The sequence below is a fragment of the Salmo trutta genome, chromosome 26, assembly GCF_901001165.1.
Source record: "Salmo trutta chromosome 26, fSalTru1.1, whole genome shotgun sequence".
NCBI classification, from domain to species: domain Eukaryota; kingdom Metazoa; phylum Chordata; class Actinopteri; order Salmoniformes; family Salmonidae; genus Salmo; species Salmo trutta.
Genome location: NC_042982.1, coordinates 9,768,729 through 9,840,817, shown reverse-complemented (window position 1 = coordinate 9,840,817; position 72,089 = coordinate 9,768,729). Strand labels below are relative to the sequence as shown.

Here is a 72,089-nt window from a genome sequence, read left to right as displayed (position 1 = left end):
TGTATTTCCATTAAGGGCGTTCGTATATCTGGCCCGCGTTACCCCATTGTGGGAGTTTAAATCGGGTGAAAAGTGATGGCAAAGGTGATGTAGTTCAGCTCGTGGAGTAATGAGTAGGCTTCTGTGTTTTCACATGCGAAAGAGATTAATTTTGATAAACGCTTTGTCTTCCCAATTGAAATTAGTTCGAATTTTCTAACATGTATTTTTTATGGAGAAGAGACGATGCACCTAGCTGCCTTGTTGACAACATGACCGAGCGGCGCATATAACTATTTGATTTGAGAAAGGTGCTCCTCCCACCCCGCTTTCGCTCGATGACGTGCCGGGCCATTGCCAGGTTCAAACCGGTCCATCTTAATATAACGCCCCCAATATTAGCCCTATCACTCGGCTTTCTTGTCGATATAATGGATCATCCCTGATGAAACTCACAATAGTGCAAACTATTTGTGAAAAGAGGAGGATTGGAGGAGGATTGGAATTGTGACATAAAAAAAACAAGAAACGACAGAAAGTTAATTTGTAGTTCTAAACATATTTAGGGTGTTTTTTACTCACTTTTTGTCTCTCCCACAACGTTATTTCTCTCTCCTACAGCGTCCATCACAATTACATGGGCAATTATGCAAATTAGGTAATGACGTCATTTAGCGACCTAACTTCAGGACAGCCAGTAGCTACTTTCCTTACTGAGGAGTTGGCAACACTGCACAATATTTGCGCTGTCACTCGGCCTTCTTGTCAATATAATGAATCATCCCTGATGAAACTCACAACTGTGCAAACTATTCTACAACTTCAACTTCTATCCACTTTTTGCAGTTGAAGGCTCTGACAGGACTTGGAAGGGCAAATAAAGCTTTCTGATATCAGATTTTCTGTTTAGTCCGTAGGTGTCACGTCCTGACCATTAAAAGGGGTTATTTGTTATTGTAGTTTGGTCAGGGCGTGGCAGGAGGTGTTTGTTTTGTGTGTTTCGGGGTTTTTGGTTTATGTTCTATGTTATCTATTTCTATGTGTTTATCTAGTTTTCTATTTCTATGTTGGGTTTTGGCAATGACCTCCAATTAGAGGTAGCTGGTTGTCGTTGTCTCTAATTGGAGCCAATATTTAGTTGGGTTTGTTTTCTCTTGTGTTTGTGGGTGGTTGTTTCCGGTTTAGTCTGTTCCCCTTACTGGACTGTTTTTGTTGTTTGTTTTTTGTGAAAGTGTGTTTTATTTAATAAAGTAAAGAAGATGATCAATATACTCGCAGCGTTTTGGTCCCCCTTCAACGACGCTTATGACAGTAGGCGATCATTGTCCTCGATTCTACTGAAGATGGATGTACTTCATATTTTGCAGACGAACTTTGTGTCTATTGTAATCGGCTTTGTCGTTATTATTTTACTGTGGATGAATCGAGGCAAACGAAGCAACTCACGTTTGCCTCCTGGTCCTGCACCGATTCCTCTGCTCGGTAACTTGTTACGAATTGATGTGAAAGCGTCATACAAGCTCTACATGGATGTCAGTCAAATACTTGAGCTAGATCAGTGTGCAAGGTTAAGTCAAAGATGCAGAATCACGGTGTAGAATGGGATATACATTTAATTACTTTTCCACAGAACTTGGCAATTCATTATTTGCATTCATGTAGGCTAAATGTAGGCTGGATTATTCTTGTTTTACATTATTTTCTGTGTTGGTTATTGTACCAACAAAGCAGTTCAGTAATTTCATGTGACTGCTTAGTTACCAGCCTACTGTACATTTTTATTGAATTGCCCCTCTCTCAATATTCATCCAAAGTATACTACATGCATGTATTTGAGAACTGAAAAAGTGTGTGTGTATATATAAAAATATATATATATCGATTCCATAAATTAATTTGTTGAATTTCTTTCTTTAATGCGTTTGCGCATTAGTTGTGTTGTGACAAGGACATTTTCCGTATTGACTGACCTTCATGTCTTAAAGTAATGATGGACTGTCGTTTCTCTTTGCTTATTTGAGTTGATCTTGCCATAATATGGACTAGTTATTTTACCAAATAGGGCTATCTTCTGTATACCACCGATACCTTGTCACAATACAACTGATTGGCTCAAACAAATTAAGAAGGAAAGAAATTCTACAAATTCACTTTTAAGAAGGCACACCTGTTAATTGAAATGCATTCCAGGTGACTACCTCATGAAGCTGGTCTAGAGAATGCCAAGAGTGTGCACAGCTGTCATCAAGGCAAATGGTGGCTACTTTGAAAAATTTGATTTAACACTTTTTTGGTTACTACATGATTCCATATGTGTTATTGCATAGTTTTGATGTCTTCACTATTATTCTACAATGTAGAAAATAATAAAAATAAAGAAAAACCCTTGAATGAGTAGGTGTCAACTTTTGACTGGTACTGTATTTGCTTGTTTGTGCATGTGTTGGTTTGCATGCTCAAACCCACAGCCTTTGTGCATTTACTACTACTACTGTAAAATGCAGTGATGAAAATGAAGTACATAGTAACAATTAACGTCATATACAGAACCAGTTAAAGGTTTGGACACACCTACTCATTCCAGGGGTTTTCTTTCTTTTTACTGTTTTCTACATTGATGAATAATAGAAGACATCAAAACTATGAAATAACACATGGAATCATGTAGTAAACAAAAAGTGTTAAACAAATCAATATGTTTTATATGAGATTCTTCAATGAAGCCACACTTTGCCTTGATGACAGCTTTGCACAATATTGGCATTCTCTCAACCAGCTTCATGAGGTTGTCACCTGGAATGCATTTCAGTTAACAGGTGTGCCTTCTTTAAAGATAGTTTGTGGAATTTCTTTCCTTCTAAATGCGTTTGAGCCAATCAGTTGTGTTGTGATGAGGTAGGGGTGGTATACAGAAGATAGCCCTATTTGGTAAAAGACCAAGTCCATATTATGGCAAGGGCAGCTCAAATAAGCAAGAGAAATGACAGTCCATCATTACTGTAAGACATAAAGGTCAGTCAATCTAAAAAACTTTGAAATGTGCAGTCGCAAAAACCATCAAGCGCTATGATGAAACTGGCTCTCATGAGGACCAATACTGGAAAGGAAGACACAGAGTTACCTCTGCTGCAGAGGATAAGTTAATTAGAGATGATGAGTCCAAATTTGAGATTTTTAGCCCTTACACAGCCTGGAGGTATTGGAAAAGCATTCCAGGTGAAGCTGGTTGAGAGAATACCAAGAGTGTGCATAGCTGTCACCAAGGTAAAGGGTGGCTATTTGTAGAATCTCAAATATAAAATATATTTTGATTTGTTTAACACTTTTTTGCTTACTACATTATTTCATATGTGTTATTTCATAGTTTTGATGTCTTCACTATTACTCTACAATGTAGAACATTGTAAACATTAAGAAAACCCTTTAGCTGGTCTAAAACTTTTGAATGGTAGTGTACCTCCATCGATCCAGTATCCATTGATATTGAATGAGTAGATGTTCTAAAACCTTTGACCTGTCGTGTAGATATGTATATGGGTAACATGACAAGGCATCATGATATATGATAAACAGAGTAGCAGCAACGTATATGATGAGTGGGTGTGTGTATAGTCAGTATCAATGTATGTGTGTTTGCAAAATTATGGAGTGAGAGTTTGTGTGTGTTGAAGTGTAAGTGTGTAGGGCTCTGTGAATGTGCATAGAGACAGTGCAAAAAATAAGAATAAAATACAAAGGGTGATATTTGTCCTTGTAGCCATTTTGTTAGCTATTTAGAATTTATGCACCAGTACCGCTTGCCATGCGTAAGCAGAGAGAACAGTCTAATGCTTGGGTGGTTGGAGTCTTTAAGGATTTTCCAGCCTTCCTTTCACACCCCGTGATATAGAGGTCCTGGAAGGCAGGGAGCTTGGCCAAAGTGATGTACTGGGCTGTCCACGCCACCGTCTGTAGCGCCATACGATCGAGAGCGGTGCTATTGCCATACCAAGCAGGGATGCAGCCAGTCAAGATGCTCTCTATGGTACAGCTGTAGAAGTTTTTGAGGATTTGAGGGCCCATGCCAAACCTTTTCAACCTCCTTCTTCATGACTGTGCATGTGTGTGGTCCATTTTAATCTTTAGTGACTTGAACACCAAGGAACTTGTAGCTCTCCACCTGCTCCACTGCAGCCCTGTCGATGTGGATGGGGGCGTGCTCACCCCCCACCACTTCCTGTAGTCCATGATCAACTCCTTGGTCTTACTGACGGTGAGGGAGAGGTTGTTGTTCCAGCACCACACTGCCAGGTCACCGATCTCCTCCCTGTAGGTTGTCTCATCGTCGCCGGTGATCAGGCTTACCACCGTCTTGTCATCAGCAAACTTGATGATGGTGTTGGAGTTGTGCATGGCCACACAGTTGTGGATCTACAGGGAGTACAGGAGGGGACTAAGCACACACCCCTGTGGGGACCCCGTGTTGAGGGTCAGTGTGGGGGAGATGATGTTACCTATCCTCACCATCTGGGCTCGGCTCGTCAGGAAGTCCCAGATCCAGTTGCAGCGAGAGGTTTTCAGTCCCAGTGTCCTTAGCTTGGAGGGGACAAAAGTGTTGAATGCTGAGCTGTATTCCTCTTATCTATGTGGGTCAGGGCAGTGTGGAGTCTAATTGAGATTGCGTCGGCTATGGATCTGTTGGGGCGGTATGCCAAAGTGGGTCTATGGTGTCTGGGATGATGGAGATGATGTGTGCCATAACCAGCCTCTCAAATCACTTCATGTGCTATAGGGCGGTAGTCATTGTGGCATGAAGCCTTAGAGTTCTTAGGAACAGGAATCTTAAAATGTGGGGTTAACAGACTGTGACAAGGAGAGGTTGAAAATTACCGTGAATATGTCTGCCAGCTGTTCTGCGCATTCTCTGACAAAGCACCCTGGAATACCATCGGGCCTTGAGGGTGTTGACCTGATTTAAAGACATTACTCACATCGACCTCGGAGAGCGAGAACACCCAATCTTCTGGGTCGACACGATGTTGTTATTGTCAAAGCGTGCATAAAATGCATTGAGTTCGTCTGGTAGAGAGGCATCGTTGGGCAGATCACGGCTGGGTCTTCCTTTGTAATCCATAATGCACTGTAGGGTGTCAGAGCCTCTGTAATATGATTCCACCTTATTCCTATATTGTCCTTTTGCTAGTTTGGTGACTCTGCAGAGGTCAAAGCGGGACTTCACTGCTATGCGGACGACACACAGCTGTACATTTCAATGAAACATGGTGAAGCCCCAAAAATGCCCTCGCTGGAAGCCTGTGTTTCAGACATAAGGAAGTGGATGGCTGCAAACTTTCTACTTTTAAACTCGGACAAAACAGAGATGCTTGTTCTAGGTCCCAAGAAACAAAGAGATCTTCTGTTGAATCTGACAATTAATCTGGATGGTTGTACAGTCGTCTCAAATAAAACTGTGAAGGACCTCGGCGTTACTCTGGACCCTGATATCTCTTTTGAAGAACATATCAAGACTGTTTCAAGGACAGCTTTTTTCCATCTACGTAACATTGCAAAAATCAGAAACTTTCTGTCCAAAAATGATGCAGAAAAATTAATCCATGCTTTTGTTACTTCTAGGCTGGACTACTGCAATGCTCTACTTTCCGGCTACCCGGATAAAGCACTAAACAAACTTCAGTTAGTGCTAAATACGGCTGCTAGAATCCTGACTAGAACCAAAAAATTTGATCATATTACTCCAGTGCTAGCCTCCCTACACTGGCTTCCTGTTAAGGCAAGGGCTGATTTCAAGGTTTTACTGCTAACCTACAAAGCATTACATGGGCTTGCTCCTACCTATCTTTCCGATTTGGTCCTGCCGTACATACCTACATGTACGCTACGGTCACAAGACGCAGGCCTCCTAATTGTCCCTAGAATTTCTAAGCAAACGGCTGGAGGTAGGGCTTTCTCCTATAGAGCTCCATTTTTATGGAATGGTCTGCCTACCCATGTGAGAGACGCAGACTCAGTCTCAACCTTTAAGTCTTTACTGAAGACTTATCTCTTCAGTAGGTCCTATGATTAAGTATAGTCTGGCCCAGGAGTGTGAAGGTGAACGGAAAGGCTGGAGCAACGAACCGCCCTTGCTGTCTCTGACTTGCCGGTTCCCCTCTTTCCACTGGGATTCTCTGCCTCTAACCCTATTACAGGGGCTGAGTCACTGACTTACTGGTGTTCTTCCATGCCGTCCATGGGAGGGGTGCGTCACTTGAGTGGGTTGAGTCACTGACGTGGTCTTCCTGTCTGGGTTGGCGCCCCCCCCCCCCCCCTTGGGTTGTGACATGGCGGAGATCTTTGTGGGCTATACTCGGCCTTGTCTTCGGACGGTAAGTTGGTGGTTGTAGACATCCCTCTAGTGGTGTGGGGGCTGTGCTTTGGCAAAGTGGGTGGGGTTATATCCTGCCTGTTTGGCCCTGTCCGGGGGTATCATCGGATGGGGCCACAGTGCCTTCTGATCCCTCCTGTCTCAGCCTCCAGTATTTATGCTGCAGTAGTTTATGTGTCGGGGGCTAGGGTCAGTCTGTTACATCTGGAGTATTCTCTTGTCTTATCCGATGTCCTGTGTGAATTTAAATATGCTCTCTCTAATTCTCTCTTTCTCTCTCTTTCTTTCTTTCTCTCGGAGGACCTGAGCCCTAGGACCATGCCTCGGGACTACCTGGCATGATGACTCCTCGCTGTCCCCAGTCCACCTGGCCATGCTGCTGCTCCAGTTTCAACTGTTCTGCCTGCGGCTACGGAACCCTGACCTGTTCACCGGACGTGCTTGTTGCACCCTCGACAACTACTCTGATTATTATTATTTGACCATGCTGGTCATTTATGAACATTTTAACATCTTGACCATGTTCTGTTATAATATCCACCCGGCACAGCCAGAAGAGGACTGGCCACCCCTCATAGCCTGGTTCCTCTCAAGGTTTCTTCCTAGGTTTTTGGCCTTTCTAGGGAGTTTTTCCTAGGGAGTTTTTCCTAGCCACCGTGCTTCTTTCACATGCATTGCTTGCTGTTTGGGGTTTTAGTCTGGGCTTCTGTCCAGCACTTTGAGATTTCAGCTGATATACGAAGGACAATATAAATAAATCTGATTTGATTCGATTTTTTTATTTGATTTGATTTTGATTTGACTTCTTTTACTTGTTCCTGTCCTCAGCTGTAGCCTTAGGGTTGTCTGTGATAGCCCTGTGTGCGGTAGCTCTGTCCTTTAGTTTAACGCAAACCTCTGTGTTAATACAGTGCTTTTGATTGGGAAGGCAGTGAACCTTCACCGTGGGGCAGAGGTGTAAAGTACTGAAGTAAACAAATATTGTGCAGTGTTGCCAACTCCTCAGTAAGGAAAGTAAGGAAAGTAGCTACTGGCTGTCCTAAAAGTCTCAAGTTAAGTCGCTAAATGACGTCATTACCTAATTTGCATAATTGCCCATGTGCATGTATTTGTGATGGACACTGTAGGAGAAGAAATAACGTTGTGGGAGAGACAAAAAGTGAGTAAAAAACACCCTAAATATGTTTAGAACTACAAATTAACTTTCTGTCGATTCTTGTTTTTTTTATGTCACAATTCCAATCCTCTTCCAATCCTCCTCTTTTCACAAATAGTTTGCACAATTGTGAGTTTCATCAGGGATGATCCATTATATCGACAAGAAAGCCGAGTGACAGGGCTAATATTGGGGGCGTTATATTAAGATGGACCGGTTTGAACCTGGCAATGGCCCGGCACGTCATCGAGCGAAAGCGGGGTGGGAGGAGCACCTTTCTCAAATAAAATAGTTATATGCGCCGCTCGGTCATGTTGTCAACAAGGCAGCTAGGTGCATCGTCTCTTCTCCATAAAAAATACATGTTAGAAAATTCGAACTAATTTCAATTGGGAAGACAAATCGTTTATCAAAATTAATCTCTTTCGCATGTGAAAACACAGAAGCCTACTCATTACTCCACGAGCTGAACTACATCACCTTTGCAATCACTTTTCACCCAATTTAAACTCCCACAATGGGGTAACGCGGGCCAGATATACGAACGCCCTTAATGGAAATACATGTCCTCAATGATTAAAGGAAGAAGAGATCTTCTAAATTACTAAAATGTAAATGTAGATTAGGTGGGAACATTATAGCGATGGCAGAAACGCGCGTGAGCAACAAGTACAACTAAATTGTTTTTCTCACAGTTGACAGAATCCACTTATATCATTTGTAACAGCCTAAACATTACCAAACTTCTAGTCTATCAAATAATATTCATTATAGACATTGTTTTTAGTCCCATATTATTTCAGTGGTAGTACATTTAACGGCTCAATGTTCTTTTTGGATTAGGTTTTATGGCGGTTGGCATCCAAATACAGAGAGTGTACAAAATGTTTCCATTACAGAGACTGACCAGGTGAAATCTATGATCCCTTATTGAGGTCACCTGTTAAATCCACTTCAATCAGTGTAGATGAAGGGGAGACAGGTTAAAGAACGATTTTTGAGACTTGAGACATGGATTGTGCATGTGTGCCATTGAGAGGGTGAATGGGCAAGACAAAATATTTAAGTGCCTTTGAACGGGGTATGGTAGTAGGTCTCAGGCACACCAGATTGAGTGTGTCAAGAACTCCAATGCGGTTTGGTTTTTCACGCTCAACAGTTTGACACAACTGTGGGAAGCATTGTAGTCAACTTGGGCCAGCATCCCTGTGGAGTCCATGCCCTGACAAAATGAAACTGTTCTGAGGGCAAAGGGGGGTGCAACTCAATATTAGGAAGGCATTCCTAATGTTTTGTACACTCAGTGTATGTTTTATTACCGACACCAACTAGACTAGGGTATTAACCCATTATACTTTGAGCCACAAAATGGAAAAAGGTGAAAGGGGAAAAAAATGATAATGTCTTCCATCTAATCCTACACTCAATCAAACCCACCACCCTATTCCACTACTACTTTAACCCTATCCTATTCCACTACTACTTTACCCCTATCCTATTCCACTACTACTTTACCCCTATCCTATTCCACTACTACTTTAACCCTATCCTATTCCACTACTACTTTAACCCTATCCTATTCCACTACTACTTTAACCCTATCCTATTCCACTACTACTTTAACCCTATCCTATTCCACTACTACTTTACAGCTATCTGGTCCTACAACGTGATCAAGACAAAAGAGATGATTATGGACTACAGGAAAAGGCGGACAGAACAGGCCCCCATTAACATCGACGGGGCTGTAGTGGAGCAGGTCGAGAGTGTCCACATCATCAACGAACTAAAAAACTAAAACGATTAAAAAGATTTGGCATGGCTCCCCAGATCCTCAAAAAGTTCGACAGCTGCACCATCGAGAGCATCCTGACCGGTTGCATCACCACCTGGTATGGTAACTGCTTGGCATCTGACCATAAGGCGCTACAGAGGGTAGTGCATACGGCCCAGTACATCAAAGGGGCCAAGCTTCCTGCCATCCAGGACCTATATACTAGGCGGTATCAGAGGAAAGCCCCAAAAATTGTCAAAGACTCCAGTCACCCAAGTCATAGACAGTTTACTCTGCTAGCGCACGGCAAGCGGTACCAGAGTGCCAAGTCTAGGACCAAAAGGCTCCTTAACAGCTTCTACCCCCAAGCCATGAGACTGCTGAACAGTTAATCAAGTGGCCACCGGATTATTTACGTTGACACCCCCCCATTTGTGTTTTACACTGCTGTTATTCGCTGTTTTATCTATGCATAGTTACTTCACCCCTTCCTACATGTACTAATTACCTCGACTAACCTGTACCCCTGTACATTGACTCGGTACCGGTAACCCCTGTATATAGCCTCGTTATTGTTATATTATTGTGTTACTTTAGTTTATTTGGTAAATATTTTCTTAACTTTCTTGAACTGCACTGTTGGTTAAGGGCTTGTAAGTAAGCATTTCATGGTAAGGACTACACATGTTGTATTCGGCGCAGGTGACAAATAAAGTTTGATTTGAAATGCATCAGCGATATTCCCACAGCAGTGGTGGAAAAAGTACTAAATGGTCATACAGTACTTGAGTAAAAGTAAAGATACCTTAATAGAAAATGACTAAGGTATAAGTGAATCACTCAGTAAAATACAATTTGAGTAAAAGTCTGAAAGTATTTGGTTTTATACTGAACAAAAATATAAAACGCAACATGTGAAATGTTGGTACCATGATTCATGAGCTGAAATTAAAGATCCCAGAAATGTTCCATACGCACAAAAAGCTTATTTCTCTCCAATTTTGTGCAGAAATTTGTTTACATCCGTGTTAGTCAGCATTTCTCCTTTGCCAAGATAATCCATCCACCTGACAAGTATGTGTAACGGCTGTCTTCGGGTAGAGAGGACCAAGGCACAGCGGGTTGCGTGCCCATCATTATATTTATTAAATAAATGTAAACACAGAAAAACAATAAACAAAGAAACGACGACAGGAAACAGTTTAGCAGGCTATACACATAACAGCAGTGCTAAAGACAACGACCCACAAAATACCAAACCAAACACACACCTATATATATATATATATATATATATACACATATATAGGACTCTCAATCAGAGGTAACTAGGAACACCTGCCTCCAATTGAGAGTCCAACACCCAATCCTAAACATAGAAAAACTAAACTAGACAGAACGTAGAAATGCATACAAAACACAAACCTTCTGCCACGTCCTGACCAAAACTAATACAATTACTCCCTCTGCTGGTCAGGACGTGACAGTACCACCCCCCCCCCCCAAAGGTGCAGACCCCGAATGCACCTCAAAAGAAAACACAAAACCCCCAAACAACAAAAATATCCCCCTAAACTAAAGGGAGGGATGGGAGGGTGGCTGCCGTCAACGACGGCACCTGTGCAACACCCCCCCTCTTCAACCCACCTATACTGGAGGTGGCCTTGGCTCCGGCCTACTGTCCTCCAGGCTGTAGACAGAGTCTCTTGGTTCTGGACCGTAGGCAAACTCACTCAGTTCCGGGTCGTAGGTAGACTCATTCGGTTTCGAGCTGTAAGCAGACTCACACAGTTCAAAGTTATATTTAGATTGGCTCGGTTCCGGATCACATGCAGACTCACCCGGTTCCGGGTCGCGGACACTCTGGACGAGGCACTGTTGCCGGACACTCTGGACGAGGCACTGTTGCCGGACACTCTGGACGAGGCACTGTTGCCGGACACTCTGGACGAGGCACTGTTGCCGGACACTCTGGCCTGGTCTGACGCACTGGAAGCCTGATACGTGGGGCTGGTAGTGGAGGTACCAGCCTGGGGACACGCACCTCAGGGCTAGTGCGAGGAGCGGGAACAGGCTGAGTAGGACTAGGCTGACTTATTGGAAGCTTGATGCGTGGTGCTGGTACTGGTTGTGCCAGACTGGAGGTACGCACTTCCGGGTCAGCACGAGAGGCGGGAACTGGAAAGACTGGGTCCTGGAGGCGTACAGGTGGTCTTGCTCGCACCTCCTGCACAACCCATCCTGGTGGGATGGAACTATCAGCCCTGTACGAGCGGGGTGCTAGTACAGGGCGAACTGGGCTGTGCAGGGGCTTGATGGTTACCGTGCGTAGAGCGGGCGTAGGGTAGCCTGGTCCTAGGAGGCGTACCGGCGACCAGACGCGCTGCGCAGGCATCCTCCTACCAGGCTGGATGCCCACTCTAGCACGCCATCTGCGAGGGGCTGGAAAAACTCGCACTGGACTGTGCGTACGTATGGGCGTATCGTGCGCACTTCTTCATAACTCGGCGCCCTCCACTCCATACGTTCCTCCCTGTAAGCACGGGTAGCTGGCTTATGGCTCTTCCTTGGCCTAGCCAAACTACCCGTGTGCCCCCCCAAAAAAAATTGTTGGGGGTGCCTCTCGTGCTTCTCCCTCAGCGCGTACATGGCCTCATATCGACGCCTCTCTGCCTTGGCCTCCTCTATCTCTTCCCCTGGGGCGACGGTATTCCCCAGCCTGATGCCAAGGTCCTGCCCCATCCAGAATCTCCTCCCAGGTCCATTTCTCCCGCCAGTCCATATCGAATTCCCATTGCTCCTTACTCCGCTGCTTGGTCCTTTTGTGGTGGGTAGTTCTGTAACGGCTGTCTTCGGGTAGAGAGGACCAAGGCGCAGCGGGTTGCGTGCTCATCATTATATTTATTAAATAAATGTAAACACGGAAAAACAATAAACAAAGAAACGACGACAGGAAACAGTTTAGCAGGCTATACACATAACAGCAGTGCTAAAGACAACTACGCACAAAATACCAAACCAAACACACACCTATATATAGGACTCTCAATCAGAGGCAACTAGAAACACCTGCCTCCAATTGAGAGTCCAACACCCAATCCTAAACATAGAAAAACTAAACTAGACAGAACGTAGAAATACATACAAAACACTGCCGCGTCCTGACCAAAACTAATACAATTACTCCCTCTGCTGGTCAGGACGTGACAGTATGGAATATCAAGAAGCTGATTGAACAGCATGATCATTACACCTTGTGCTGGGGACAATAAAAGGCCTCTCTAAAATGTGCTGTTTTGTCACAACCCAATGCCACAGATGTCTCAAGTTGAGGGAGCATGCTATTGGCATGCTGACTGCAGGAAGGTCCACCAGAGATGTTGCCAGGGAATTTAATATTAATTTCTCTACCATAAGCCATCTCCAACATTGTTTTAAAGAATTTCGCAGTACGTCCAACCGGCCTCACAACCGCAGACAATGTGTAAAATATACATAAGTATCAAAAGTAATAAAAGTATAAATCATTTGAAAATCCTTATACTAAGCAAACCAGACAGCACAATTTTCATGTTTTTTTATTTTATTTACGGATACTCAGACATAATTTACAAACAAAGAATTTGTGTTTAGTGAGTCCACCAGATCAGAAGCAGTAGGTATGACCAGGGATGTTCTCTTGATAAGTGTGTGAATTGGACCATTTTCCTGTCAAAATCTGACATACTTTTGGCTGTCAGGGAAAAGGTATGGAGTAAAAAGTACATCATTTTCTTTAGGAATGTAGGGAAGTAAATATTGACAAAAATATAAATAGTAAAGTAAAGTACAGATACCCCCCCAAAAATCTTAAGTATTTTGTCACTTCCTGACCAGTAAAAGGGGTTATTTGTTATTGTAGTTTGGTCAGGGCATGGCAGGGGGTGTTTGTTTTGGGGATTTTGTTTTATGTTCTATGTTATCTATTTCTATGTGTTTATCTAGTTTTCTATTTCTATGTTGGGTTTTGGCAATGACCTCCAATTAGAGGCAGCTGGTTGTCGTTGTCTCTAATTGGAGGCAATATTTAGTTGGGTTTGTTTTCTCTTGTGTTTGTGGGTGGTTGTTTCCGGTATAGTCTGTTCCCCTTACTGGACTGTTTTTGTTGTTTGTTTTTTGTGAAAGTGTGTTTTATTTAATAAAGTAAAGAAGATGATCAATATACTCAGCGTTTTGGTCCCCCTTCAACGACGCTTATGACAGTAGGCGATCATTGTCCTCGATTCTACTGAAGATGGATGTACTTCATATTTTGCAGACGAACTTTGTGTCTATTGTAATCGGCTTTGTCGTTATTATTTTACTGTGGATGAATCGAGGCAAACGAAGCAACTCACGTTTGCCTCCTGGTCCTGCACCGATTCCTCTGCTCGGTAACTTGTTACGAATTGATGTGAAAGCGCCATACAAGCTCTACATGGAGGTCAGTCAAATACTTGAGCTAGATCAGTGTGCAACGTTAGGTCAAAGATGCAGAATCACGGTGTAGAATGGGATATACATTTAATTACTTTTCCACAGAACTTGGCAAAAATTCATTATTTGCATTCATACAAGCTAAATGTAGGCTGGATTATTCTTGTTTTACATTATTTTCTGTGTTGGTTATTGTAGCAACAAAGCAGTTCAGTAATTTCATGTGACTGCTTAGTTACCAGCCTACTGTACGTTTTTATTGAATTGCCCCTCTCTCAATATTCATCCAAAGTATACTACATGCATGTATTTGAGAACTGAAAAAGTGTGTGTGTATATATATATATATATATATATATATATATATATATCACTGCTCAAAAAAATAAAGGGAACACTTAAACAACACATCCTAGATCTGAATGAAAGAAATAATCTTATTAAATACTTTTTTCTTTACATAGTTGAATGTGCTGACAACAAAATCACACAAATAATCAATGGAAATCCAATTTATCAACCCATGGAGGTCTGGATTTGGAGTCACATTCAAAATTAAAGTGGAAAACCACACAACAGGCTGATCCAACTTTGATGTAATGTCCTTAAAACAAGTCAAAATGAGGCTCAGTAGTGTGTGTGGCCTCCACATGCCTGTATGACCTCCCTACAACGCCTGGGAATGCTCCTGATGAGGTGGCGGATGGTCTGCTGGAGGGATCTCCTCCCAAACCTGGACTAAAGCATCCGCCAACTCCTGGACAGTCTGTGGTGCAACGTGGCGTTGGTGGATGGAGCGAGACATGATGTCCCAGATGTGCTCAATTGGATTCAGGTCTGGGGAACGGGCGGGCCAGTCCATAGCATCAATGCCTTCCTCTTGCAGGAACTGCTGACACACTCCAGCCACATGAGGTCTAGCATTGTCTTGCATTAGGAGGAACCCAGGGCCAACTGCACCAGCATATGGTCTCACAAGGGGTCTGAGGATCTCATCTCACTACCTAATGGCAGTCAGGCTACCTCTGGCGAGCACATGGAGGGCTGTGCGGCCCCCCAAAGAAATGCTGACCCACTGCCAAACCGGTCATGCTGAAGGATGTTGCAGGCAGCAGAACGTTCTCCACGGCATCTCCAGACTCTGTCACGTCTGTCACGTGCTCAGTGTGAACCTGCTTTCATCTGTGAAGAGCACAGGGCGCCAGTGGCGAATTTGCCAATCTTGGTGTTCTCTGGCAAATGCCAAACGTCCTGCACGGTTTTGGGCTGTAAGCACAACCCCCACATGTGGACGTCGGGCCCTCATACCACCCTCATGGAGTCTGTTTCTGACCGTTTGAGCAGACACATGCACATTTGTGGCCTGCTGAAGGTCATTTTGCAGGGCTCTGGCAGTGCTTCTCCTGCTCCTCCTTGCACAAAGGCGGAGGTAGCGGTCCTGCTGCTGGGTTGTTGCCCTCCTACGGCCTCTTCCACGTCTCCTGATGTACTGGCCTATCTCCTGGTAGCGCCTCCATGCTCTGGACACTACGCTGACAGACACAGCAAACCTTCTTGCCACAGCTCGCATTGATGTGCCGTCCTGGATGAACTGCACTACCTGAGCCACTTGTGTGGGTTGTAGACTCCGTCTCATGCTACCACTAGAGTGAAAGCACCGCCAGCATTCAAAAGTGACCAAAACATCAGCCAGGAAGCATAGGAACTGATTAGTGGTCTGTGGTCCCCACCTGCAGAACCACTCCTTTATTGGGGGTGTCTTGCTAATTGCCTATAATTTCCACCTGTTGTCTATTCCATTTGCACAACAGCATGTGAAATTTATTGTCAATCAGTGTTGCTTCCTAAGTGGACAGTTTGATTTCACAGAAGTGTGATTGACTTGGAGTTACATTGTGTTGTTTAAGTGTTCCCTTTTTTTGAGCAGTGTATATCGATTCCATAAATTAATTTGTTGAATTTCTTTCTTTAATGCGTTTGTGCATTAGTTGTGTTGTGACAAGGACATTTTCCGTATTGACTGACCTTCATGTCTTAAAGTAATGATGGACTGTCGTTTCTCTTTGCTTATTTGAGTTGATCTTGCCATAATATGGACTAGTTATTTTACCAAATAGGGCTATCTTCTGCATACCACCCCTTCCTTGTCGGAATACAACTGATTGGTTCAGACTAATTAAGAATGAAATAAATTCTACAAATTAACTTTTAAGAAGGCACACCTGTTAATTGAAATGCATTCCAGGTGACTATCTCATGAAGCTGGTCTAGAGAATGCCAAGAGTGTGCACAGCTGTCATCAAGGCAAATGGTGGCTACTTTGAAAAATCTCAAATTAATTTTGATTTAACACTTTTTTGGTTACTACATGATTCCATATGTGTTATTGCATAGTTTTGATGTCTTCACTATTATTCTACAATGTAGAAAATAATAAAAATAAAGAAAAACCCTTGAATGAGTAGGTGTCAACCTTTGACTGGTACTGTATTTGCTTGTTTGTGCATGTGTTGGTTTGCATGCTCAAACCCACAGCCTTTTTGCATTTACTACTACTACTGTAAAATGCAGTGATGAAAATGAAGTACATAGTAACAATTAACGTCACACCTTGCCAAATTTGGACTTTTTGTATAATGTGAGGTCATGATGCTGTAGGTTAACTTTGGGTTGAACAGATTTGTGGTTGCCATAAACTTGGTAATTATTTACTAGTTAACCATCAGGTACATACTGTGCCTTCTAAGCAAATAACTTCTATCTCTGAGGCCTCAAACAGAGTAGACACAGACACGTCCCAGTGGCGTGTATTCATGGATGCCAAGAGATGCCAGGCTTCCCAAAAATGTTGACACATTTATTTTGTTTAAAATCTTTCGTCTCTGTGTTTCTTAATTTCCCTTCAATTAGCAAAAGAGGCTGAACGCATCTCACAGGAGAAAGCATCTGAGCGAGCGAAACAACACCACCCTGTCTCTCTAGGTGTAGGCCATCTGTCTGATGCTGTCTGGTCCAAACGAGTATGACATTGGTCCAAACTCACTTTGTGGAATTCAAAATGACAATGCTTGTCTTTCATAATTCAGATATACAGAACCAGTTAAAGGTTTGGACACACCTACTCATTCCAGCGGTTTTCTTTCTTTTTACTGTTTTCTACATTGATGAATAATAGAAGACATCGAAACTATGAAATAACACATGGAATCATGTAGTAAACAAAAAGTGTTAAACAAATCAATATGTTTTATATGAGATTCTTCAATGAAGCCACACTTTGCCTTGATGACAGCTTTGCACAATATTGGCATCTCTCAACCAGCTTTATGAGGTTGTCACCTGGAATGCATTTCAGTTAACAGGTGTGCCTTCTTTAAAGATAGTTTGTGGAATGTTTTCCTTCTAAATGTGTTTGAGCCAATCAGTTGTGTTGTGATGAGGTAGGGGTGGTATACAGAAGATAGCCCTATTTGGTAAAAGACCAAGTCCATATTATGGCAAGGGCAGCTCAAATAAGCAAGAGAAATGACAGTCCATCATTACTGTAAGACATGAAGGTCAGTCAATCTAAAAAACTTTGAAAGTTTCTTCATGTGCAGTCGCAAAAACCATCAATTAGAGTTAATGTTAGAGATGATGAGACCAAATTAATTAGAGTTAAATAGAGATGAGTCCAAATTTGAGATTTTTAGCCCTTACACAGCCTGGAGGTATTGGAAAAGCATTCCAGGTGAAGCTGGTTGAGAGAATACCAAGAGTGTGCATAGCTGTCACCAAGGTAAAGGGTGGCTATTTGTAGAATCTCAAATATAAAATATATTTTGATTTGTTTAACACTTTTTTGCTTACTACATTATTTCATATGTGTTATTTCATAGTTTTGATGTCTTCACTATTACTCTACAATGTAGAAAATTGTAAACATTAAGAAAACCCTTTAGCTGGTCTAAAACTTTTGACTGGTAGTGTACCTCCATTGATCCAGTATCCATTGATATTGAATGAGGAGATGTTCTAAAACCTTTGACCTGTCGTGTAGATATGTATATGGGTAACATGACAAGGCATCAGGATATATGATAAACAGAGTAGCAGCAACGTATATGATGAGTGAGTGTGTGTATAGTCAGTATCAATGTATGTGTGTTTGCAAAATTATGGAGTGAGAGTTTGTGTGTGTTGAAGTGTCAGTGAGTGTAAGTGTGTAGGGCTCTGTGAATGTGCATAGAGACAGTGCAAAAAATAAGAATAAAATACAAAGGGTGATATTTGTCCTTGTAGCCATTTTGTTAGCTATTTAGAATTTATGCACCAGTACCGCTTGCCATGCGTAAGCAGAGAGAACAGTCTAATGCTTGGGTGGTTGGAGTCTTTAAGGATTTTCCAGCCTTCCTTTCACACCCCGTGATATAGAGGTCCTGGAAGGCAGGGAGCTTGGCCAAAGTGATGTACTGGGCTGTCCACGCCACCGTCTGTAGCGCCATACGATCGAGAGCGGTGCTATTGCCATACCAAGCAGGGATGCAGCCAGTCAAGATGCTCTCTATGGTACAGCTGTAGAAGTTTTTGAGGATTTGAGGGCCCATGCCAAACCTTTTCAACCTCCTTCTTCATGACTGTGCATGTGTGTAGTCCATTTTAATCTTTAGTGACTTGAACACCAAGGAACTTGTAGCTCTCCACCTGCTCCACTGCAGCCCTGTCGATGTGGATGGGGGCGTGCTCACCCCCCACCATTTCCTGTAGTCCATGATCAACTCCTTGGTCTTACTGACGGTGAGGGAGAGGTTGTTGTTCCAGCACCACACTGCCAGGTCACCGATCTCCTCCCTGTAGGTTGTCTCATCGTCGCCGGTGATCAGGCTTACCACCGTCTTGTCATCAGCAAACTTGATGATGGTGTTGGAGTTGTGCATGGCCACGCAGTTGTGGATCAACAGGGAGTACAGGAGGGGACTAAGCACACACCCCTGTGGGGACCCCGTGTTGAGGGTCAGTGTGGGGGAGATGATGTTACCTATCCTCACCATCTGGGCTCGGCTCGTCAGGAAGTCCCGGATCCAGTTGCAGCGAGAGGTTTTCAGTCCCAGTGTCCTTAGCTTGGAGGGGACAAAAGTGTTGAATGCTGAGCTGTATTCCTCTTATCTATGTGGGTCAGGGCAGTGTGGAGTCTAATTGAGATTGCGTCGGCTATGGATCTGTTGGGGCGGTATGCCAAAGTGGGTCTATGGTGTCTGGGATGATGGAGATGATGTGTACCATAACCAGCCTCTCAAAGCACTTCATGTGCTATAGGGCAATAGTCATTGTGGCATGAAGCCTTAGAGTTCTTAGGAACAGGAATCTTAAAATGTGGGGTTAACAGACTGTGACAAGGAGAGGTTGAAAATTACAGTGAATATGTCTGCCAGCTGTTCTGCGCATTCTCTGACAAAGCACCCTGGAATACCATCTGGCCTTGAGGGTGTTGACCTGATTTAAAGACTTTACTCACATCGGCCTCGGAGAGCGAGAACACCCAATCTTCTGGGTCTGTGGCCCTCACACTCGACACGATGTTGTTATTGTCAAAGCGTGCATAAAATGCATTGAGTTCGTCTGGTAGAGAGGCATCATTGGGCAGATCATGGCTGGGTCTTCCTTTGTAATCCATAATGCACTGTAGGGTGTCAGAGCCTCTGTAATATGATTCCACCTTATTCCTATATTGTCCTTTTGCTAGTTTGGTGCCTCTGCAGAGGTCATAGCGGGACTTCTTTTACTTGTTCCTGTCCTCAGCTGTAGCCTTAGGGTTGTCTGTGATAGCCCTGTGTGCGGTAGCTCTGTCCTTTAGTTTAGCGCAAACCTCCGTGTTAATACAGGGCTTTTGATTGGGAAGGCAGTGAACCTTCATTGTGGGGCAGAGATGTAAAGTACTGGAGTAAACATTATTTAAAGTACTACTTAAGACTTTTTGGAGGGTATCTGTACTTTACTTTACTATTTATATTTTTGTCAACATTTACTTCCCTACATTCCTAAAGAAAATGATGTAGTTTTTACTCCATACATTTTTCCTGACAGCCAAAAGTACTTGTCAGATTTTGACAAGAAAATGGCCCAATTCACACACTTATCAAGAGAACATCCCTGGTCATCCCTACTGCTTCTGATCTGGCGGACTCACTAAACAAAAATGCTTTGTTTGTAAATTATGTCTGAGTATCCGTAAATAAAATGATGCTCTCGATGGTGCAGCTGTAGATCTTTTTGAGGATCTGGGGAACCATGCCAAATCTTTTCAGTCTCCTGAGGGGGAAAAGGTGGTGTCATGGCCTCTTCACGACTGTCTTGGTTTGGACCATTATAGTTCATTGGTGATGTGGACACTCTCGACCTGCTCCACTACAGCCCCGTCGATGTTAATGGGGGCCTGTTTGGTTCACCTTTTCCTGTAGTCCACAATCATCTCCTTTGTCTTGATCACGTTGTAGGACCAGATAGGGGTAAAGTAGTAGTGGAATAGGATAGGGGTAAAGTAGTAGTGGAATAGGATCGGGGTAAAGTAGTAGTGGAATAGGATAGGGTTAAAGTAGTAGTGGAATAGGATAGGGTTAAAGTAGTAGTGGAATAGGATAGGGTTAAAGTAGTAGTGGAATAGGATAGGGTTAAAGTAGTAGTGGAATAGGATAGGGTTAAAGTAGTAGTGGAATAGGATAGGGGTAAAGTAGTAGTGGAATAGGATAGGGGTAAAGTAGTAGTGGAATAGGATAGGGGTAAAGTAGTAGTGGAATAGGTTAGGGTTAAAGTAGTAGTGGAATAGGATAGGGTTAAAGTAGTAGTGGAATAGGATAGGGTTAAAGTAGTAGTGGAATAGGATAGGGGTAAAGTAGTAGTGGAATAGGATAGGGGTAAAGTAGTAGTGGAATAGGATAGGGTTAAAGTAGTAGTGGAATAGGATAGGGTTAAAGTAGTAGTGGAATAGGATAGGGTTAAAGTAGTAGTGGAATAGGGTGGTGGGTTTGAATGAGTGTAGGGTTAGATGGAAGACATTTTGTCGTTTTTTTCCCCCTTTTTCCATTTTGTTGCTCAAAGTATAATGGGTTATTACCCTAGTCAAATCAAATCAAATGTATTTATATAGCCCTTCTTACTTCAGCTGATATATCAAAAGGTTGTACAGAAATCCAGCCTAAAACCCCAAACAGCAATCAATGCAGGTATAGAAGCACGGTGGCTAGGAAAAACTCCTTAGAAAGGCCAAAACCTAGGAAGAAACCTAGAGAGGAACCAGGCTATGAGGGGTGGCCAGTCCTCTTCTGGCTGTGCCGTTTAGAGATTATAACAGAACATGGCCAAGATGTTCAAATGTTCATAAATGACCAGCATGGTCAAATAATAGTAATCACAGTGAACAAGTCAGGGTTCCATAGCCGCAGGCAGAACAGTTGAAACTGGAGCAGCAGCACGGCCAGGTGGACTGGGGACAACAAGGAGTTATCATGCCAGGTAGTCCTGAGGCATGGTCCTAGGGCTCAGGTCCTCCGAGAGAAAGAAAGAGAGAATTAGAGAGAGCATACATGAATTCACACAGGACACCGGATAAGACAGGAGAAATACTCCAGACAAACAGACTGACCCTAGCCCCGACACATAAACTACTGCAGCATAAATACTGGAGGCTGAGACAGGAGGGGTCAGGAGACACTGTTGCCCCATCTGATGATACCCCCGGAAATGGCCAAACAGGCAGGATATAACCACACCCACTTTGCCAAAGCACAGTCCCCACACCACTAGAGGGAAATCTTCAACCACCAACTTACCATCCTGAGACAAGGCGGAGTATAGCCCACAAAGCTCTCCAGCACGGCACAACCCAAGGGTGGGGCGCCAACCCAGACAGGAAGACCACGTCAGTGACTCAATCCACTCAAGTGACGCACCCCTTCTAGGGACGGCATGGAACAGCACCAGTAAGCCAGTAATAGGGTTAGAGGCAGAGTATCCTAGTGGATTCTCTAGATAGTCTAGTTGGTGTCGGTAATGCAACATACACTGAGTGTAAAAAACATTAGGAATGCCTTCCTAATATTGAGTTGCACCCCCATTTGCACTCAGAACAGTTTCATTTTGTCAGCGCATGGACTCCACAGGGATGCTGGCCCATGTTGACTCCAATGCTTCCCACAGTTGTGTCAAATTGGCTGTATTTATTTTGGGTGGTGGACCACTCTTCATATACAAGGAAACTGTTGAGCGTGAAAAACAAAACCGCATTGCAGCTCTTGACACACTCAATCTGGTGTGCCTGGTACCTACTTCCATACCCCGTTCAAAGGCACTTAAATATTTTGTCTTGCCCATTCACCCTCTCAATGGCACACATGCACAATCCATGTCTCAAGTCTCAAAAATTGTTCTTTAACCTGTCTCCCCTTCATCTACACTGATTGAAGTGGATTTAACAGGTGACCTCAATAAGGGATCATAGATTTCACCTGGTCAGTCTATGTAATGGAAACATTTTGTACACTGTGTATTTGGATGCCAACCGTCATAAAACCTAATCCAAGAAGAACATTGAGACGTTAAATGTACTATCAGTGAAATAATATGGGTCTTAAAACAATGTCTACAATGAATATTTTTTGATAGACTAGAAGTTTGGTAATGTTTAGGCTGTTACAAATGATATAAGTGGATGCACAAGGCATTCTGTCAAATGTGAGAAAAACTATGTAGTTGTACTTGTTGCTCACGCGCGTTTCTGCCATCGCTATAATGTTCCCACCTAATCTCCATTTACATTTTAGTAATTTAGAAGATCTCTTCTTCCTTTAATCATTGAGGACATGTATTTCCATTAAGGGCGTTCGTATATCTGGCCCGCGTTACCCTCTGTTGTGGGAGTTTAATCGGGTGAAAAGTGATGGCAAAGGTGATGTAGTTCAGCACGTGGAGTAATGAGTAGGCTTCTGTGTTTTCACATGCGAAAGTGATTAATTTTGATAAACACTTTGTCTTCCTAATTGAAATTAGATCGAATGTTCTAACGTGCTTTTTATGGAGAGGAGACGATGCACCAAGCTGCCTTGTTGGCAACATGACCGAGCGGCGCATATAACTATTTGATTTGAGATAGGTGCTCCTCCCTCCCCGCTTTCGCTCGATGATGTGCCGGGTCATTGCCAGGTTCAAACCAGTCCATCTTAATATAACGCCCCCAATATCAGTGTTGCCAACTTAGCGACTTTGTCACTATATTTAGCGAGTGTTCAGACCCCTCTTGTGACACATTTTCAAAAAAACAACTAGCGACAAATCCAGCGACTTTTTCTGATGTTATTGGAGACTTTTGGAGACTCTGACGTGACGGCACGTATCGTTCTTACTCTTCTCAACGAGCAGCGGGTGCTGCCGTGGGCCCCACCCCCGTCCCAAAGCACTCACAGGCGGCCCAGTCCTCGTGCAGCAGTCCCTCCCAGCTGGAGTCAGAGCAGGCGATGCTCACCCCTCCGTGTACAGACTGCAAATTAATCGCGCATGAAGGAAGCTGCCGCTGGCTGATCCCGCCCTGGCTTACATTAAAAAAAAACAATTAACCTGAGTGAGGGCCAGACTAGTTACCATAATTCTCTCACATTGCCATTGACAGTTTTTCTATTGTCTCTTTTTGGTCCATTTAGATTGTTAATATAGATTGTATACAAAAAAAATGTAAAAAATATTATGGTTAAAAATGTTCATGTTTTACTGTGACTTGTTGTAGGCTCCTAAGTGGACCATAAGATTAAAAACCAAACCAAATTAAGAAAACTAAACTAAAAACAAAAAAATAAAAATATAAGTAACTCCGCCAGAGTGTCTCTTTTAGGTCACTTTTGCCGGTGCCAAGCCCGGATAAAGAGGAGGATTGGAATTGTGACATAAAAAAAACAAGAATCGACAGAAAGTTAATTTGTAGTTCTAAACATATTTAGGGTGTTTTTTATTCACTTTTTGTCTCTCCCACAACGTTATTCCTCTCTCCTACAGCGTCCATCACAATTACATGCACATGGGCAATTATGCAAATTAGGTAATAACATCATTTAGCGACTTAACTAGAGACTTTTAGGACAGCCAATAGCTACTTTCCTTACTGAGGAGTTGGCAACACTGCACAATATTTGCGCTGTCACTCGACTTTCTTGTCAATATAATGGATCATCCCTGATGAAACTCACAACTGTGCAAACTATTGTACAACTTCAACTTCTATCCACTTTTTGCAGTAGAAGGCTCTGACCCGGTACAGAACTTGGAGGGGCAAATAAAGCTTTCTGATATCAGATTTTCTGTTAACTCCGTATGCAATCATTGTCCTCGATTCTACTGAAGATGGATATACTTCATATTTTGCAGACAAGCTTTGTGTCTATTGTAATCGGCTTTGTCGTTATTATTTTACTGTGGATGAATCGAGGCAAACAAAGCAACTCACGTTTGCCTCCTGGTCCTGCACCGATTCCTCTGCTCGGTAACTTGTTACGAATGGATATGAACGCGCCATACAAGCTCTACATGGAGGTCAGTCAAATACTTGAGCTAGATCAGTGTGCAAGGTTATGTCAAACATATAGAATAAGGGTATAGAATGGGATATATACATTTAATTACTTTTCCACAGAACAAAAATTCATTATTTGTATTCATACAAGCTAAATGTAGGCTACATTATTATTGTTTTACATTATTTTCTGTGTTGGTTATTGTAGCAACAAAGCAGTTCAGTATTTTCATGTGACTGCTTAGTTCCCAGCCTACTGTACATTTTTATTGAATTGCCCCTCTCAATATTCATCCAAAGTATACTACATGCAAGTATTGGAGAACTGAAAAGGTTTATGTGTATATATATGTATATATATATATATATATATATATATTGATTCCATAAATTAATTTGTGGAATTTCTTTCCTTCTTAATTCGTTTGAGCCAATCATTTGTGTTGTGACAAGGACATTTTTCGTATTGACTGACCTTCATGTCTTAAAGTAATGATGGACTGTTGTTTCTCTTTGCTTATTTGAGTTGATCTTGCCATAATATGGACTAGGTCTTTTACCAAATAGGGCTATCTTCTGTATACCACCAATACCTTGTCACAATACAACTGATTGGCTCAAACAAATTAAGAAGGAAAGAAATTCTACAAATTCACTTTTAAGAAGGCACACCTGTTAATTGAAATGCATTCCAGGTGACTATCTCATGAAGCTGGTCTAGAGAATGCCAAGAGTGTGCACAGCTGTCATCAAGGCTGGTGGCTACTTTGAAAAATCTCAAATATATTTTGATTTAACACTTTTTTGGTTACTACATGATTCCATATGTGTTATTTCATAGTTTTGATGTCTTCACTATTATTCTACAATGTAGAAAATAATAAAAATAAAGAAAAACCCTTGAATGAGTAGGTGTCAACTTTTGACTGGTACTGTATTTGCTTGTTTGTGCATGTGTTGGTTTGCATGCTCAAACCCACAGCCTTTGTGCATTTACTACTACTACTGTAAAATGCAGTGATGAAAATGAAGTACATAGTAACAATTAACGTCACACCTTGACAAATTTGGACTTTTTATATAATGTGAGGTCATGATGCTGTAGGTTAACTTTTGGTTGAACAGATTTGTGGTTGCTATAAACTTGGTAATTATTTACTAGTTAACCATCAGGTACAGACAGTGCCTTCTAAGCAAATAATTTCTATCTCTGAGGCCTCAAACAGAGTAGACACAGACACGTCCAGTGGCGTGTATTCATGGAGCCAAGGGATGCCAGGCTTCCCAAAAATGTTGACACATTTATTTTGTTTTAAATCTTTCGTCTCTGTGTATCATAATTTCACTTCAATTCGCAAGAGGCTGACAGTATCTCACAGGAGAAAGCATCTGAGCGAGTGAAACAGCGCCCCTCTGTCTCTCTAGTTGTAGGCCATCTGTCTGATGCTCTCTGGTCCAAACGAGTATGACATTGTTCCAAAATCACTTTGTGGAATTCAAAATGATGATGCTTGTCTTTCATAATTCAGATATACCGTACCAGTTAAAAGTTTGGACACACCTACTCATTCCAGGGGTTTTCTTTCTTTTTACTATTTTCTACATTGATGAATAATAGAAGACATCAAAACTATGAAATAACACATGGAATCATGTAGTAAACAAAAAGTGTTAAACAAATCAAAATATGTTTTATATGAGATTCTTCAAAGAAGCCACCCTTTGCCTTGATGACAGCTTTGCACAATATTGGCAGTCTCTCGGTCCCTCTCCTTGTTCGGGCAGCGTTCGGCGGTCGATGTCACCGGTCTTCTAGCCATTGCCGCTCCACCTTTAATTTAAAAAAATGTTTGTCTTGTTTTCCTGCACACCTGGTTTCCATTTCATCATCATTACTATGTGTATTTAGCCCTCTGTTCCCTCCATGTCTGTGTGGGGTGTTGTTTGTTGTCAGGTTGGTACGTTTCGGGCTGGTTTGTGCCGGGTGTTGTTTTTCACCCGTGCTTTGTGGCAGCCGGTACTTTGTACTTTATTGTACTTTGTGCTGCCGCCCTTGTTCGTTGGGCATTTATTTGCGTTCTGTATTTACAGTGGATATAAAAAGTCTACACACCCCTGTTAAAATGGCAGGTTTTTGTGATGTAAAAGAATGAGATAAAGATAAATCATGTCAGAACTTTTTCTACTGTTAATGTGACCTATAATGTGAACAATTCAATTGAAAAACAAACTGAAATCTTGGAGGGGGAAAAATGAAAAATAAAAACCTTACAATAACCTGGTTGCATAAGTGTGCACACCCTCTTTTAACTGGGGATGTGGCTGTGTTCAGAATTAACCAATCACATTCAAACTCATGTTAAATAGAAGTCATTACACACCTGCCATCATTTAAAGTGACTCTGATTAATCACAAATAAAATTCAGCTGTTCTAGTAGAATTTTCTGACATTTTCTTAGTTGCATCTCAGAGCAAAAGCCATGGTCCGCAGAGAGCTTCCAAAGCATCAGAGGGATCTCATTGTTGAAAGATATCAGTCATGAGAAGGGTACAAAATAATTTCCAAATAATTACATATACCATGGAACACAGTGAAGACAGTCATCATCAAGTGGAGAAAATATGGCACCACAGAGACATTACCAAGAACTGGACGTCCCTCCAAAATGTATGAAAAGACGAGAAGAGAACTGGTCAGGGAGGCTTCCAAGAGGCCTACAGCAACATTAAAGGAACTGCAGGAATTTCTGGCAAGTACTGGCTGTGTGCTACATGTGACAACAATCTCCCGTATTCTTCATATGAATGGGCTATGGGGTAGGGTGGCAAGACGGAAGCCTTTTCTTACAATGAAAAACATCCAAGCCCGGCTGAAGTTTCCAAAAACAAACATCAAGTCCCCCAAAAGCACGTGGGAAAATGTGTTATGGTCTGATGAAACCAAGGTTGAACTTTTTGGCCATAATTCCAAAAGGTATGTTTGGCGAAAAAACAACACTGCACATCACCCAAAGAACACCATACCCACAGTGAAGCATGGTGGTGGCAGCATCATGCTTTGGGGCTGTTTTTCTTCAGCTGGAACCGGGGCCTTAGTCAGGGTGGAGGGAATTATGAACAGTTCCAAATACCAGGCAATGTTGGCACAAAACCTTCAAGCATCTGTTAGAAAGCTGAAGATGAAGAGGAAGTTCAACTTTCAGCACGACAACGACCCAAAGCACACATCCAAATCCACGAAAGCATGGCTTCACCAGAAGAAGATTAACTTTTTGGAATGGCCCAGCCAGAGCCCAGACCTGAATCCAATTGAACATCTCTGGGGTGATCTTAAGAGGGCTGTGCACAGGAGATGTCCTCACAATCTGACAGATTTGGAGCGCTTTTGCGAAGAAGAGTGGGCAAATATTGCCACATCAAGATGTGCCATGCTAATAGACTCCTACCCAAAAAGACTGAGTGCTGTAATAAAATCAAAAGGTGCTTCAACAAAGTATTAGTTTAAGGGTGTGCACACTTATGCAACCAGGTTATTGTGAGTTTTTTATTTTTCCCCCTCAAAGATTTCAGTTTGTTTTTCAATTGAATTGTTCACGTTATAGGTCACATTAAAGGTGGAAAAAGTTCTGACATGATTTATCTTTGTCTCATTATTTTACATCACAAAAACCTGGCATTTTAACAGGGGTGTGTAGACTTTTTAAATCCACTGTATGTATATATAAATGCCTCAGTAAAGTGCTTTGACCACTCCTCTCTGCTCTCCTGCGCCTGACTTCCATGCACCAGCTACACTCACCATTGACAGTTGTGACAAGATAGGGGTGGTATACAGAATATAGCCGTATTTGGTAAAAATCCATATTGTGGCAAGAGCAGCTCAAATAAGCAAGAGAAATGACAGTCCATCATTACTGTAAGACATGAAGGTCAGTCAATCCAAAAAACTTTGAAAGTTTCTTCAAGTACAGTGGCAAAAACCATCAAGCGCTATGATGACACTGTCTCTCATGAGGACTGCCACTGGAAAGGAAGACCCAGAGTTACCTATGCTGCAGAGGATAAGTTAATTAGAGTTGATGAGTCCAAATGTAAGATCTTTTGTCAAGTGCAGCGTCTGTTTGCTCCTCATTACACACCACGGACCAACAAATATTCTTTGCATCAACATAGGAATCACTACAACTTTTTCTGTGACCTCTTATACACTATATTAGGCCCAGCCTTTGGAACTTTGATTTTCCTAGATATGGCTACGATATTGTTTTCACTACATCCGATGGATCGAGATACGGCTTTCAAGCCTATTTCTGCAGCGTTAGTAATGATTTGATCAATACATGTTGATGATTTAATTCCTGTGCTGTTTGTAACTACCCTGGTAGGTTGACTGATAATCTGAACCATTGCGCAGCTTGATGAAAGCCAGTAAATATTTAAATCACCCAGAAAATATACCTCTGTTCATTTCACATACATTATCAAGCATTTCACAAATGTTATCCAGATACTGAATGTTAGCACTTGGTGGCCTATAGCAGCTTCCCACAAGAATGGGCTTTAGGTGAGGCAGATGAACCTGTAGCCATATTACTTCAACAGTATTTAACATGAGATCCTCTCTAATCTTTACAGGAATGTGGTTCTGAATATAATCAGCAACACCTCCACCATTCACATTTCTGTCTTTTCTGTAAATGTTAAAACCTTGTATTGCTACCACTGTATCATCAAATATATTATCCAAGTGAGTTTCAGAGATAGTCAAAATATGAATGTCATCCGTTGCTAGCAAGTTATTCATTTTTATTATTATTAACTTTGTTTCTTAAGCTACATATGTTAACGTGGGCTATTCTGAGCTCTTTTCTGGATGCTTGCTTGTTTTCATTGCTTTACTGGGAAGTTTAGCAGAAGTAGATATTCCCATGTTATTTATATTAGTACAGGGTGAGCTGCACACAGTGGACTTCCTACTAGGGCACACCGCCTCAGTGCCAACAGCATACATCTGGTCAATAGGCACATGATTGCTGTATACAATAGCTGTAGGATCACCAGAGGCATTCATGGCTATTAGAGGGACATAAATTAGGTTACTTACATTGTGTTTACCAACGTCCCTGGTATAATGTACATTTGCTAAAGCATTATGACGACTCAGCGACACAATGGTAGGGATTAACTGAGCTGGGCTTGGGTAAGTCATTGTCTCAACGCAACCTTATAATGCTGTGAAAGGATCCATGAACCCAAATGCTTTGGGTGGATCCCATCCTCTTTATAAAACGTGTTTTGTTTCCAAAAGGTATCGAGATTGTCAACAGAAGTTACACCCATTGAGCTGCAATAATCACGTAGCCAGTTGTGAAGAGCGAGAATCCTGCTAAAGCGCTCAATGTCATGGTTCAGAGAGGGAACAGGGCCAGATATGATGGGTCTTTTATTAGTGCCTAGCAGAGAGTCAATCAACTCTAAAATCCCGTTTCAATTTGTAGTAACCTGGTATATTTATGTTTAGAGGATGCAATTCTAAGTTACAATTAAATACTAAACCGTACTTACGTCTCATGAGTCATCAATCTTAGAAGTCTCCAAGGATACTACATATTTGGCGATGAGGATAACTATAGAGAACGGCGTTGTGTTTGGCGTGCGACGCTGGATGTGAGACTCACGTGAGCGGTGGAAGATTATGAAGGATTGATTCCCTGGAGAAATTATTGACTGTGTGAGGGGAGAAAGAATCGGAAAAGATGGCTTTGGCAAAAATAGGCTCTTTACCACCATTTGATCCTAAAAATCAGGAATGGGAGGAGTGCTGTGAAATAATGGAACATTTCTTTGCTGCTAATGAAATAACTGATGCCGCTATACAGAAATCAATACTCATAAAGGTTGTCGGTGCACAGACGTACAGCTTAATGAGAAACCTGTTGAGCCCAGATAAACCAGGAGAAAAGTCATTCATAGAGTTAGTCGAGCTATTCAAAAAATCACTTCAAACCCAGTGAGAGAGTACAAAGAGTCAAGTTTGATTCGCTCATGAGAAAACCTACCGAATCAGAGGGGGAATATGTGGCTGAGATGAGAGAACTAGCATTGGACTGTAACTATGGGAATACATTATCGCAAATGCTACGCGATCCGTTGGTGTGTGGGATTAATGATGACAGGATACAAATACGATTGTTATCACAGCCTAATCTCACATTTGAGAATGCACTTAAACTGGCCCAGGCCATGGAATCCGCAAATAGAAATGCACTGGAATTGCAGACAAGGGGCGCAACTGCGTGCTATACAGTAAAAGAGAGCAGGTCTGAGTGAGTTGAATTTCAAAGAACGGAAAGCAGCAGCCTATAGAGACTGTTATCATTGCAAAGGCAAACACGCAGCGTTTGATTGTAAATTCAAACATGAAATGTGTTATGCATGTGGGATAATAGGCCACATGCGAGGGCGTGCCACAATAAAAAAAAGCCACGGGCTGCAGAAAAGAGAACGGACTGAAACCAAATACCTCCAGAAGCTCTAGCTACCGCAGACGCAGAGCAAGCATTCTCAATGTACAGTGTACAGGGGGCGAATATGAAAAAGGTGAAGCCTTTCATTGTGTAAATGGGAATACATGGATTTAAGGTACCGTTTGAACTAGACACAGGATGTAGTGTCACACTGATGAACAGGTCCCAATTCTATATGAAGTGGAAAAACATTGAAGTGCCTAAACTGAGAGACACCCCCATTAAACTCAAAACGTACACAGGGGAGAAGATCACTGTGATTTGAGTTGCTGATGTTCAAGTGGAATATCAAGGACAAAAGAGAAGTCTGCTTCTCTTAGTAGTGGAAGGTACTGGCCCCAGCTTACTAGGGAGAGGGTGGTTGAAGGAAATAAAATTTAACTGGGATGAAATCAAACATGTCACCACAGAGACATTGACACTACAGCAGGTGCTTTCAAAGCATGAGTGTGTTTTCAAAGAAGAGCTAGGGACATTAAAAGGGGTCCAAGCTACCATTCATGTTGCTGCTGATGCTACTCCCAGATTCTATAGGCCAAGATCAGTTCCATATGCCATGAAGCCTAAAGTGGATGTGGAAATTGAGACTCTTAACAGAGGATATAATTATACCTGTCAAGTTTTCTGAGTGGGCAGCACCAGTTGTTCCTATACTAAAACCAGATGGTTTAATCAGACTATGCGGTGACTATAAGCTGACTGTAAATAGTTTCCTCTCTGGAGCAGTACCCCATACCCAAAGTGGAGGATTTGCTTTCAACGTTAACCGGAGGGCAACAGTTCACAACTGGACATGAGTCACGCATATCAGCAAGTGCTAATGGGTAAAGCTTCACAGAAGTACCTGACCATAAACACCCACAGAGGGATGTTTACCTATAAACGCTTACCTTTCGGGGTGTCTTCTGCACCAACTATCTTCTAAAGCACAACGGAGGGAATTCTGCAGGGCATACCCAAGGTAGCGGTTTACCTCGACGACATTCTTGTCACGGGAGTCACGAAGGAGAAGCATCTCAGAAACTTAGATGACGTTTTGAGGAGGATGGAGGACGCCAGTCTCCGGCTGAAGAGGAGCAAGTGTACACTGTTAGCTGATGAAGTGCAGTACCTGGGTCACAAGGTGGATGCCAAGGGGTTACACACTGTCAAAGCTAAAGTGAGGGCTGTTGTGGAAGCTCCAGCTCCGACAAACGTTACAGAGCTGAAAGCCTATCTAGGCTTACTGAATTATTATAATCGCTTCCTCCCGAACCTCTCTACCCTCTTAGCTCCTCTGCATCAACTGTTATGGACGTGGCCTGGAAATGGTCAGAAAGACAGGAAGAAGCTTTTGCAAAGTCAAAGGTGTTACTGAAATCAGCTGAAGTGCTAGTGGACTACTCAGCAGACAGAGATCTCATCTTATCGTGTGATACCTCATCGTATGGTGTGGGGGCGGTGCTATCACACCGGATGGAGAATGGTGCAGAGAAACCTATTGGGTTCATGTCAAGAACGTTGTCGCCAGCGGAGAAAAAGTACTCCCAGCTGGACAAGGAAGGACTGGCTGTCATATTCGGAATACAGAGATTCCACAAGTACTTATACAGGAGAACATTCACTATTGTGACCGACCATAAGCCTCTGATCTCTCTGTTCCATGAACAAAAGCCAGTACCACAAATGGTCTCTCCAAGAGTTCAACATTGGGCTGTGTCGGTCAGGACTTACGTGTACAGAATAATTTACAAACCAGGTAGATACCATGGGAATGCTGATGCTCTGAGTAGGCTGCCCCTTCCAGAAATCATCATTCAGGAAGAAGAAAATGACCAGGTTTTGATGATCGATGTGTTCGCTGATGCACTTGTGAAAACAGCACAAATCAGGCAATGGACTTCAAACGATGTGACCTTATCACAAGTGCATGAATTTTTCCTGAAAGGATGGCCTACACTGACAGAGCCTCAGATCATGCCTTACTACACTCGCTGCTTGGCATTGAGTGTTGGAGATGGATGTGTTCTGTGGGGTTCCAGAGTAGTTATCCCACCACAAGGGCGGGTTCTGCTACTGAAGCTGTTGCATCAGTCACATCCAGGTATGTCGAGATTGAAAGGCCTAGCGAGGTCATACGTCTGGTGGCCAAAAATGGACCACGATGTGGAAAATGAGGTCAGCCGGTGTGCAGGATGTCAGAGTAACAGGAAGTCACCCCCCACCGTGCCATTACATCCATGGGAATGCCCAAAAGCCATGGACACGACTACATGTGGACTACACTGGACCTTTCCTAGGAAAAATGTTCCTTGTGCTGATTGATTCTCATTCAAAGTGGATGGATGTTTACCCCATGAACACGTCAACATGGTACGCTACGATTGAGAAGTTGAGACAAAACTTCAGTGTTATGGGATTGCCTCACATGTCGGTTAGAGACAATGCTACTTGTTTTACAAACACTGAATTCACAAGTTTCATGAAACAAAATGGAATTCAGCATGTAATGTCGGCCCCTTTTCACCCATCTTCAAACGGATTAGCAGAGCGTGTGGTTCAGACCTTGAAGGAGGGGATGAGGAAGATGTAAGGGCCCAGCATTGAAACAAAGGTGTCAAGATTCTTGTTTAGCTACAGGATTACTCCCCAAGCTACAACTGGGTTGTCACCTGCAGAAATGTTGATGTCAAGGAGGTTAAGGTCAACCTTGGATCTCATCAGACCAGACTTGAAAATACAACAAAAGCAATGTAATCAAAAATGTAATCATGACAACTGAGCCAAACTCAGACGTTTCTCACCTGGAGATGATGTCTATACAAGAAACTATGGGTTTGGTCCTAAATGGATTCCAGCTACCATTGAGGATGGCTCAAGACCAGTATCTTATACTGTGATCATCGGAAGTGGACAAAGACTAAGGAGACACGTGGATCAGATCCGAGCTCGAATTCCAGTTCCATCCGGAGATCTGGATCAATTCTTAAATGAACAGGACAGGACATTGGAACGTTCCCCAGAGTTGCAGTTGGACAAACCACCTGAGATCAACAATGCTCAACTTCCTGAGACCACCGGTCCGGGACGACCTCCTCCTGTGAAGTCTCCACAAAAGGACTTTGTTTCACCATTAAGGGGTGAAGATCTGGTGGCACCAGCTACACCACCTCTGAGACGCTCTATTAGAGAGAGACGTCCGCCAGACTTTTTCAGATCAGATGTTTGAAAAAATGTAAATTAGAAAATATCATAGCTCAGAAAGGAATTAAGTTGGTTTATTAGCTTTAAAGGGGGGAATGTAGTAACCTGGTATATTTATGTTTACCAATAGATGGCAGTATTGACTCAAGATGGGGGTTTGTTTCCCGCTATCCGTAGCTATTTCCTATGTCTGCCTATATAACTGTGATTAAGAAAGCTTCAGGTAGTTTAAGCCAGGTGCATTAGAGCATGTTACAATCAAATACTAAACCATACTTACGTCTCATGAGTCATCAATCTTCGAAGTCTAAGGATACTACACAATTCTTCAGAGCTGCCCTTCATAATTTCATTTAAAACCCACATGGACTACGATAGAATCAATTTCCATCTCCTGAAGTAGTACATCCGGGAGCAGCTTAGTAATGTCATTTACTTGAGCTCCTTGATAGGACATTGTTTTTGCACCAGGAACATTTGTTACCAAAATCACAGCTGGCGAGAAGGACGAGGAAATCCGCCCACTCCCTTGCTTCACAGGATTCGGATATCCCTTTAAGGATGGGTGAGAGGCAGGATAACTTGAGCCCACAGCTCCCGGCACCTGGTGCAGGAATCCTACAGATGGAGAAGCAGACACAGGTACCCCAAACGACAAAGGCGCAGGAAGATCAGGCTCCAGGGTGGTGAAACTATTCTTTGTTTGTATCTGCTCTGGGCCTTTTGTTGGGAGTGTAGACTACTTTGCGGGAGGCGTCTTTCACGGCTCATGACATGCGACCATCGTTGATTGTCATGCTCCTCTTGCTGTGCTCCTTCGACTCCGCTATCAGATGGGGGAGGAGAGGCAGGAGATGGCTCCGTGGTGAACAAACTCCGGCGAGTCTGATAATGACAACCAACAAGGCGGAGATGCATCAAACAAGCGCAAACGCCTTCCAGCCACCGGCGAGTTAAAGGTCAACATTCCACTGTGCGTTTTCCCCAGTTTCTTACGTAGGCTGGTGTGGGAGAATTTTCCAGTCATCTGGTGATTCTCCGTAACTATACTGTTCTCTTTGAAGTAGAAAGAATAATCGCTAAATTTAAATATTAGACATGTGTAAGCATAATCTGTGTACATTAGGCAAGGTAAACCAACAAGACGTGTCTGGTCTGGGCCATGTCTGATCTTGTGAAGGCTACTGGACACGGACATGGGTTAATCATACATAGACAACATCGGTCTGAACTTGTGAAGACCTTTGGACAGCAACATTAGCAAAGGAGTATGCATGTCACGCCACCAATAGAATTTATGCACCCAATCCCTGAGCCGATAAGAGAATGGAAACTAAGTATGACAAGATTTGTTAAGTGGGGTGATGACGTTATGTAAGACTGTATAAAAACCAAGTACTAAGAATGAAGATTCAGTTGTTTCATGGAACTGCTCGGCTTCTGTTACTTTTGTAATAAAGTCTAATTGAATTTACAAGCTCCGGTATCTGAGAAGTATTTGATTGAACATTTTCCACAACACTGGCGACCTGTGTGATAAAGGAAGGTACCTCAAATCAAATTACATTTTATTTGTCACACGCACCGGTGTTGAGGTAATATGTACATGTAGGTAGAGTTATTAAAGTGACTATGCATAGATAATAACAGAGTAGCAGCAGCGTAGAAGAGAGGGGGGGCAATACAAATAGTCTGGGTAGCCATTTGATTAGCTGTTCAGGAGTCTTATGACTTGGGGGTAGAAGCTGTTTAGAAGCCTCTTGGATCTAGCCTTGGTGCTCCGGTACCGCTTGCCGTGCGTTAGCTGAGAGAACAGTCAATGACTAGGGTGGCTGGAGTCTTTGACTATTTTTAGGACCTTCCTCTGACACCACCTGGTATAGAGGTCCTGGATGGCAGGAAGCTTGGCCCTGGTGATGTACTGGGCCGTACGCACTACCCTCTAGTGAGTCACTGGTGCTTCCTGCTTTAATTTTAGCTTGTAAGCAGGAATCAGGAGGATAGAATTATGGTCAGATTTGCCAAATGGAGGGCGAGGGAGAGCTTTGTACACATCTGTGTGGAGTGAAGGTGGTCTAGAACTTTTTCCCCTCTGGTTGCACATTAGCATGCTGATAGAAATGAGGTAAAACTGATTTAAGTTTCCCTGCATTAAAGTTACGAACTACACCCGAAGACATGAAAATTTAGCTAACCCAGCGCGGGATTGCCTTCACACCAAAGGTGTGTTGCTACGATAATGATCCTCGTTACAACAGTTATTACCCACGTAGTTCCACTTGTCTTATCATTTCCCCCAAATAGCAAACACATAAACAAAAAAACAACCACATAGACTTACAGGTTAATTGTCAGTTACAGCCCAGACCTCAGTGCTTATGTTTATAAGAAATCTAAATAACTGGATGTTACAACCAGCACACGGGAGCGAACACATAAAGTAAACCTAACCTAAAGAATATACAGTCCACCAAGTCCTCATTTACAGGTGTGGTTGAATGGTCTTCTTATTGGCTCGGCCTTTAGGCCTGTGTATCACAAGGCATATGAATTGAAAGGTCATGGAGCAAATAATTCAATTATCACAACACATAGGTTGTAATATGGCTTGGGGGGGGCTCGACTTCCTCAGTGATTTTACCCACACACTGCTACTGTTGGGAACATAAAATGACATGCTATAAATACACTTATTTTGACACATTTTCGATATCTAAGTGAGTATAATGTACTCTATCAATTTGCTACTGCATTTCTTGCTCTCTTGGGTCTCTCCACCACTTATCCAAAGGAATAGCAAGGCCACAATCATTTCACTTCCATGTCATACATCCCAGGACTGTCAGCCGTGCTCCATATAAACCTGGGATCTGAGACATCACTCTACTGCTTCCCTAACTATAATCCTGTGGTTCTTCTCTCCTCAGCTCAGTAAGAAGTATGGCTCAGTGTTTACTGTATGGCTGGGCTCCAAACCTGTAGTGGTGATCTCTGGCTATCAGGCTATCAAGGACGCTTTTGTCACACAAGGAGAAGAGTTCAGCGGCAGAGCCAACTACCCCGTGATCATGACAGTCTCTAAAGGATATGGTGGGTGATTTAAAAAAAATAAATGGGAGTGGGTGGGTGTCATTGACCTTGCCACAGTCAGTCTGTGTGGAAATTACATTAAATTAGGTTTATGTTATGCTATTCTAATTCTTCCTCTTTGTGCTTCTGTCATACTGTTTACTGTAGGGGTGTTGGTGAGCAGTGGGAAGAGATCAAAAGATCTTCGCAAGTTCTCGCTGATGACCCTGAAAACCTTAGGGATGGGGCGCAGGAGCATCGAAGAACGTGTCCAAGAAGAGGCTAAGATGCTGGTGAAAGCCTTCAGTGAATATGGAGCTCGCAATTGTAAATTAGTTTTTCTTAGTATTTTTCTTGCCTTTGAAATATATTTTATGACTTTATGGGCAATATTACTCAGGTTGTTGGAATGTGAGAAACTGAAGATACATGATTTATTGCAGAATATAGTAACAGTAAAACCCATGGGGTGTACAGGGTTTTTATAGTATAGACATGTCATTTACCTGTAAACATGTACCTTTTTAGTGCTGAGGGATTACTGATGTTTGAGATCGTTTCGATAATTGCGGTTTTCGGTTTCAGTTATTTTTATAAAACATGAAGTGCAGTGTGCATTATGTAGGTTGAATGTTATAACATAGAATGAAACAATTAATACAAGTGACTGGCCATTACTCATTTATTAACCATCATTTCTTCACATTACTTTACTTTCCTTAGTTTCAGCCACTTGCGAATTTATCTCATCGGGGAAAGCATTTGAGCTAAACAGCTCCCCTCGCGGAAACTATTCAGACCCCTAGACTTTTTCCACATTGTGTTACGTTACAGCCCTATTCTAAAATTGATTAAATACTTTTTTTCCCCCTCAGTCTACACGCAATACCCCATAATGACAAAGCGAAAACAGTTTTTTGGAAAATGTTGCAAATGTATAAAAGTAAAAAACAGATAACTTATTTACATAAGTATTCAGACCCTTTGCTATGAAACCCAAAATTGAGCTCTGGTGCATCCTGTTTCCCTTGATGTTTCTACAACCTGATTGGAGTCCACCTGTGGTAAATTCAATTGATTGGACATGATTTGGAAAGGCACACATCTGTCTATATAAGGTCCCACAGTTGACAGTGCATGTTAGAGCAAAAACCAAGCCACGAGGTCGAAGGAATTGTCCGTAGAGCTCCGAGACAGAAACAAAGTACTTTCTTCTGAAACTCGTCAGTCTTGTCTTGTTCTGAGAAATGAAGGCTATTCCATGCGAGAAATTGCCAAGAAACTGAAGGCCAGTTATATTGCTTTTTTAATCAGAAATCAGTTTTCAGCTGTGCTAACATAATTGCAAAAGGGTTTTCTAATGATCAATTAGCCTTTAAAAAAAATATGTTGTGTTAGCTAATTCAAGTTTGTCATTGGAACACAGTAGTGATGGTTGCTGATTATGGGCCTCTGTACACCTATGTAGATATTTGTAAGGGCTGTCGTGAGAGAGAGACCAAGGTGCAGCGGAGTTAGTGTTCATCTTGACATTTAATTCAAACAAAGAGAACACTATACAAAAAAAACAGGAAAACCGACAGCCAAACAGTACTGACAGGAAACACTGAACAGAAACAATTACCCACAAAACCCAAAGGAAAAACATGCTCCTTATGTGTGACTCCCAATCAGCAACAACACTCTACAGCTGTGCCTGATTGGAAGCCACACAGCCAAAATCAATGAAACAAACCAACATAGAAAAATGCACATTGAACGCCCACCCAATGTAACACCCTGGCCTAACCAAAATAAAGAACAAAAACCCCTCTCTATGGCCAGGGCGTTACAGTACCCCCCCCCCCCCCCCAAGGTGCGGACTCCGACCGCAAAACCTGACTCTGAAGGGGAGGGTCCGGGTGGGCCTTCTTACGGCGGCGGCTCAGGTGTGGGACGTGGCCTCTGCTCCACCCTCGGCATCGCCCTCTTAGGTGGTGCACCTGGCCGCGCCGAAGGTCTGGTGGGCGACCCTGACTGCGCCCGGCTGGCGGGCAGTGATAGTTGCGCCCGGCTGGCGGGCGACCCTTGTTGCGCCCGGCTGGCGGGCGGCTCCGGACTGGCGGGCGGCTCTGGCGGCTCCGGACTGGCGGGACCCACTGGAGGCCTAGTCCTAGGAGGCGGCACAGGACGGACCAGGATGGGGAGACCAACTGGAGGCCTGGTCCATGGAGGCGGCACAGGAGAGACCAGGATGGGGAGACCCACTGGAGGCCTGGTCCGTGGAGGAGGCACAGGCTTAACCAGGATAGGGAGACCCACTGGAGGCCTGGTCCGTGGAGGCGACACAGGAGAGACCAGGATGGGGAGACCCACTGGAGGCCTGGTCCGTGGAGCAGGCACAGGACTGACCAGGATGGGGAGACCCACTGGAGGCCTGGTCCGTGGAGGCGGCACAGGATTCACCAGGCTGGGGAGACATGCAGGAGGCCTGGTTCTGGGCGCAGGCACAGGATAGACCGGGTCCTGAAGACGCACTGGAGGTCTAGAGCGCACGGCCTGCACAACCCGTCCTGGCTCGATGCCCAATCTCCCCCGGCAGGTGTTAGGAGCTGGGATGTAACGCACCGGGCTCTCCACGCGTACTGGGGACACCGTGCGCTTTACTGCATAACACGGTGTCTGACCAGTACTACGTTGCCTCCTGTAAGCACGGGGAGCTGGCTCAGGTCTCCAACCCGACTCTGCCACACTCCCCGTGTGCCCCCCCCAAAACATTTTTTGGGGCTGCCTCTCGGGCTCTACCTGCCTCCCAGGCAGGTTGTCACAGTGGTCCAGCAATTGCTCCCATGTCCAGTCAATCCCATGTCCTGCTTCCAATAGTCTTCCTTGACTTCCATCTGCCCTCTTCTCCACTGCTTGGTCTTTTTGTGGTGGGTAATTCTGTAAGGGCTGTCATGAGAGAGAGACCAAGGTGCAGCAGAGTTAGTGTTCATCTTGACATTTAATTCAAACAAAGAGAACACTATACAAAAAAAACAGGAAAACCGACAGCCAAACAGTACTGACAGGAAACACACTGAACAGAAATAATTACCCACAAAACCCAAAGGAAAAACATGCTCCTTATGTGTGACTCCCAATCAGCAACAACACTCTACAGCTGTGCCTGATTGGAAGCCACACAGCCAAAATCAATGAAACAAACCAACATAGAAAAATGCACATAGAACGCCCACCCAATGTAACACCCTGGCCAAACCAAAATAAAGAACAAAAACCCCTCTCTATGGCCAGGGCGTTACAATATTCCTTAAAAAATCTGCCGTTTTCAGCTACAATAGTCATTTATAACATTAACAATGTCTATACTGTATTTCTGAACAAATTTATGTTATTTTAATGGACAAAAAATGTGCTTTTCTTTCAAAAACAAGGACATTTCTAAGTGACCTCAAACTTTTGATTGGTAGTGTGTGTAAATTATATATTTCCGTTTTTAATGTGTAAATTTGCAAAAATTTCTAAACCTGTTTTTGCTTTGTCATTATGGGGTATTGTGTGTCGATGGATGAGGTGAAAAAAACAATTAAATCAATTTTAGAACAAGGCTGTAACATAATGTGGAAAAAGTCAAGGGGTCTGAAAGGTTTCCGAAGGCCCGATATCCCATGTAGAGAGTATGACATGCCATACTATTTTTGTCCAGACAGCATCAGATACATGGGCTACACATACATGTCTTCTGCCTCCACCACGATGGCATTATCAGCAGCACCTGTCCTTTTTACAAAACGAATATAAGATTTTAATTTAACAAGAAATTACATTTATTTTCTCTGCCCTGCTCGGAAAGTGCCTCATTGCTGCAGCTTAATTTCAATAAGTTACTTTTGCAATAATATTGCGGGAACTCTGTAAGGGTGGAATGGTCCATTATTATGAACCTGTACGTGGGTGATTAATAACACTTGTTTCTACTATTATGAGAAACTTGGATTATATTGATATGAAATATATGTATGGAAATAAGTTATTGGTGTACTATGAATTATTATTCAGCTGTATGGATTGATTTACTTTTTTCAAAGCCTTTTTTCCCCCCAACAATGTGGCCTCATTAACCTGGGCACAGAGGCCAGGGAAAACCCCTCTCCCTCCCAATTTCCCTTGCAACTTTGAAGCTTCTTGCAGATTTTGCTGCTTCTGAACCAACCTGATGATGCAAGACAGAATGAGAGCGACGAGCTGATCAGTCCCCAACAGCGTGTTGGGGGGGCCTCGAGCGGCGCATGGGGGGGGGGGTCCTCGAGCAGCGCATGGGGGGGGCCTCAAGCGTTGAATTGATTTTAATTACAACCACAAAAAATATTATGCCCAGCTCACGAGTGAGGCCCCTTGATGTGAGCCTAATGGTAAGTCCACCATTGGTTAAACCTCCGCACTACAAAACCAGACAGAGCACTTTGCCAGGACCTGCCTCTCCCTCCAGGACCCTAGGGGTAACGTTTGTTTTGTAATCAGTGTAACTGAGATACATTATTCTGTAATCAGTGTAACTGTATGCATTATTCTCAGTATATTATCTTCAGCAAGGTTTTCACGCTAAACATGTCATTGGAAAGGTACCATTTTACGTTAAAATACATGGAAAATCTAGTGTTTAATTCAAACGTAGTTGTTGCTTCTCACAGCTATTTCTAAAAGTTTCACCATCCCAAAATTATAAATGGATAACCAATCAGGTATTTTAAAAGTATCTGTGTGTTCTTGCCTTCCTTCTCTAATCTAGATTCAGTTGTCAATCCCAAAGAATTGCTTTGCAATTGTGTTGGCAATGTGATCTGCTCCATAGTCTTCGGGCACAGGTTTGAATATGACGCCCCAATGTTTCAGCTCATCCAAAAGGCTGATGATGCCTACTTCAATGTCCTCAGCAGCCCTATTGGAGTGGTACAGTAACTTTTCAGCTCATCTCTTTTCATAGAATCTTCCATTGCTCTCAACGCCCTGCTAAATTGAAGCTCTATCACAGTAATTGCACAAAATGGCCTTGGGCTGACCAAGCCATTGTTTTCAATAACAAAACCCCTCCCCTTCCTTCCTTCCTTCCTTCCTTCCTTCCTTCCTTCCTTCCTCTTCCTTCCTTTTCTTTCAGATGTACAACATGTTCCCTAGAATTGTTTGGTGCTTTCCAGGCAATCACCATGAGATGTTTGCTATCGTAAACAAGGCCAAAGATTACATACAAGGGCAAGCAGAAATCCGTCTCAAAACCCTTAACACCTCTGAACCTCAGGACTTCATCGAGGCCTTCCTGGTTAAAATGCTGGAGGTAGAAAACACGGCATGATCCTCACATTGGAGGTTGAACCTCTTACACATTATGAAAATATGGAATGTGGCTGGAATTAAGATACTATCCATGTCCACTTACGCTAGTTTGGCTATCATGAGTGAATTGACAAGTGAGAGGCCAATGTCTGGTTTTCCAACGTATTTAGTTGCAATAAGTATGTGGAGATGGCAACAACTAGCCACCAGGTGTCGCTGTTTACTTGCATCACTGATGGTGACTTATTCTCTTCTCTTAGGACAAAGATGATCCCAACACTGAGTTCAACAATGATAATATGGTGATGACTGTATGGAGCCTGTTTGCTGCTGGAATAGAAACCACATCATCCACCCTAAGACAATAATTTCTGATGATGATAAAGTTCCCTCACATTCAAGGTACCCTGCTACCCAAGTCTTTATCGATTGCGTCCAAGTCTCCTAGACCTATTATATAACACTGTAATCCAAAAAAGAATATTTCTGGACTATGAATTGTTTGAAATGTGTTATTACGATGTCTTGACATGTAATAACTCCAACAACAATCCGTACATAGTATCAGTGCAACGTAATGTAAAGTGTGACTTAAATCTTCCTAAGCGAGTGTTCAGAAGGAGATAGACGAGGTGTTTGGCTCAAGAGTGCCCACGGTTGACGACAGAGTTAAAATGCCCTACACGGATGCTGTCATTCACGAAGTCCAGAGATACATGGACCTCAGTCCTACCGCTGTACCCCACAAAGTGATGAGCGATACAGAGTTCTACAACTACCACATTCCAGAGGTGACCACAATTATGTAACTGTACCAACACTGAATGTTAAATTTCACTGTATCTTGTTTGACGTGGTGGAACTGTTGTTAAAAAAAGATGATTTACATTTTACGGATCAACATGCAGTTTTCATAGCAAGTGATGGGTGTTATTTTGTCATTATTTTAGGGTACCATGGTCCTGCCTCTGCTGTCCTCTGTGCTTGCTGATCCCAAATTGTTTAAAAACCCAGATGAGTTTGACCCAGAGAACTTCCTGGATGAAAATGGAGTCTTTAAGAAAAATGATGGATTCTTTGCTTTTGGAGTGGGTAAGATCATGCTCCAAGTAGTTTGTGGATTATGTGAGTTAAAAACAAGAAACCTAGAGGCCTGGGGTGGTCTTGCGGTCTACATTAAGCCACTGCTTCTCTGGAGGTACTATGTTCCGCTGCCAGCATGGGTTTGGTTTGAATCTGACCCGCTGCTTTTCAACACACTCTCCTAATAACCTTCCTGTATCTCTCTCTATCCTATCCACAAAAAAAACCATTAAGAGATATGAGAGGATTGGGCCTTTCCTAGCCTGGTAGAGCTAGCCTGATCCACCAGCCTAGGATTTCCCCACTCATTCAAAAAATGTAACAAGAAACCTGAGAACCTCTGGTCAACTTCAATTTAGTTATAGTCTCAGCTGACTGACAATGACCTCTCTCCTTTCTCTTTTCCCTCAGGGAAGCGGGCGTGTCCTGGAGAGGCTCTGGCCAGAGTGGAGCTCTTTCTCTTCTTTACCTCTCTCCTGCAGCGCTTCACTTTCACCGGCACCAAACCTCCAGAAGAGATCAACATCGAGCCACCGTGCTCCAGCTTTGTCCGCATACCGCGTTCCTATGATTGCTACATCAAACTCAGGACTGAGGAGTGACCACTTTACTGTGGAGAGGTCACAGGCTCAGCTTCACAGGCAGCTGCTTGTCATTATACAGTAGCCATAGCCTTACGTTTACCACCTTTTTTCTTGTAGACAACTATATAAGCGTTAGTGAGTTGTATGTATCTTGCTATTATCCTCAGGTAGGATCTCTAAGGTATGGGTTGATATGTCAAGGGTAATTTCTGACTACATTAACATCTTTTAAAGCTTAATTTTGGTCAGGTTTCAAGAATTGCCTGCTTTGTACCCATTTAAAATAGGACAATATTTTTGGCACAGGCCTATAGGTTCATATTACATTCTCTATTGAAACGTTATGGTGAAAGGACCAAAAGTTTCAGGTGTTAAAATGTAAGCAACTGAAATTGGTCTTGTTGTGTAGGTTGCTGCGTGGTAGCTACATGGTAGGACTGTACATTTATACTGGCAAAGCCCTTTAGGGGTAATGTACACTATGTATACTCTGGGGGTCACTATGTTATTCTGCCTTTCTTCTCTTCATAACTGATGTATTGTAACACAACATTTGGTTGTATCTTTTGCTTCAACTAATAAATAGTACTACACACTTCAACCAGATTCAAACAATATCTTGTGTGTCCAGACCTGTCATTAAAAAGCGAGCTTTGTGTTCGGATTACCTGCTCACATATAACTGTTGTATTAGCCTTTTGTGGACACATAAGTATTGCCATATCCATGTTCACATATAATATCTGTTTCACAGAAGAAGAACGCTGTTACTGGAATGTTAGTGGTTACCAGAAAAATGTATCAATTAACTCGTGAAAATAGTGACTTGGGCCCTGTACACTTTCGGAAAGTATTCAGACCCCTTCACTTTTTCTGAAAATGTTTATGGCACAGCCTCATTCTAAAATTGATTAACAAAAATCTAACCAATCCACACACAATACCCCAGAATGACAAAGTGAAAACAGGTTTTTAGACATTTTTGCAAATCTATTTATCACATTACCTAAGTATTCATACCCTTTACTCAATACTTTGTTGAAGCACCTTTGGTAGCAATTACAGCCTCAAATCTTCTTGGGTATAACGTTACAAGCTTGGCACACCTGTAACAGGGTGCATAACTGGTGGCAGTGAAGTCAGACGCAGGATAGCAGAATTAAGTAATAGCCGGGGCAGTTTAATTTCAAAACCAACGGCATAAAGGAATAACCAACATGGGTACAAAACCCGACGTGCACCAGTAAACATGTGCACAAGCACTTACAACAATTCCACACAAAGACATAGGGGGAACAGAGGGTTAAATACACAACACTTAATGAGGGAAATGAGAACCAGATGTGTAGGACAACAAGACAAAACAAATGGAAAATAAAGTGGATCGACGATGGCTAGAAGACCGGTGACGCCGAACGCCGCCCGAACAAGGAGAGGAACCGAATTCAGTGGAAGTCGTGACAACACCTGTATTTGGGGAGTTTGTCCTATTCACTGCAGATCCTCTCAAACTCTGTCAGGTTGGATGGGGAGTGTCACTGCACAGCTATTTTCAGGTCTCTCCAGAGATGTTAAATCGGGTACAAGTCCTGGCTCTCGCTGGGCAACTCAAGGACATTCAGAGACATGTCCCAAAGCTGCTGTTGTGTTGTCTTGGCTGTGTGCTTAGGGTCGTTGTCCTGTTGGAAGGTAAACCATCGCCCCAGTCTAAGGTCCTGAGCACTCTGGAGCAGGTTTTTATCAAGGATCTCTCTGTACTTTGCTCTGTTCATCTTCCTCTCGGTACTGAATAGTTACCCAGTCTCAGCTTTATTTGGGGTTATAAGGGGATAAGAAAGTTGTAAGTTCATGAAGCAGTTATAAGTTATATTCTTCAAGAATCAATGGGTTCGTCTCATCTCTCATTGGCTCAGTAAGAAATATGGCTCACTGTTTACTAGGCAGAGATTGAACTTCGCAGCTTCTCTTTGATGTCCCTGAAAAACCTCTGAATAGGATGCAGGAGCCTCGAGGAGAGGGTCCAAGAGTAAGGTTTGTGTGTGTGTGTGTGTGCGTGCGTGCGTGCATGCATGCATGCGTGTTTATGCTTGTTTCCAAAGCATGGCTTGATGGCGTCGGAAGCTTGCCTGCCAAAATGACAAAAGAACATGTGTGTTACCATTAAGTGATAATGCCTGAGAACCCAGTGTTTGGAGGATATATTGACATGGGTGTTGCAAACTGTGCCAATATATCCTCAACACCGGCTTAGAGGACATTATGACTTTTATATAACGGGTTACCAACATATTTCAAATAATGATTGACATAGTTTCATTAAAAAAGTTATTTTTATGAATGTATTCATACTATTTAATCCTTCCACAAGATATAGTCCCGACACAAATCTAGGGTTGCTACCCAAGCCGGCTGGTCATTCGTTCTATCGGTTCAGTTGCTAGAGACGCAACCCAGTCGTTCGTCTAAATGTTCCATTGCCATACTGGCTAGCAAAGTTCTTATGCCTTGCTTGCTAGCTAGCCAACTACAGCTAACTTACAGTCAGGTCAAAAAGTGCAGCCAGAATAACAGCAAAGTCTTTGCATTTGTTTCAGCTGTTTTCTAGTGACATTTATTTGGATACATCCATAACAAGGAGCTAATGAGGCGTGATTTCACCTGGCTTAGAAAATGTCCTCACTCGTCAGGGCACTTGTTCAGAGGAGCTGGCCAACAACACAGATAACACAATCCCTTGAAACTGAAGCTGTAAAGACTGCAAACTAGCTGCACTTCATTTCGTTTGACCTTTGGTCAATTGACATTTCTTTGTTAGTATCCATAAAAATGATGCCAGCTGATTCATGATTTCGACTGGCTGAGAAACGCAGCCTGCCTGTCTGTCTCGTCATGACTCCCAACACGTTCAATATTATGGGACAGCTGGAAATCGAACTTGAATATTGAAACAATGTGCAAATGTCAGAGAGACATCATTTTTACGATTAGCAGACGCTCTTAGGCAGCAAGAGTTATACAAATCTCTGCTGTTGAAAACTAAATGTTAGTCTAAAAGAAATGTGAGATAATGTGAAGATGCTTTTTATAGTGGAGATCAAGTTTATAAAGACAGTGGATTGCACAGTCAGATGGAACAGAGTAAATTGGCATTTTAACATCATAGATTTAGCCGGTGGTAACTTGTGGAATAGACACTCTTGATTAGACCCACCCGTTGTATAATTATAATATAACGACCACCCCTTCCTTCCTTCCCATGTTTCCTATATTGCCCCCCTTCTAGCTGTACAACCTTTCCCCCAGAATCGTTGAGTGCTTTCCAGGAAAACACCATGAGCTGTTTAAGGCCATAGACAAGGCCAAAGCTTACATACGAGAGGAAGCAGATCATCGCCTTAAAAACCTGGACGCCTCTAACCCCCAGGACTACTTCGACGTCTTCCTGGTTAAAATGCTGGAGGTAAAACAGTGATACATTCCTGGAATTGGAGGTTGGACCTCTCTACACATTATCAAAATACAATCTAGCCACCAGAGCCAAATCTCCTATTGACATCATTGTATGAGTTAGAAAATGTGTATGTTACGTTTGGTGTGGTTACATAAGACAGACGGTTACTTAAGGATGGGTTAAATGGAAACTGACATTTTGACATTGACTGTAGGTCAATAACCTCTCACATGCTGTGGCCTTAATATTAACTCCAGCAGAATAAGCATTTCTTGCAGTCTAACGATACACCAAATGTAGCCAAAATGTTGACTCGGTAACAGAAGTGGAGAAACATGATTTCTTTCTTTCTTTCAGCATCTTGAGAGAATGCGAATGCTCAGTTAGATACCATCTGTAGCGGTTGCCAATGGGTTATTAGCAATTTCGGGAGGGTGAACAAACAGCTGACCGGCGCGCCACTATCCCAGACATGAAAACAAGTTGTTACAGTTTAACTCAGTCACAGTTTAACCTGATCCTTCTAGGAATATACTTCTAAATTCAGCCTGGTCTCAGAGAATTTTGTATTATTTTGTACGTAATACTCCATTTAGTATGATATGTTACGTTTCGTATGTATTCATTTGTGGATGTCCACCATTCAATTCATATGATATGTTACAAATTACAATTCGTATGATATGTTACTAATTTGCAAAGCATATGAAATGTTACAAATTCCAATTTGTTGTGGCTAACGCTAGCTAGCTAAACATCGTAGACTGCCTGGATCAAGAACTTGATGTGATGGGCCTCTGCCTTCCACAGCTCGGATTTTGTGACCTTACGCTCCACAGCTTGCTCTCATCTTCTCCAGGCTCCTTGTTGCCGCATTCCGACCTTCCTGCTGGCTCAATCCTCCTCTACTGCTGCTCGCACTTCCTCCTGCACCAGCTTCCACCTGTCTTTCCCTTGGGCCTTGTTGTAGCGTGGTGTTATAATGCTACCAAGGCCAGCTCTAATCACCGTGCTCACCAGCACACTGTGCCGTACCTGTGACTCAGCCTGCTCCACTGTATCCTGAGCCCTCCACTTCCTTCCTGTCTTCACCTCTATACCGGCCTGGGAGAATAATGAAATCTAATCAAACAAAATATATCCAACATGTATGGATGATAGTAATCTTAACTGAAAACAAGCCTTGTTGATTATCTCAAGCTTTTCCTCGCCATGGATATTTTTCGGTCTAGCTAGATAAGAACAGCAATGATGGTGCTAAGGATGCTGCTACTTCTGCCAAGGTCTTTCTCTGTGTCACGCGCATGGACCACGATGTAGGCTACAAGGTTTCACTCAAAACAACCAACCAAGCTTGATAATGCAATTTATTTTATAGAGTCAAGGAAGTGCGACAGTGTCATTAAGCATCTTATTTATGGTGGCAAAAGAGAGTAGACCTACTTTGGTGATTAAAAGTATTTTATTTTATTTGAATTGTTGTTATTTGAAACATGATATCACTTGGCCTATCACAACATCACCATCTCATATGCAGGCATATTCATGTGTTTATAATAAACCATTACTACAACATAAACCATTATTATAACAATTTATAATAAACCATTACTACAACATAAACCATTATTATAACAATTTATAATAAACCATTACTACAACATTAACCATTATTATAACAATTTATAATAAACCATTACTACAACATAAACCATTATTATAACAATTTATAATAAACCATTACTACAACATAAACCATTATTATAACAATTTATAATAAACCATTACTACAACATAAACCATTATTATAACAATTTATAATTGTCACAACGTCCACAGAAGGTGGCGCCTCTCCTCGGTCGGGCGGTGCTCGGCGTTCGTCGTCGCCGGCCTACTAGCTGCCACCGATCTGTGTTTCAGTGTCTGTTAGTTATGTCTGTTTTTTGATTGCACCTGTTTCGTGTTTGTCATTAGTGGGGGGATATTTAGTCTGTCTGTGTTTAGTTAGGATTCGTGCGGGATTGTTCTTTGTTACGTGTGGTGTTATATTGTTTGGGACTTATTGTATAGGCAGTAGGATTGCCGGGCTGCGCCCCGCCTGCCCTTTTTGAGCGGAGCTTCTTTTAGTCTTTTTGACTGTTGTGCTCCCAGCCGTATATGGATTTTGCCTTTGGATTTATTAAATCAAGTTTGTTCCAACGGACCTCAGTCTCCTGCGCTTGACTCACCCTAAACAGTTCTATCCGCTCGTGACAGAATCCCGCACCACGTTATGGAGTCAGCAGGGACAGAAACACCATCAATGGAGGAACAAGTCTCCCAACATGCCAGCCTCCTCCACCGACTGGGCACGGCCATGGACCAGGTGCTGGCCCGTTTGGAGAGCTGGGAGTGTCGTGGAAAATTGTCTTAAAAGTAACACTCTTACAAGAACTTGTAAATTCAATATAGAGTTTAATACAAAGTATCAAAGCCGAGCTGGTCCGCGGAACAACTGACTTTCTCCAGCCCCAGCTCTGCTTTTATGCACATACAATACATAGGTCCATCCTTTATGTAAATGAAGAAAAACCCTTTGTGCTTTCTGCCACCATTATCTTTCAATCCTATGGATAACGCCCACATCTGAGGATAACGCCCATATCTGCTCTTATTTCTAACATAATGGTGGCCAAACTTTCCTCACGTGGACATAAAAAATAATGCATGCATCGCATGCATACTCTTGGTTGTCTGTCCCATCTTCCTTTCACGTGTGTTTCTTTCTAAGTGCACCAGGTCCATATGTACTTAACTTGTTACCTACTTTCATGTACTTTTCCAAGTGTACCCTAGGCAGTGTGTACTTAACATAGGTTCATTCACCTGACTGCACTTTGCCATGGCTCTGTAGTTAGGCCGCCTGGCCCTTACATGATCCCCAACGTCCTTGCTACCTTTACTTAAGGTTAGATATTAATCTTCTCTTCTCCTAGTTAATGTATCTATGTCTTTCCTTCCTTCAGCACGTCTTCCTTTCTCCCACAGGAGCGAGTCGCTCCTTCACCCCCAGCAGGACCAAGTCATCACCCGGCGCCCCTACCGACACCCACCGGACCCAGTACAGGCGGGATCCGGATCATGGCTCCCAGGGAGTTCGATGGGACGGCCGCTGGGTGCAAGGGGTTTTTGCTCCAGTTGGACCTATACCTGGCGACCGTCCGGCCCTCTCCCTCCGATGAAGAGAGGATGAGCGTCCTCGTCTCGTGCCTCACGGGTAGAGCTCTGGAATGGGCCAACGCCGTCTGGGAGGGCCCAGACTCAGCTAAGGACAACTACCCAGAGTTCGCTCGCCGCTTCCAGGCGGTATTCGATCATCCCCCGGAGGGCAAGGCGGCGGGCGAGCGATTATTCCATCTGAGGCAGGAGACGAGGAGTGCTCAGGACTTTGCCCTGGAGTTCCGGACTCTAGCCGCCGGATCGGGGTGGAATGGGCGGGCCCTGATTGACCACTACAGGTGTAGTTTAAGTGAGGACGTCCGCCGGGAGCTGGCTTGCCGGGACCATACCATCACCCTGGACCAGTTGATTGATTTGTCCATCAGGCTGGACAACCTGCTGGCTGCCCGGGGACGTTCCGATCGGGGCCTATTCATTCCACCTCCCATCCCTCCTGCTCCAACGCCCATGGAGCTAGGAGGGACTGCTGCTAGGAGGACCGGAGGGGGGGGGGCTCTCCTGCACCCACTGTGGCCGTAGAGGACACACTGCAGACCGGTGCTGGTGAGGTTCTCCCGGGAATTCAGATGGCAGGCAGAGCACCACTTCGACCCCCCAGGTGAGTCAGCACCAGACACACCCAGAGCCCCCTGTCGACCACATGTACGTCTCTGTTTTTTTCCTGAGTTTTCCCCTCATTCCCAGTATAAGGCACTAGTCGATTCAGGCGCAGCTGGGAGTTTTATGGACCGTGGGGTTGCTGATAAGTTAGGGATTCCCCTGGTTAAACTGGACCAACCCTTCTCCGTGCACGCTTTAGATAGTCAACCACTAGGGTCTGGCCAAGTGAGGGAGGTAACAGTGCCACTGGTCATGGTGATGCAGGGGGGTCATGAGGAACGTATCAGCCTGTTCCTTATTGATTCCCCGGCATTTCTGGTGGTGCTGGGACTTCCCTGGCTAGCCTCTCACAATCCTCAGATTTCATGGGGGCAGAGGGCTCTTAAGGGGTGGTCGAGGGAGTGCTCAGGTAGGTGTATAGGAGTTTCCATCGGTGCAACCACGGTGGAGAGTCCAGACCAAGTCTCTACTGTACACATTCCCTCTGAATATGCCGAATTGGCTATCGCCTTCAGTAAAACGAAGGCGACTCAATTACCACCCCATCGACAGGGGGATTGTGTGATAAACCTCCAGGCTGGCGCGGCCCTTCCTAAAAGTCACATGTATCCTCTGTCGCAGGAGGAGACAGTGGCTATGGAGACATACGTCACTGAGTCCTTGAGACAGGGATACATTTGGCCATCTAAATCACCCGTCACCTCGAGTTTCTTTTTTGTGAAGAAGAAGGGAGGGGGCCTGCGCCCGTGCATTGACTATAGAGGTCTAAATTCTATCACAGTGGGATTCAGTTACCCACTACCTCTCATTGCTACGGCCGTGGAGTCATTTCACGGGGCGCGCTTCTTCACCAAACTAGATCTCAGGAGTGCGTATAACCTGGTGCGTATCCGAGATGGAGACGAGTGGAAAACCACATTTAGTACCACATCTGGCCATTATGAGTACCTCGTCATGCCGTATGGGTTAAAAAATGCTCCCGCCGTCTTCCAATCCTTTGTGGACGAGGTTCTCAGAGACATGCTCGGACAGGGTGTGGTGGTGTACATCGATGACATCTTGATCTACTCCGCCACATGCGCCGCGCATGTAGCTCTGGTGCGTAAAGTGCTTGGGCGGCAGCTGGAGCATAACCTATACGTCAAGGCTGAGAAATGTGAGTTCTCCAAACAAGCCGTCTCTTTTCTGGGATATCGCATTTCCACCACAGGGGTGGTGATGGAAGATGACCACGTTACGGCTGTGCGTAATTGGCCGACCCCTACCACGGTGAAGGAGGTGCAGCGGTTCTTGGGGTTCGCCAATTATTACCGGAGGTTTATCTGGGGTTTTGGTCAGGTGGCAGCTCACATTACCTCACTGATGAAGGGGGGTCCGGTGCGATTGCGGTGGTCGGCAGAGGCGGACAAAGCCTTCCGTCGTCTGAAGGTTCTGTTTACCGACGCTCCGGTGCTGGCGCATCCGGATCCCTCTTTGCCATTCATAGTGGAGGTGGACGCGACTGAGGCTGGGGTAGGAGCTGTTCTTTCGCAGCGTTCGGGCGTTCCTCCGAAGCTCCGCCACTGCGCATTCTTTTCTAAGAAGCTGAGCCCGGCGGAGCGCAACTATGATGTGGGGGACAGGGAGTTGTTAGCCGTGGTTAAGGCTTTGACAGTGTGGAGACAATGGCTTGAGGGGGCACGTCACCCTTTTCTCATCTGGACCGACCACCGTAACCTGGAGTACATCCGGGCAGCGAGGAGACTTAATCCTCGTCAAGCCAGGTGGGCCATGTTCTTTATGAGGTTTCAGTTTACCCTTTCGTACATTCCGGGTTCTCGGAACCGGAAGGCCGACGCACTGTCGCGTCTCTACGACACCGAGGAGCGGACCATCGATCCCACTCCCATACTCCCTGTTTCCTGTCTGGTGGCACCGGTGGTATGGGAGGTGGATGCGGACATCGAGTGGGCGAGTCGGTCAGAACCCACTCCACCTCAATGTCCCGCGGGTCTGAAGTTCGTTCCACTGGGTGTTTGCGATCGCTTGATCCGATGGGCCACTCTACCCTCCTTGGGTCACCCTGGGGTGGAATGGACAGTGCGAGGCCTGAAGGGGAAGTACTGGTGGCCCACCTTGGTTGAGGATGTAAGACACTATGTCTCTTCCTGTTCGGTGTGCGCCCAGTGCAAGGCTCCTAGGCACCTGCCTCGAGGGAAATTACAGCCCCTCCTTGTTCCACAGCGGCCTTGGTCTCACCTCTCGGTGGATTTCCTAACGGATTTCCCGCCATCTCAGGGGAACACGACGATCCTGGTTGTTGTGGATCGGTTCTCAAAGTCCTGCCGTCTGATTCCATTGCCCGGTCTTCCTACGGCCCTACAGACCACGGAGGCCCTATTCACCCACGTCTTCCGGCACTACTGGGGTGCCCGAGGACATCGTATCTGATCGGGGTCCTCAGTTTACGTCCAGGGTATGGAGGTCGTTTATGGAGAGGCTGGGGTCTCGGTCAGCCTGACCTCGGGTTTCCACCCCGAGAGTAATGGGCAGGTAGAGCGCATTAACCAGGATGTAGGCAGGTTTCTGCGGTCGTATTGCCAGGACCGGCCAGGGGAGTGGGCGCGGTTCGTGCCCTGGGCCGAGATGGCCCAGAACTCTCAACGCCACTCCTCTACTAACCTGTCACCCTTCCAGGTCGTGTTGGGTTATCAGCCGGTCCTGGTGCCATGGCAACAGAGCCAGACAGAGGCTCCTGCGGTGGAGGAATGGGTCCAGCGCTCTAGGGAGACCTGGAATGCTGTCCAGGAGTGTATAAAGAGGGCTGGAGAACGACACAAGGAGAGCGCTGACCGCCACCGCAGTGAGGCCCCCGTGTTTAACCCAGGGGATAGAGTCTGGCTCTCGACCCGGAACCTGCACCTCCGCCTGCCCTGCCGGAAGCTGGGTCTGCGATTTGTGGGGCCATTCAAAGTCCTGAGGAGAATAAACAAGGTGTGTTATAGGTTACAACTTCCTACATATTACCGTATTAACCCCTCGTTTCATGTGTCGCTCCTCAGGCCGGTGATAGCTGGTCCGCTGCAGGACGCTGAGGTGCGGGAGACCCCCCCGCCCCCCCTGGACATCGGAGGGGCCCCGGCGTATACAGTCCGGGCCATCTTGGACTCCCGACGTCGGGTGGGGGGCCTGCAGTACCTCGTGGACTGGGAGGCGTACGGTCCGGAGGAGAGGTGCTGGGTTCCGGCAATGGACATTCTGGATCCAGCCATGTTGCGGAATTTCCACAGCCTCCGCCCGGATCGCTCGGCGCCTCGCCCTCCGGGTCGTCCCCGAGGCCGGAGTCGGCGCGCTGCGGGACCCGCGCGTCAGGGGAGGGGTACTGTCACAACGTCCACAGAAGGTGGCGCCTCTCCTCGGTCGGGCGGTGCTCGGCGTTCGTCGTCGCCGGCCTACTAGCTGCCACCGATCTGTGTTTCAGTGTCTGTTAGTTATGTCTGTTTTTTGATTGCACCTGTTTCGTGTTTGTCATTAGTGGGGGGATATTTAGTCTGTCTGTGTTTAGTTAGGATTCGTGCGGGATTGTTCTTTGTTACGTGTGGTGTTATATTGTTTGGGTTACGACTTATTGTATAGGCAGTAGGGTTGCCGGGCTGCGCCCCGTCTGCCTTTTTGAGCGGAGCTTCTTTTAGTCTTTTTGACTGTTGTGCTCCCAGCCGTATATGGATTTTGCCTTTGGATTTATTAAATCCAGTTTGTTCCAACGGACCTCAGTCTCCTGCGCTTGACTCACCCTAAACAGTTCTATCCGCTCGTGACAATAATAAACCATTACTACAACATAAACCATTATTATAACAATTTATAATAAACCATTACTACAACATAAACCATTATTATAACAATTTATAATAAACCCAGCATGTAAAAGATCCAAACTATACAGAATTCAAAAAGTATAGGTATTAGGAAACCACAGATGTGTTCGAATACCCATACTAACATACTGTAAACTACATACTTAATGAATATATACTACATACTATATACTATTAGTTCATTTTTGTATACTGTAAACAAACAGCATCCTTCCAGTTGAGCATACTAGCTCTTCGCCTGTCTACCGGAAGTTGATGCTCTTGCTATGCAACCTCTTGCTAGCTAGTTAGCATAACAAATTACTAGTTAGACCTTTTACGACTTCGGGTGTGTTCTTAAATTACATCTGGAGTGCCAGAGTGCGCTCGGAAATTTTTGAGCGTTGTCAGATTGTCCGTTTGTAAATTCAGAGCGTTTCGCTCAGGGAGCGTACACTGGACACTCGGGCCAAGGAGTAGAGTTGATTTGAGCGTTCTGACCTTAGAACGACAGTCAAGCACCCACGTTAACGTTGGCTAGCTCGCTAGCTACTTCCAGACACAATTGAGACCACTCTGACCATTTTACTCGCCCTAGCAGAGCTGGTTAGGCAGTTTCATGTTATCCAGAGCGTTGGTGTCTGTAACTGTGCTGCCGCCAACAATTTAATTACGCTTTTTTGCAGACGTTTACTGACACCGGCCATATTCAACAGGTGTGGCGTGCTCATAAATTCATTATTCTGTGCTCTGGTACACTCAGACGAGAGTGCTCTGAAATTTGAGTAGATAGCCAGAGCGAATTTACGAAAGCACCCGAATGTCCATTGAGAACGCACAACAACTACCATTTAGCTAAGTTAAGAATGACTGGAATAATCAAGTCAATAAAAGTTGGGTAGTTAGTTAGATAGCCTATAGTTAATATACTGGCAAGTTTGATGTATAAATAGCCAACTAATGTTAGGTAGCTAGCTAACAACATATCGGTACATACTGCTGTAATGATATGGTATGTGGTTCGTAAGGACAGCGTAGCTAACCAATTGTCAGCCAACATAACGTGGAAGGTAACTTATTTGAAAAGTCATTACTTTATTACAATGCTCAACATTTTCTTATCATTTGTCGTAGTTAGTTAAAGCAATGAAATGTTATCCACTCTCGTTGTACTTCGGCTGCATATTTTCTTAAAATCTGAAAACGATGTGAAGCCACGCCCATTTCCTGAATAATTGCATTATGGGCCCTAAAGTACGAAAATAGTGTCCTCTGCGTGTATACTTCAAGTTTTGGCGAATTTAGTACGAAATTGGGGAACATTTGGCATACTAACTATACCCATAATATGACCAATAAGTATACTATATACTCAATTTAAGTCACAAATAGTATGGTTAGTGCGGTTAGTATGAGTATTTTAACACAGCTCATGTGTAACATTAAATGCAGACTCATGGCCTGCTAGCACAGGTGCCCCTTAATGTTAATTAAGGACGTGGCCTGAGGTATAAATGTTTGGTCTTGATATACATAGAGCCACTGTAGAGCAGCTCAAGTAAGGAATCTGACCTACAAAGACTTGTATTGACAAGTGATGACTACATGGTACTGGAGGTGGGAGAAGCTGGTGAGTATTGGGACAGTGATAGGGGAAGTGGATTTTGAGGAGGGAATGGAGTAGGAAGAGGTTTTTATTTATTTATTTTATTTCACCTTTATTTAACCAGGTAGGCAAGTTGAGAACACGTTCTCATTTACAATTGCGACCTGGCCAAGATAAAGCAAGCAGTTTGACACATACAACAACACAGAGTTACACATGGAGTAAAACAAACATACAGTCAATAATATAGTAGAAAAATAAGTCCATATACAAAGTGAGCAAATGAGGTGAGATAAGGGAGGTAAAGGCAAAAAAGGCCATGGTGGTGAAGTAAATACAATATAGCATTTAAAACACTGGAATGGTAGATTTGCAGTGGAAGAAAGTGCAAAGTAGAAATATAAATAATGGGGTGCAACGTAGCTAAATAAATAAATACGGTAGGTGAAGAGGTAGTTGTTTGGGCTAACTTATAGACGGGCTATGTACAGGTGCAGTAATCTGTGAGCTGCTCTGACAGCTGGTGCTAAAAGCTAGTGAGGGAGATAAGTGTTTCCAGTTTTAGAGATTTGTGTAGTTCGTTCCAGTCAATGGCAGCAGAGAACTGGAAGGAGAGGCGGCCGAATGAGGAATTGGCTTTGGGGGTGACCAGAGAGATATACCTGCTGGAGCGCGTGCTACAGGTTGAAGAGAATGAGGGAACAAAAGGTTGAGGTTGAATCTGATGGGGATGGTGATAGTTTCAAGTTTTACTGTCACATGCACAAGTACAGTGAAATGCCTTTCCTGCAAGCTCTAACCCCTAACAATGCATTAATCAATAAAATGTAACACTACCATATTTACAATGTGCAGGGATACTGGATCGATGGAGGTACACTACCAGTCAAAAGTTTTAGACCAGCTAAAGGGTTTTCTTAATTTTTACAATTTTCTACATTGCAGAGTAATAGTGAAGACATCAAAACAATGAAATAACACATATGGAATCATGGAGTAACCCAAAAAGTGTTAAACAAATCCAAATATATATTATATTTGAGATTCTTCAAATAGCCACCCTTTACCTTGGTGACAGCTATGCACACTCTTGGCATTCTCTCAACCAGCTTCACCTGGAATGCATTTCCAACAGTCTTGAAGGAGTTCCCACATATGCTGAGCACTTGTTGGCTGCTTTTCCTTTACTCTGCGGTCTGACTCATCCCAAACCATCTCAATTTGGTTGAGGTCGGGGATTGTGGAGGCCAGGTCATCTGATGCAGCACTCCATCACTCTCCTTCTTGGTAAAATAGCCCTTACACAGCCTGGAGGTGTGTTGGGTCATTGTCCTGTTGAAAATCAAATGATAGTCCCACTAAGCCCAAACCAGATAAGATGGCGTATCGCTCCAGAATGCTGTGGTAGCCATGCTGGTTAAGTGTGCCTTGAATTCTAAATAAATCACAGGCAGTGTCACCAGCAAAGCAACCCCACACCATAACACCTCCTCCTAAATGCTTTACGGTGTGAAATACACATCCAGAGATCATCTGTTCACCCACGCCGCGTCTCACAAAAACACAGCGGTTGGAACCAAAAATCTCCTATTTGGAGCCTGAACCAAAGGACAAATTTGCACCGGTCTAATGTCCATTGCTCATGTTTCTTGGCCCAAGCAAGTCTCTTCTTATTATTGGTGTCCTTTTGTCGTGGTTTCTTTGCAGCAATTCGACCATGAAGGCTTGATACACAAAGTCTCCTCTGAACAATTGATGTTGAGTGTCCGTTGATGTGTCCGTTACTTGAACTCTGAAGTATTTATTTGGGCTGTAATTTCTGAGGCTGGTAACTCTAATAAACTTATCCTCTGCAGCAGAGGTAACTCTGGGTCTTCCATTCCTGTGGCGGTCCTCATGAGAGCCAGTTTCATCATAGTGTTTGATGGGGTTTTTTCGACTGCACTTTAAGAAACCTTCAAAGCTCTTGAAATGTTCCATATTGACTAGAGGTTGGCCGATTATGATTTTTCAGCGCCGCTACCGATTATTGGAGGGCCAAAAACCGATACCGATTAATCGGCCGATTTTATTTATTTATTTGTAATAATGACAATTACAACAATACTGAATGAACACTTATTTTAACTTAATATAATACATAAATACTATCAATTTAGCCTCAAATAAATAATGAAACATGTTCAATTTGGTTTAAATAATGCAAAAACAAAGTGTTGGAGAAGAAAGTAATAGTGCAATATGTGCCATGTAAAAAAGCTAACGTTTAAGTGCCTTGCTCAGAACATGAGAACATATGAAAGCTGGTGGTTCCTTTTAACATGAGTCTTCAATATTCCCAGGTAAGACGTTTTAGGTTGTAGTTATTATAGGAATTATAGGACTATTTCTCTCTATACGATTTGTATTTCATATACCTTTGACTATTGGATGTTCTTATAGGCACTTTAGTATTGCCAGTGTAACAGTATAGCTTCCGTCCCTCTCCTCGCTCCTACCTGGGCTCGAACCAGGAACACATCGACAACAGCCACCCTCGAAGCAGCGTTACCCATGTTGAGCAAGGGGAACAACCACTCCCAAGTCTCAGAGCGAGTGACGTTTGAAATGCTATAAGCGCGCACCCGCTAACTAGCTAGCCATTTCACATGGGTTACACCAGTCTAATCTCGGGGGTTGATAGGCTTGAAGTCATAAACAGCGCAATGCTTGAAGAATTGCCAAGAGCTGCTAGCAAAACGCACGAAGGTGCTGTTTGAATGAATGCTTACGAGCCTGCTGCTGCCTACCATCGCTCAGTCAGATGGCTCTATCAAATATCAAATCATAGACTTAATTATAACATAATAACACACAGAAATACGAGCCTTTGTTCATTAATATGGTTGAATCCGGGAACTATCATTTCGGAAACCAAACGTTTATTATTTCAGTGAAATACGGAACCGTTCCGTATTTTATCTAACGGGTGGCATCCCTAAGTCTAAATATTCCTGTTATATTGCACAACCTTCAATGTTATGTCATAATTATGTACAATTCTGGCAAATTAATTAATGCCTTTGTTAGGAATAAATGGACTTAACACAGTTCGCAATGAGCCAGGCGGCCCAAACTGCTGTATATACCCTGACTGCTTGCACGGAACGCAAGAGAAGTGACACAAATTCATGTTAGCAGGCAATATTAACTAAATATGCAGGTTTAAAAAATATATACTTGTGTATTGACTTTAAAGAAAGGCATTGATGTTTATGGTTAGGTACATTGGAGCAACGACAGAGCTTTTTTTGCAAATGCGCTTTTTAAATCATCACCCATTTGTCGAAGTAGGCTGTGATTTGATGAGAAATTAACAGGCACCGCATCGATTATATGCAACGCAGGACACGTTAGATAAACTAGTAATATCATCAACCATGTGTAGTTAACTAGTGATTATGTTACTATTGATAGTTTTTTATAAGATAAGTTAAATGCTAGCTAGCAACTTACCTTGGCTTCTTGCTGCCCTCGCGTAACAGGTAGTCAGCCAGCCATGCAGGCTCCTCGTGGAGTGCAATGTAAGGCAGGTGGTTAGAGCGTTGGACTAGTAACCGGAAGGTTGCAAAAACAAATCCCCCTTGAACAAGGCAGTTAACCCCCGTTCCTAGGCCGTCATTGAAAATAAGAATGTGTTCTTAATCTGACTTGCCTAGTTAATTGCCGATTGTTATGAAAACTTGAATTCCGCCCTAATTAATCGGCCATTCCGATTATTCGGTCGACCTCTAATATTGACTGACCTTAATGTCTTAAAGTAATGATGGACTGTCATTTCTCTTGCTTATTTGAGTTGCTCCTGCCATAATATAGACTAGGTCTTTTACCAAATAGGGCTATCTTCTGTATACCACCCCCACCTTGCCACAACACAACTGATTGGCTCAAATGCTTTAATTTGTGGAATTTCTTTCCTTCTTAACTTTTAACAGGCACACCTGTTAATTGAAATGCATTCCAGGTGACTACCTCATGAAAATGGTTGAGAGAATGCCAAGATTGTGCAAAGCTGTCATCAAGGCAAAGGGTGGCTTCTTTGAAGAATCTCAAACATACATAATATTTTGATTTGTTTAACCTTTCTAGCGTCCCACCTGCAGGACACACTCGCCAACAGCCAGTGAAATAGCAGGGCGCCAAATTCAAAACAACTAAAATCTCATAATTCAAATTTCTCAAACATACAACTATTATATCCCATTTTAAACATAAACTTCTCGTTAATCCAACCACAGTGTCCGATTTCAAAAAGGCGTTATGGCGAACGCATAACATTAGATTATGTTAGGACAGCGCCTAGACAAGAAAAACCACACAGCCATTTTCCAAGCAAGGAGAGGCATCACAAAAAACAGAAATACAGCTAATATTAATCACTAACCTTTGATGAACTTCATCAGATGGCACTCATAGGACTTCATGTTACACAATACATGTATGTTTTGCTCGATAAAGTTCATATTTATATCCAAAAATCCCATTTTACACTGGCGTGTAATTTTCAGAAATGTTTTGCCTCCCAAATCTTCCGGTGAATGAGCACACCAATTTACAGAAATACTCATCATAAACGTTGATAAAATATACAACTGTTATTCAAAGAATTATAAATACACTTCTCCTTAATGCAACCGCTGTGTCAGATTTCAAAAAAGCTTTACGGCGATAGCAAACTTTGCAATAATCTGATTACAGCACTCAGACTTCAAAACAAGCCATACAGATACCCGCCATTTTGGAGTCAACAGAAATGACAAAAATTACATTATAAATATTCACTTACCTTTGATGATCTTCATCGGAATGCACGCCCAGGAATCCCAGTTCCAGAATAAATGTTCATTTTGTTCGATAAAGTTCATCTTTATGTCCAAATACCTCCATTTTGTTTGCGCGTTCAGTCGAGTAATCCAAATTCACTGTGCTCGCGCAGTAAGTTCAGGCGAAAAGTAGGTTCGATTCCCACGAGGGGCCAGCACAGGAAAAAAAATAATGTATGAAATGTATGCATTCACTACTGTAAGTCGTTCTGGATAAGAGTGACTGCTAAATGACTAAAATGTAAAAATGAGTGCATGCGATTGAACTCATGTCATTTTCTCAGTCATCTGACTCCATATCCTCATATTCTCTCCCCATTCACAGTAGAAGCATGAAACAACGTTATAACGACGGTTGACATCTAGTGGAAGCCTTGGGAACTGCAAAATGACCCCACAGACACTGTGTATTAGATAGGCAATCACTTGAAAAAACTACAAACCTCAGATTTCCACACTTCCTGGTTGGATTTCTTCTGTGGTTTTTGCCTGCCATATGAGTTTTGTTATCCTCACAGACATCATTCAAACAGTTTTAAAAACTTCTGAGTGTTTTCTATCCAAATCGACTAATAATATGCATATCTTAGCTTCTGGGCCTGAGTAGCAGGCAGTTTACTACGGGCACGCTTTTCATCCGGACGTCAAAATACTGCCCCCTACCCAAGAGAGGTTAACACTTTTTTGGTTACTACATGATTCCATATGTGTTATTTCATAGTTTTGATGTCTTCACTATTATTCTACAATGTAGAAAATTGTAAAAATAAAGAAAAACCCTTGAATGAGTAGATGTCAACTTTTGACTGTATTTGTTTGTTTGTGCATGTGTTGGCTTGCATGCTCAAACCCACAGCCTTTGTGCATTTACTACTACTACTGTAAAATGTAGTGATGAAAATGAAGTACATAGTAACAATTAATGTCACACCTTGACAAATTTGGACTTTTTGTATAATGTGAGGTCATGATACTGTTTGGTTGAACAGATTTGTGGTTGCCATTGACTTGGTAATTATTTACCAGTTAACCATCAGGTACAGACTGTGCCTTCTAAGCAAATCATTTCTATCTCTGAGGCCTCCAATGCCCAGATGTCAAACAGAGTAGACACAGACACGTCCTGGTTGATATAATACTGTGGATAAGGTGCTTCTGTAAAATATATTTGAGAACCAGTGGCGTGTATTCATGGATGCCAAGGGATGCCAGGCTCCCCAAAAATGTTGATACATTAATTTTCTTTAAATCTTTTGTCTCTGTGTTTCATAATTTCCCTTCATTTCGCAAGAGGATGACAGCATCTCACAGGAGAAAGCATCTGAGCGAGTGAAACAGCGCCCCTCTGTCTTTCTAGTTGTAGGCCATCTGTCTGATGCTGTCTGGTTCAAACGAGTATTGCATTGTTCCAAACTCACTTTACGGAATTCAAAATGATGATGCTTGTCTTTCATAATTCAGATATACAGTACCAGTTAAAAGTTTGGACACACCTGCTCATTCCAGGAGTTTTCTTTCTTTTTACTATTTTCTACATTGATGAATAATAGAAGACATCAAAACTATGAAATAACACATGGAATCATGTAGTAAACAAAAAGTGTAAAACAAATCAAAATATGTTTTATATGAGATTCTTCAAAGAAGCCACACTTTGCCTTGATGACAGCTTTGCACAATATTGTCAGTCTCTCAACCAGATTCATGAGGTTGTCACCTGGAATGCATTTCAGTTAACAGGTGTGCCTTGTTTAAAGTTAATTTGTGGAATTTCTTTCCTTCTTAATTAATGTGTTTGAGCAAATCAGTTGTCCCCCCCCCCAGTTGCGACGTGCTGATCAGTCCCCAACAGCAGGTTGGGGGGGCCTCGAGCGGTGCATGGGGGGGACTTGAGCGGCGCATGGGGGGGGCCTCAAGCGTTGAATTGATTTAATTACAACAACAAAAAATATGCCCATTTCACGAGCGAGGCCCCTTGATGTGAGCCTAATGGTAAGTCCACCATTGGTTAAACCTCGGCACTACAAAACCAGACAGAGCACTTTGCCAGGACCTGCCTCTCCCTCCAGGACCCTAGGGGTAACGTTTGTTTTGTAATCGGTGTAACAGAGATACATTATTCTGTAATCAGTGTAACTGTATACATTATTCTCAGTATATTATCTTCAGGAAAGTTTTCATGCTAAACATGTAATTGGAAAGGTACCATTTTACGTTAAAATACATGGAAAATCTAGTGTTTAATTCAAACGTAGTTGTTGCTTCTCACAGCTATTTCTAAAAGTTTCACCATCACAATATTGTATATGGATAACCAATCAGGTATTTTAAAAGTATCTGTGTGTTCTTGCCTTCCTTCTCTAATCTAGATTCAGTTGTCAATCCCAAAGAATTGCTTTGCAATTGTGTTGGCAATGTGATCTGCTCCATAGTCTTTGGGCACAGGTTTGAAAATGACAACCCAATGTTTCAGCTCATCCAAAACGCTGTTGATGCCTACTTCAATGTCCTCAGCAGCCCTATTGGAGCGGTACAGTAACTTTTCAGCTCATCTCTTTTCATAGAATCTTCCATTGCTCTCAACGCCCTGCTAAATTGAAGCTCAATCACAGTAATTGCACACAATGGCCTTGGGCTGACCAAGCCATTGTTTTCACTAACAAAACCCCTCCCCTTCCTTCCCTTTTCTTTCAGATGTACAACATGGTGAAAGCCTTCAGTGAATATGAAGGTAGATTGTTTGGTGCTTTCCAGGCAAACACCATGAGATGTTTGCTATCGCAAACAAGGCCAAAGATTACACACAAGCGCAAGCAGAAATCCGTCTTAAAACCCTTGACACCTCTGAACCTCAGGACTTCATCGAGGCCTTCCTGGTTAAAATGCTGGAGGTAGAAAACACGGCATGATCCTCACATTGGAGGTTGAACCTCTTACACATTATGAAAATATGGAATGTGGCTGGAATTAAGATACCATCCATGTCCACTTCTGTGAGTTTGGCTATCATGAGTGAATTGACAAGTGAGAGGTCAATGTCTGGTTTTCCAACGTATTTAGTGGTAATAAGTATGTGGAGATGGCAACAACTAGCCACCAGATGTCGCTGTTTACTTGCATCACTGATGGTGACTTTTTCTCTTCTCTTAGGACAAAGATGATCCCAACACTGAGTTCAACAATGATAATATGGTGATGACTGCATGGAACCTGTTTGCTGCTGAAACCGAAACCACAACATCCACCCTCAAACACACATTTCTGATGATGATAAAGTTCCCTCACATTCAAGGTACCCTGCTACCCAAGTCTTTATCGATTGCGTCCAAGTCTCCTAGACCTATTAAATAACATTGTAATCCCAAAAAGAATAGTCCTGGACTATAAATAGTTTGACATTTGTTATTACGATGTAGTTACATGTAATAACTCCAACAACCATCCGTACATAGTATCAGTGCAGTATAATGTAAAGTGTGACCTCTGTCCCCCACAAAGTTCCACAACTACCACGTTCCAGAGGTGACCACAATTATGTAACTGTACCAACACTGAATGTTACATTTCACCATATTTTGTTTGATGTGGTGGAAGTGTTGTTAAAATTATTTTACTGATCAACATGCAGTTTTCATAGCAAGTGAATGATGTTATTTTGTAATTCATTCAGGGTACCATGGTCCTGCCTCTGCTGTCCTCTGTGCTTGTTGATCCCAAACTGTTTAAAAGCCCAGATGAGTTTGACTCAGAACTTCCTGAATGAAAATGGATGCTTCAAGAAAAATGGATTCTTTGCTTTTGGAGTGGGTAAGATCATGCTGCAAGTAGTTTGTGGATTAAGTGAGTTCCTGTATCTCGCTATCCTATCCACAAAAAACATTAAAATATATGAGAGGATTGTGACTGCCCTTATCATGACACAAGGTGAGACCCAGATGCAGACACAGGAGGCAGATGGTTGGAGCCTTACAATATTTAATAATCCAATAGGGTAAGGCAAGGGAATGGTCATGGACAGGCAAAAGGTCAAAACCAGTTCAGAGTTCAAAAGGTACCGAAGGGCAGGCAGAATCAAGGTCAGGGCAGGCGGGATGATCAGGCAGGCGGGAAAGTAGTCCAGAGTCAGGCAGGGGTCAAAACCGGAAGACTAGCAAAAGGAGAACGGGAAAAACACGCTGGTTGACTTGACAAACATACAAGACGAACTGGCACAGAGAGACAGGAAACACAGGGATAAATACACTGCGGAAAATAAGTGACACCTGGAGGGTGAAGACAATCACAAGGACAGGTGAAACAGATCAGGGCGTGACAGCCCTAGCCTGGTGAAGCTAGCCTGATCCACCACCCTAGGATTTCCCCACTCATTAAAAAAAAATTAACAAGAAACCTGAGAACCTCTGGTCAACTTCAATTTAGTTATAGTCTCAGCTGACTGACAATGACCTCTCTCCTTTCTCTTTTCCCTCAGGGAAGCGGGCGTGTCCTGGAGAGGCTCTGGCCAGAGTGGAGCTCTTTCTCTTCTTTACCTCTCTCCTGCAGCACTTCACTTTCACCGTCACCAAACCTCCAGAAGAGATCAACATCGAGCCAGCGTGCTCCAGCTTTGGCCGCATGCCGCATTCCTATGATTGCTACATCAAACTCAAGACTGAGGAGTGACTACTTTACTGTGGAGAGGTCACAGGCTCAGCTTCACAGGCAGCTGCTTGTCATTATACAGTAGCCATAGCATTACATTTACCACTTTTTTCTTGTAGACAACTATAGACGGGTTAGTGAGTTGTATGTATCTTGCAATTATCCTCAGGTAGGAGGATCTCTAAGGTATGGGTTGATATTTCAAGACTAATTTCTGTCCACATTCATGTATTTTTAAGCCTGTTTTTGGTCAGGTTTCAAGAATTCCCATTAGAGATGTTGCTTACCATATCTCTATACGTTTTATCACACTCCCCTGCTTTGTGCCCTTGTAAAACAGGACAACATTTCTGCACAGGCCTATAGATTAATATGAAGTTCTCTATTGAAATGTTATGGTGAGAGGACCAAAAGTTCTGGTGTTAAAATGTAAGCCAATGAAATTGGTCTTGTTGTGTAGGTTGCTGTGTTGTTAGGACTGTACATCTATACTGGCAAAGCACTTAGGGGTACTGTACACTACGTATACTGTGAGGGTCACTATGTTATTCTGCCTTTGTATTCAACATGACTGATGTATTGTAACACATTTGGTTTTAACTTTTGCTTCAACTAATAAATAGTACTACACACTTCAGCCAGATTCAAACAATATCTTCTGTGTCCAGACATGTCATTAAAAAGCGAGCTTTGTGTTCGGATTACCTGCTCACATATAACTGTCGTTTTGCTAAGTGTAGACACATAAGTATAGCCATATCCATGTACACATATAATATCTCTTTCACAGAAGCAGAACGCTGAACTCAAGTCTGACCACTATGATGACACACCAAATGCGTTTGATAGATCATTTTTGCATTGGGAAAAGTAACTGAAAGTAATCAGATTATGTTACTGAGTTTGGGTATTCTAATTTTGGACAAGTAACTAGTAACTAACAGATTACATTTAGAAAGTAAGCTACACAACCCTGATCGTTGATTATGTAGAGACAATGGAATAAAAGAGCCTTATTTGGGGTTATGAGGGGATAAGAAAGTTGTACAAAGTTCATGAAGCAGTTATATTCTTCAACAATCAATGGGTTCGTCTCATCTCATCGGCTCAGTAAGAAATATGGCTCAGTGTTTACTAGGCAGAGATGGAAAACTCTTCGCAGCTTCTCTTTGATGTCCCTGAAAAACCTCTGAATAGGATGCAGGAGCCTCGAGGAGTGGGTCCAAGAGTAAGGTTTGTGTGTGCGTGAGTGCGTGCGTGCATGCGTGTTTATTTCTGGTTTCCAAAGCAATGGTTGTGATTGGCACAACGGATATTATTGAGTTTGTTTGCAAACTTAAACCTACAGTGCTGTGAAAAAGTATTTGCCCCTTCCTAATTTTCTCTACTTTTACATAATTTAGATTTTGAATGTAGTCAGATCTTCAACAAAAATCTTTTAGATAAAGGGAATACATAACACAAAAATTACATACTTCATAAACAAAGTTATCCAACACCCAATGCCCCTCCCTGTGTGTAAAAGTAATTGCCCCCTTACATTCATAACTGGTTGTGCCAGATTTAGCTGCAATGACTCCAATCAAACTCTTACTATAGTTGTTGATCAGCCTCTCACATCGCTGTGGAGGAATTTTGGCCCACTCTTGCATGCAGAACTTCTTTAACTTTCAAGCATTAACTGTTTGTTTCAAGTCCTGCCACTTGGGATTTGGTCTGGAATTTGACTAGGCCATTCCAAAACTTCAAATGTGTTGCTTTTAAACCATTTTCATGTACACTTGATTGTGTGTTTTGAAACACTGTCTTGCTGCATGAATCAGCTTCAGCTCACAGATGGATGGCCTGACATTCTCCTGTAGAATTCTCTGATACAAAGCATAATTCATGGTTCCTTCTATTAAGGCAAGTCGTCCAAGTCCTGAGACAGCAAAGCATCCCCAAACCATCACACTACCACCACCATGCTTGACCGTTGGTATGAGGTTCTTACTGTGGAATGCAGTGTTTGATTTTCGCCAGGCATAATGGGACCCATGCCGTCCATCTGTGAGCTGAAGCGCAGCTGGATCATACAGGAAGACAATGATCCAAAACACATAATCAAGTCTACATGAGAATGGTTAAAAAGCAAAGAAAATTAGATTTTGGAATGGCCTAACCTAATCCCAATTGAGATGTGGCAGGACTTGAAACGAGCAGTTCATGCTTGAAAACCCACAAATGTTGCTGAGTTAAAGCAGTTCTGCATGCAAGTGTGGGCCAAAATTCCTCCACAGAGATGTCAGAGACTCATCAACAGCTACAGGAAGCATTTGGTTGCAGTCATTGCAGCTAAAGGTGGCACAACCAGTTATTGAGTGCAAGGGGGCAATTACTTTTTCACACAGGGGAATTGGGTGTTGGATAACTTTGTTAATTAAATAAATAAAATAAGTATACATTTTGTTTGTTATTTGTAAATTCAGGTTTCCTTTATCTAATAAGATCTGATAATAATCCGTTTTAAAAAATTTGCAAAAATAGAGAAAATCAGAAAGGGGGCAAATACTTTTTCACTGTCAGTGATACTGGCAAGAAAATAGACTGGCTAGCTAACAAAGTCATGAAAACAATGTGCGTTTCAAATGGACAGAAAGCTGTATGTTATGGTTCTGGATGGCCAGATAGCTAACAACAATGACAAGAAACTGCCATGTCGTGTTCCGTAAGTGGCTCGTTTCAGCTCATTTGATCTTGCTGTTGATACCATATCTTGTTTTGAGGTGTTTTGACTGTCACGTTTATGCTAATATGGCTAAAATTAGCTATCTAGCTAGCTACCAACAACCATAACAATGTATTTGAGAGACCAGTGCTCACAAAATATAGTTTACATGTTATCAACAATGTAACCCAGTCTGTTTTGCCCCATAGTTGTGCACACATCGGTTTTGTTGCTAGAAAACCAACACCATAGTGCACTCCAAGCTCATCATTAAGCTTCAAGTTCCTCTGCGTCCACATCACTGACAACCTGAAATGGTCCATCCATACAGACAATGTGATCAAGAAGGTGCAAACTCAGGAGGCTGAAGAAATTTGGCTTTGCCCCTGAGACCCTCACAAACTTCTACAGATGCCCTATGGAGAGCAACCTGTCAGGCTGTATCACTGCCTGGTGTGGCAACTGCACCATCCGCAACCACCGGGCTCTCCAGAGATTGGTGAGGTCACCAGGGGCACACTGCCTGCCCTCCAGGACATCTACAGCACCCGGTGTCACAGGAAGGCCAAGAAGATCCTCAAAGACCTCAGCCACCCGAGCCACGGCCTGTTCACTCCGCTACAATCTAGAAGGAGGAGACAGTACAGGTGCATCAAAGCTTGCACAGAGAGCCTGAAAAACAGCTTCTATCTCTAGGCCATCAGACTGTTAAATAGTCACCACAAGCTGGCCTCCGCCTAGTACCCTGCCCTGAACTTAGTCACTGTTACTAGCCTGCCTCCGCCCAGTACCCTGCCCTGAACTTAGTCAATGTTACAAGTCGGCTACCACCCAATACTTTACTCCGCACCTTAGAGACTGCTGCCCTATATACAGTTGAAGTCGGAAGTTTACATAGACTTAGGCTGGAGTCATTCAAACTCATTTTTCAACCACTCCACGCATTTCTTGTTAACAAACTATAGTTTTGGCAAGTCGGTTAGGACATCTACTTTGTGCATGACAAGTAATTTCTTCAACAATTGTTTACAGACAGATTATTTCACTTATAATTCACTGTATCACAATTCCAGGGTGTCAGAAGTTTACATACACTGAGTTGACTGTGCCTTTAAACAGCTTGGAAAATTCCAGAAAAGGATGTCATGGCGTTAGAAGCTTCTGATTGACTAATTGACATAATTTGAGTCAATTGGAGGTGTACCTGTGGATGTATTTCAAGGCCTACCTTCAAACTCAGTGCCTCTTTGCTTGACATTATGGGAAAATCAAAAGAAATCAGCCAAGATCTCAGAAAAAGATGGTAGACCTCCCCAAGTCTGGTTCATCCCTGGGAGCAATTTCCAAATGCCTGAAGGTACCACGTTCATCTGTACAAACAATAGTACGCAAGTATAAACACCATGGGACCACGCAGCCGTCATACTGCTCAGGAAGGAGACGCGTTCTGTCTCCTAGAGATGAACGTACTTTGGTGCGAAAAGTGCAAATCAATCCCAAAACAAGAGCAAAGGACCGTGTGAAGATGCTGGAGGAAACAGGTACAAAAGTATCTATATCCACAGTAAAACGAGTCCTATATCGACATAACCTGAAAGGCCGCTCAGCAAGGAAGAAGCCACTGCTCCAGAAACGCCATAAAAAAGCCAGACTACGGTTTGCAACTGCACATGGGGACAAAGATTGTACTTTATGGAGAAATGTCCTCTGGTCTGATGAAACAAAAATAGAACTGTTTGGCCATAATGACCATCTTTATGTTTGGAGGAAAAAGGGGGATGCTTGCAAGCCAAAGAACACCATTCCAACCATGAAGCACGGGGGTGGCAGCATCATGTTGTGGGGGTGTTTTGCTGCAGGAGGGACTGGTGCACTTCACAAAATAGATGGCATCATGAGGAAGGAAAATTATGTGGATTTATTGAAGCAACATCTCAAGACATCAGTCAGGAAGTTAAAGCTTGGTCGCAAATGGGTCTGCCAAATAAACAATGACCCCAAGATTATTTCAAAAGTTGTGGCAAAAAAAGTCAACAAAAGTCAAGGTGTTGGAGTGGCCATCACAAAGCCCTGACCTCAATCCTATAGACAATTTGTGGGCAGAACTGAAAAAGCGTGCGCGAGCAAGGAGGCCTACAAACCTGAGTCAGTTACACCAGCTCTGTCCGGAGGAATGGGCCAAAATTCACCCAACTTATTGTGGGAAGCTTGTGGAAGGCTACCCGAAACGTTTGACGTTTTTACTAGGATTACATTTCAGTAATTGTGAAAAACTGATTTAAATGTATTTAGCTAAGGTGTATGTAAATTGCCGCCTTCAACTATACATAGTTATTTAACACTGGTGACTTTAATAATGTTTACATACTGTTTTACCCACTTCATATGTATATACTGTAGTCTAGGCAAGGCTCATCCTTATAGAACAGGTGCTGTTCACACCTTTTCACACCTTTTCTATTCATATACTGTCCATAATGTCTATACACACCATCATAAACATATATATTTATATTCTGGAGTCTGACATTGCTCGTTCTGATATTTCTTAATTACATTTTTTGGCTTTGTGTGTATTGTTTTGTATTGTTAGGTATTACTGCACTGGTGGTGTCACGTCCTGGCCAGTATAAGGGTTAATTAGTATTGTAGTTTGGTCAGGACGTGGCAGAGGGTATTTGTTTTATGTGGTTCAGGGTGGTGTGTTTGTTTAAAGGGTGTTTGATTTAGTATTTCCGGGTTTTTGGTTGATGGTCTATGTTTATGTATTCTATGGTTAGTCTAGTGTGTGTGTTTCTATGTTGAGTTAATTGGGGTTGGACTTCCAATTGAAGGCAGCTGTTTGGTGTTGCCTTTGATTGGAAGTCCTATATTAGTTGGGTGTGTTTGTCTTGTATTTTGTGGGAGATTGTTCTGTGTTTAGTCTTGTGCCTTACCAGACTGTTTTTTTGTCGATCGTATTTCTGTTTGTTATTTTGGTGTTCATTTTGATAGTTAATAAAAGTCAAGATGAGCCTGCACATACCTGCTGCGTTTTGGTCCTCCTTCACCGACGACAACCGTGACAGGTGGAGCTAGAAACATAAGCATTTCGTTGCACCTGCGATAATATCTGCAAAATATGTGTACACAACCAATACATTTTGAT

At 43.1% G+C, this 72,089-nt stretch overlaps 1 protein-coding gene and 3 pseudogenes across 1 annotated transcript; all 4 read left to right on the top strand.

Moving 5' to 3' along the window:
- Positions 1–13,488: 13,488 nt before the first annotated feature.
- On the top strand, positions 13,489–44,620 carry LOC115163052 (cytochrome P450 2M1-like; annotated as a pseudogene).
- A 1,395-nt stretch (positions 44,621–46,015) lies between these two features.
- On the top strand, positions 46,016–50,696 carry LOC115162791 (cytochrome P450 2C9-like). Its single transcript, XM_029714217.1, has 3 exons — positions 46,016–46,045; positions 47,303–47,479; positions 50,476–50,696. Exons 1-3 carry the CDS (start codon positions 46,016–46,018, stop codon positions 50,689–50,691), a joined length of 423 nt encoding a protein of 140 aa, XP_029570077.1. The 3' UTR covers positions 50,692–50,696.
- Positions 50,697–63,772: 13,076 nt separating this feature from the next.
- LOC115162790 (cytochrome P450 2M1-like) lies at positions 63,773–64,959 on the top strand (annotated as a pseudogene).
- On the top strand, positions 64,841–66,871 carry LOC115163055 (cytochrome P450 2M1-like; annotated as a pseudogene).
- The last annotated feature ends 5,218 nt before the right edge of the window (positions 66,872–72,089 follow it).

What these genes read in the sequence shown, in the direction of transcription:
- LOC115162791 (XM_029714217.1), top strand. Translation starts at nt 46,016, where the DNA reads ATGCAGGAGCCTCGAGGAGAGGGTCCAAGA. An exon ending in CTCGAGGAGAGGGTCCAAGA is followed by an intron (nt 46,046 to 47,302) that starts GTAAGGTTTGTG and finishes CCCCCCTTCTAG; the next exon opens with CTGTACAACCTTTCCCCCAG. An exon ending in TCCTGGTTAAAATGCTGGAG is followed by an intron (nt 47,480 to 50,475) that starts GTAAAACAGTGA and finishes TCCTTCCTTCAG; the next exon opens with CACGTCTTCCTTTCTCCCAC.